General features: G+C 41.0%; 1 pseudogene; it reads left to right on the top strand.

The window, feature by feature from the left end:
• Positions 1-23,033: 23,033 nt before the first annotated feature.
• LOC127687581 (60S ribosomal protein L13-like) lies at positions 23,034-23,596 on the top strand (annotated as a pseudogene).
• The last annotated feature ends 48,493 nt before the right edge of the window (positions 23,597-72,089 follow it).

Here is a 72,089-nt window from a genome sequence, read left to right as displayed (position 1 = left end):
CAACTTCCCTTCCTGGGTAGTCTATATCTTGAACTTTAAACTAATAATCCATCACTTTTAAGTGGACAATTGCATCTTAGGAAATAAAAACCACACCATTTTGTATTTATATGCTTTGGCATTACTGCATCTGGTGTCATTTTCCTCCTGTAGAATTCCCTTTGGCATCCCGGGTCAAGTTATTCTGAGTGTGATAATGCTCTCCCTCTTTGTGCCTGGAAGTGCCCCTGTTTGGCTGTCTATTTTAGATGATGGTTTTAGTTTCTAGGTAATTCATTCTAGGTTGGCTCAGTGACTTTTAGTGATTTAAAAAATATTGTTTCATTATCTTCTTGCCTGGATAGTTTCTTTTTAGAAATCTATCATTTCCTCTTTTACATAATGTGTCATGTTCCCTCCAACTGCTCCTAATCTTACGGTCAGTTTACAGTATCCTCACCATAGTTCACTTTGGAGTGCCTTTTTGGTAGTTATTTTGCTTGAGTATCCTTGAATTTTTTTATAATGTGGATTTTTTTCCTGTCAGATCTGGAAATTTTTTCATTTATTTTTTCCAATTACCTTTTTGTACTTCTAAATATACAAAAATTACAGAACTTGATATTATATTAAAGGTTATTGAGTCTCTCTCTCTCTCTCTCTCTCTCTCTCTCTCTCTGTTGTGTGTGTGTGTGTGTGTGTGTGTGTCTGTGTATTGCTTTGTTTTTCCTTTTGTCTGTGTACTTCAGTTTGGATAAATTTTATTTGTCTCTCAGTGTAATCCTTTGGGGTGTTTAGCTTCATGGTAGACTTACCCACTGTTTGTATTAAGGTATTACATTTCTCACTTGGAATCTCAAGTGAATTTTCTTCTATCGTTTCCTTGTATGTGTTGTGTCCATTAATGTCCCTCGCTCTATTATGCCTGTGTTTTCCTTGTCACGATTACCCATAACTATCAATGTTGACAGTCTTGCTTACAAACGCCACTGTTCCTGTGACTTAAGTTTGTTTCCATTCATGTTTTTTCTCATGTTTGTGAATTCCAGGTTCTTTTTTACTCACAAGCCTAGTGGTTTTCTATTTTACTCTGGCCATTGGCAACTATACTGTCGAATGTCTTTATTTAACAGTCTTCATAGTGAACTGAATCTGCTGTTCAGGTGTGGTATCTGCTCGGGGTGTAGCTTGTCTTCTTAGGTTTATTTCTCAGCTGCATTCAAAGAAGTCTGGCTTTGTTTTTACTTTGGGCGAGAGTCTCTGTACTTCTAAAAGTTAGCTTTTCAGGGACTTCTCTTGAATATGGAAGTGTTCAACAAATACATCAGTCTGGCTCTCCACAACTTAGATGCTAATCAGCTGTGTGAACTCAAGCAGAGATCCAGAACAAGGCTCCTACAAGCTAGCTCTCTTGTGTAATGGGGTCTCTGCACAAGCACAGCTTGTTGTCTGACCAAGGATGCCAGGAAACTGTTGTATATCCTTCTGTGGAACTAGAACATCAGCCTTGCAAATGCCACTCCATATAGTACCTTATCCTCCAAATTCCTGGTGTCTCAGTAGCTCTGAATTTTGTCTGGGGCTTCTCTTTCCAAAGTCTTGGTTTGCAGGTAACAAAGGCAGAAATCCAGGATGATTTATAAACTCTGAATAAAAGTTTTCTCAGTTTTGGTCAGAGGTTAAGGGTGACTTCTGCCTCCTGTTTCATGTATGAAAACAGTTTGTCTTTATTGCGTTTTTCAGTTTCTAATGTTCTGTTTTCAAAATGACACCAGAAAAGGTAATTTGTTATCAGTTTCCAAGTCAATATCAAAAATAGAGATTATATTGTACATATTAAAAGACTCTCCTGGCTGTTGTGTGGAGTACGGAGTAAATAGGGGAAGAGGGAAGGCAGGTGCGCAGCGAAGATGCTGCTCTAGGCATCCAGCTGAGAAACGTGAAGATTTCCCTTGTAGAAAGTGAAATTTATCACAGAATTCCATGTTAATCCCTCAACACCCAAATAAAATGAAGTTTACCAGAGACTGGCCACAAATGTTTTGACTCTCTACCCATTAGACTGGCTAGGTTTTTCTTCAGTCTTTTATACTGAGAAACTTGTTTAATTCTTTAAAATTCTAATAAGGAAATATATAAGACAACACATTTACTAACTTTTATTTGCATTAATATCATTGTCTAGACGTATATCAAGAGATTTTCATCTGAGTGCTCAGAGACAAAATTGTCAGAGTAGTTTTTGGAGAAATGTAGTGAATGACATTTTTGGAACCTGATACTTTTCACAGTCAATTTCAGCTAGACCCTTTTTTCTAAATACCAATGGATAAGGTTTTCCCTCACATTGTGTACACACACAAAAGGAAAGAAGGGAAGAAATAAAGAAAGAAAGAAAGAGAGAGAGAGGACAGAAAGAGATTTGCTTTCTTCCCTTGTGTCTCCAACTATACAACCAGTAGGTCAATGTTTTATTAAAGGCCTGCTGTGTATCAACTATATGATAGACATTGTAGGTGGTATAAATCAAAGGGGGAAGAGACTGCTTCTGACCTTGGAGGAATCTTAATACAACAATAGACAGAATGGTTGAAATAAACAGCAAGACTCTGCAGTATTCATGCTGGCAGGGTCTGGAGTAGGAACCAGGAAGATCGGATTCACTGTTTCATGTCTGTTAGAATAACTCTGAGTCCTGGACGCTCAGTTTCCTTATATGCAAACTATGTGAAGTTTCTTATCTTACGATTCTGCCCTCAGCAATTTTGATGAAATCCAATTAATCAATTGCAATTTCAGCACAATGATTTCTAAAAGTTCCAAATGGGTACTCTTTTGCATCTCAGGTTGAAAACCACTGCACAGAAGCAGAAAAGCAACTGGCTTACCAAGTATAGAGAGCAAGCCAAAACCCTAGCACTCGGGTCTAAACAAATATCAAGCAACTCTCAACCTTGATATTTCTTGTGGCTTGGTAAAGCAAAACTCAGGCTTTTCTCTGGAGTTGTGGAGCAGGTGATGGGGTAGAGGCCCAGTCATGGTAGATATGAGACAGAAAAGACAGTGGGGTAGACATTCTGAAGAAGCTGCCATCTTTGGCCGAGTGGTGCAGTCAACCGGTGGTAACCCTGGGAAGAGAGGGGTGAAAAGAAATTCTTCTCTTTCTTCCGTTCTTTAGTCTTCTCCCAGTGCTCCTTCCTGATGATGGAGCCCACTCAGAGAAACCGTATACCATCACATTCGGAGGCTCAAATGAGCATGCGCAGTGGACTTGAGGGTGAATGGAAAGCACTCAGTCCAAATCATTTTTAATGACCAGAACTAAGAGACCCAGATATGAATAATGGCCATCCCCTTTCCCTCCAAAAGAGACTGCGGGGTATCACTGAATGGAGAGAATGGTGAGTATTCATCATTAGCCTCTAAGCACTCTATCATGGCCTAACAGAATGTTCACAGTAGCCCTGGGTGTTCATACCCAGCTGGCTCAGCGCCTCCTGCTCCAGGGAGTCTATGGCAGAGGAAAGGACTGGGTTTTTTTTTTTTTTTAAAACTACAATTACATGCAAGGAATATGTCACTAGACACCCTTCAAAAGATGCCACTTGAAGTGCTTTTCACTCCTCAGAGCCTAAAATAGTTGAGGGATAGCTATTTTTCTTCTCAAGGACAATGAATCCAAGGCTGAAACAGCTCAAGGTCTGGGCATCAGCAGTAGCTGCAGAGATGGCAGATGCCATTCTGAAGAAGTTCTCCATGGCCTGCTAGGGCTAAGTGAGATACATCGGCTTAGGCTTATACATACCATTCTCTAACTGCAAGTGATAAAGAGCCAATCATCATAAAACATCTCAAAAAAAGCTTTGGGTAATGGAAACTGTATATATCTCAGAGACATGGTGTGAATGGCAAACGTAAGTCAGGAGTAAGAGAGCACTTAGAATCAAGACATCTGCTCTGTTCAATGCCATAAGCCTTTTGCCCTCTGCTCATGTGAAGATGGCATCTTCTCTCCTGGATGCTCCAGGCACTTCATTTCTACAAGTTGATGAAATTTAGCCCCCACAGACCTTTTGGGGGTAATCCATTGCTTTAAATTTGGCCTGTGTCCCCACTAAAACATATAAGAGAGTACCTCACCTTCAAAGCCACAGCTGATAAACAACTTCAGCAAAGTGACAGGTTATAAAATCAACTCAAGCAAATCAGTGGCCTTCCTATACTCAAAGGATAAGCAGGCTGAGAAAGAAATTAGGGAAATGACCCCCTTCACAATAGCCACAAACAGTATAAAGTATCTTGGGGTGACTCTTACCAAACATGTGAAAGATCTGTGACAAGAACTTCAAGACTCTGAAGAAGGAAATGGAAGAAGACCTCAAAAAATGGGAAAACCTCCCATGCTCATAGATCGGTAGAATCAATATAGTTAAAATGGCCATTTTGCCAAAAGCAATATACAGATTCAATGCAATACCCATCAAAATCCCAACTCAATTCTTCACAGAGTTAGAAAGAGCAATTATCAAATTCATCTGGAACAACAAAAAACCCAGAATAGCTAAAACTATTCTCAGCAACAAAAGAAAGTCTGGGGGAATCAGTATCCCTGACCTCAAGCAATACTACAGAGCAATAGTGTTAAAAATTACATGGTATTCGTACAGTGACAGGCAGGAGGATCAATGGAACAGGATTGAAGATCCAGAAATGAACCCAGACACCTATGGCCACTTGATCCTCGACAAAGAGGCTGAAAACATCCAATGGAAAAAAGATAGCCTTTTCAACAAATGGTGCTGGTTCAACTGGAGGTCGGCATGCAGAAGAATGCCAATTGATCCATCCTTGTCTCCTTGTACTAAGCTCAACTCCAAATGGATCAAGGACCTCCACATAAAGCCAGACACTCTGAAGCTAATAGAAAAGAAACTGGGGAAGACCCTTGAGGACATCGGTACAGGGAGAAAGTTTCTGAACAGAACACCAATAGCGTATGCTCTAAGAGCAAGAATTGACAAATGGGAACTCATAAAATTACAAAGTTTCTGTAAGGCAAAGGACACCATCAAGAGGACAGATCAGCAACCAACAAATTGGGAAAAGATCTTCACCAATCCTACATCAGATAGAGGGCTAATATCCAATATATATAAAGAACTCAAGAAGTTAGACTGCACAAAACCGAACAACCCTATTAAAAATGGGGTACAGAGTTAAACAAAGAATTCTCACCTGAAGAACTTCGGATGGCGAAGAAGCATCTTAAAAAATGCTCAACTTCATTAGTCATTAGGGAAATGCAAATCAAAACAACCCTAAGATTTCATCTTACACCAGTCAGAATGGCTAAGATTAAAAATTCAGGAGACAGCAGGTGTTGGAGAGGGTGTGGAGAAAGAGGAACACTCCTCCACTGCTGGTGGGGTTGCAAATTGGTACAACCACTCTGGAAATCAGTCTGGCGGTTCCTCCGAAAACTGGGCACCTCACTTCCAGAAGATCCTGCTATACCACTCCTGGGCATATACCCAGAGGATTCCCCACCATGTAATAAGGATACATGCTCTACTATGTTCATAGCAGCCCTATTTATAATTGCCAGATGCTGGAAAGAACCCAGGTATCCCTCAACAGAAGAGTGGATGCAAAAAATGTGGTATATCTACACAATGGAGTACTATTCAGCCATTAGAAACAATGAATTCATGAAATTCTTAGGCAAATGGATGGAGCTAGAGAACATCATACTAAGTGAGGTAACCCACACTCAAAAGGTGAATCACGGTATGCACTCACTAATAAGTGGATATTAACCTAGAAAACTGGAATACCCAAAACATAATCCACACATCAAATGAGATACAAGAAGAAAGGAGGAGTGGCCCCTGGTTCTGGAAAGACTCAGTGAAGCAGTATTCGGCAAAACCAGAATGGGGAAGTGGGAAGGGGTGGGTGGGAGGACATGGGAAGAAAAGGGGGCTTACGAGACTTTCGGCGAGTGGGGGGCTAGAAAAGGGGAAATCATTTGAAATGTAAATAAATTATATCGAATAAAAAAATTAAAAAAAAATAAGATCACTGCAATTGTAATCATTTAAGATTAGGATCTGCTGATGTAGGATGAGTCCCTTAGTCAGTACCAAAGGAGGAAGAGGAAGAACAAAGACATAGGCTAAAAAGAGTCATGTGACAACTGAGGAAGAGAGTGAGTAATACCTCCACAAGCCGAGAACCATCCCGGGTCACTGCCTAATCTAATTCAAAGAAGAGGCAAGGAAGAATTCGCTCAGCATAGATTTCAGAGGGCAGCATAGGCTTGCAAACACCTTGAGTTTGGATTTCTGCATTCTAACAAACTGCTGCTATTTAAACCCCCATGGGTTTTATACCCCCATGGGTTGTGGTATTTTGTTATAGAAACCATAAAAAAATGAATATTCCAGACTTCAGAAATTTTCATTGAATATTTTCATTGAATCAGCTTTGAAAATTCTCCAGCTTCTTGGGATCGCTAGAAATGTAGATTCCCAACGTCCAGCTCAGCCTTACTGAATGGGAAACTCTGTAGATGGGCCCAAGCGACATGTTAGCACAAGCTCTCCAAATGATTCGCATGAAACCACAAATTTAGAACCCACTGGGCAGTTGCAAGATAAAAGTGGGTAGGTTTCAAGGGTGTGGGGAGCAGGGTTGTATAGTCAGTGACAGGACTTCAGTGCTGTGAGTGTGTGGAGCTCAGACAGTTCCTGGAAAAATGAGTTGGAAAAGAGGAGGATAAAGTCAAGAAACTGAGTGGCCCTCTCCCTAGAACAAAGAGGGGCAGCCGAGGTGTCAATAATGCCAATAATAGGAATGGAACCAGAAATATTGTATTTTCGTTATTGCTGTTAAAGAGACAGCCACGTTCCAAGGCTCATCTGGAGTAAGGCAACATATATTATCAATAACAAGTTTGCATAACTTCTAGTGAAGGCATATTCACCCCACTTTGGAGCAGTGTTGCTGTACTGGATTTTTGGGTGTGTACTGGAATCAACTGGAGAGCTTTCACAAATGGGTTCTGCCCACCAATTCTCCATCCACTGATTCATGCTGAAACTTAGGCATTGGGAATTCAAAAATCTCTCCAGATAATTCCAGAATGCAGTTATATTCGAGAATTATTAGTTTTAAAATATATCACTTTGCATGTGAGCTTTAGATATTTATGTCATTTTATTGTTTGTTAATAGTAAGAAATAAAATTTCTTAGGCTTGAGTTTCACAAGCAAAGAAACAAAACAGACAGGGTTTAATTTAGTTCTGTTTGCATTGGTGGAGTGAGGTTGCATTGGTGGAGTGAGGAGACAAGGTTTAGATCATTGAACCTTAGTTTAAAAAAAAAAAGACCATGGTGGGCCAGATGCTACAATTCCATGCTCAGCTCTCTATCTGGGGCAGCAATCAGATGCAGTGAAAACTGGGATGCTGTGTTGTCCCCACTCCACTAGATCTCAGTATTAGTGCAAACACATATGTACCAGTCAACTTCCCATCACTGTTACAGGAGAGCTGAGGTACACAACTTAAGAGCCAAGGAAAAGTCCCCTTGGCTCAGGGTTTAAGAGAGCTTGGTCCATGGCTAGCCAACTTCATTGCTTTTAAGTCTGCAGCAAGGTAGAAACTTCACAGTGGCGGGACAGTGTAGCAGAGAGGCTGATTATCTCACAATAGCCTGGAAGCAAAGAGAGAGAAGAAATTACTGGGAATAAGGTATACTCTCCTCAGATACCCATCTAGTCAAGTGCTTCCTCCAAGAAGTCCCTGCCTCCTAAAGTTTCCACAACTTCCTAATGATTCCATTAAATGGCAACCAAGCCTATAATGTATGCTTTTAAGAGATGTTTCAGATAGAAACCACAACAGTGCACTGATGAAACAGGCTAGTGATGTCTATGTTATGAGCTGGAGTGAAAACACCTGAGATTGCAAATAATTTAATTTAGATTTAAAATGTTACTGTAGGCTCAAAACTAATCTAAAAATTATGTTCACTTGACCACTTAAACCTTAAGTGTTAAATGAGAATTAGAGATGGAATTGTGATTAGGAATTATTTGTCAGCTACAAAACACAATCCACCTAATCCAAAATTACATATGAAAGATGGAGTCACATCTGCTGTTGCAGGATATTTGGTCATACCATGAACCCTGATATTGTGTTATTTACTGAAAAAACCTGGTTTTAGTTGTATTATAGTTCATCCTTAGTACACGCCTGTAATCCAAGAACTTTCTGCTTGAATATTTTAAACAGGATTAAATAAAGTGAGCCACAGGTCAAAAGGTGAAGAAAGCAGCCAGTTGACAGAAACTTAACATAGGATTATTAAGAAAAAAATAGAGAATAAGAGGGAGTCAGAAGGATGGGCAGGGAGGATGGACAGAGACACACAGGAAATAGAAGACATTTAGTTTGAAGGAGGGTTGTCTTGGAAATGGCATGAGAGAGGGGCATTGTTTCTGGGATGTTGGATGAGGAGGAAGATCAGTTTTCTCTCCCTCTCTGACCTAGCAGGCATATAGTTATCACAAGATATATGAGAAATTCATAAATATTGCTTCAGGAGTGTGGATACATGTCTGTTATTCTAGCCACCTGGGAAATGAAATATGGAAGATCAATCACAAGTCAAGGGTCAAGGTTGTCTCTGACCAGATCAGGTTCAAGGTAACTTGGGTAATTTGATGAGATCCAGTCTCAAAACAGAAAGCGATATGAGGAAGTCTGGTCTGTAGTCCAGCAATAAACAAGATACCTGTCTAGCATGGGCAAAGGCCCTGCATTCAATCCCCAGAACTAGAGAAGGAGCAAATAACTGAAAGATGGAGGAAGTACTGCTCTTCCAGGACCGGGTGACAGAGTTGAAGTTAGTGAGTCCATGTGGCCATGCAGCCTCTGAGATGTTTCTGAAGCTGGGGCCTCCACTCTGTGTCCCCAGTGGTATTTGGCCACAAGAAGTCCTTCTGAAGTGCAGAATTTAATGACAGTCCTCTGAAATTTTTTATAGTACCATGTTGTCTCATTTTAGTGTACCAGGACAGGAGCAATGTAAGTGACAATCTTTTTCAGAGTGCTGCAATCACATGTCAGATGTGCTTTGCTGCTGAAGCGTTACAGTCCTGCAAGGCTCTGAAGTCCTGCGCGTGTCTTCATAGTGGCTGCTCTAACACATGCTCTTCTCTTCACACTGTAGCAGAAACTAAATTTCTGTTGTAGCAGTAAGTTCCTGGGGATATTGGTGTAAATGGACCAACTTCACATACCCAAAGGGATACTGTTAATGGCATAATTTGTATATTCAGCCCGTGAAGAACAATGTAGGGTCAGACAAATTGACTGAGTAAAGAAGGCATGATTCCTTTTAAGAATGGATGCTCTTTTTAACTCCACCAATAGGAGTTTGTTGTTCTTATTGTTGTTGGTTGTGGTGGTGATGGCAGGTGCATGTGTGTGTAACTGGGTATAATGTAAAGTAGGTACTATTTAAAGAGCAGGATGTTTACACAAAATAACTTCTTCAAAAATCCTACGTGTAGAGACAGAGAAAGATGTGCACCTGCACTGCTGGCATCTGCAGCCTGCCTTATGATTTATGACCTAGGAGGCTAAGGCAGTGTAGTTTTCAGGCCACTGATGCACATAAAGATGCCATCATCAATAAAAGACAAAAAAAATGCTCGGTCCCTTTGTTCAGAATGCTGTACTAGCCTATGTAATTGTCAGATTGTCTGGCATCCTGTTTGATTCCTGTTAGCCTCTTTCTTCTGTCCAGGGCCCCTATCTATCTGCTCTCACCACTGCCTCTCTTAAAAAAAACATCTTCCCAAATCCCTTTCTCTGGCTTCCACAGTAAAGCACCACTCCCTGCTCATGACACTCTCTTGAAAGGTCTTATGGGATACTTGCTGTACTAGTTTTATGCCACAGTGACCAACATACCTGGCAGAAAGGACTTAAGAAAGATTGGGCCTATGGTTTTGGGGGATTTCAGTCTGTCACAGCATGGGAGGCATGGTACAGTGGTGCCACCTGTGGTAGTAGGAGTTGGAGAAGGAGGCTGTGAACATGTAGAAGACCAGGAAGCAGAGAGAGTGTCAGAATCAGTGGCCCGCACAGGTTTCTTTCCCAGAGGCCCTACAGCTTCCAAATTCATTTCATCAGCTGAAGAACAAGCTCACCAAGTGTAAGTTGGAGGGCAGGAGGAATGCCTCCCTCAGTGGTTCAGAGAACTTTCTGCTCTTGCAAATAATCTGAGATCTGAGTTCTATTTCCAGAACTCGCACAGTGGCTCCCCACCCTCAGTTCCAGGGGGTCTATTGCCCTCCTCTGGCCTCCATGTGCACTATGGCATCCATCATGCATACATAAAGGCAAAATCACTCATACTCATAAAACATTTTTTATAAAATTAAAATATGAACCTCTAGGGGACATTTTATACTTAAGCAAGATCACCTGACATGACTGCCTTGTGCTATTGATTCTTTGCACATCTTATCTTTCTGGCTGAAATGACATTCTGCTTGCAAGACAATCTCAGAGTGGTTCTGCACTTTTCATGGTCGCCATGGTAGCAAGCATATTGCTATCTAGGAGTACATATTTGGTCTATTCCTGTTGGGTAGATAAATACAGGACCTATGATATAGGGCCCACATGTGCCAAGGGTTTCTTTGCTGATTTTTTTTTAACCCTTCAATTAAAATTTTTGTATTTGGGGCAATATATTACCTTATTGCTCCCAAACAGGATATTGATTGCCCTATGCCATCAAATGTGGAACATTTCCCCAAGTAGAGACCCGTAGAGATAAAGATGTAAAATATATTGTAGGCAGATATTTATCTAGAATTGCAAAGAGTGCATGCAGTAGAGGACTGTCTAGAAATGTTTCATAGTTTCCCTAATCCTTCTCCTCTGGGACATGTTGACTACTTTCTTGAATGCTGAAGAAACATTGAAATTGTTGTTAAGCTTTTACTGATAAATATTTAATTAGCAAAAGCCACCTTCGAGTCTCTCTAATGCTATATGGACCAAATACTTGTGAAGTAATTGACTTCTCTTAAATGTACTCTGGGTTACTCAAACAAAGAAAACACATCTCTGCAGAACCTACACAGCTATTTTCTACATGTAGTAGCCTAGACACCCCCTTTTCTGTTGGGTAAATCTTTAAGAACTGTATGTTCTTTTAATTACATATAAATTCATTTTTTAACTTATCGAAATTATAACACATGCTCATTATGAAAAAGGCACAGAAATACAAATCAGAGGGGGAACACATGCCCATAGGAGCATTTTCTTTTGTAGAATTCTTAAGTGCTTTGACCAAGGACTTTGAGTGCATTCATAGAGAATTGCTAATTTCCTTCTCCCAGTATGTCTCTGCATGTGCCCCCACTGAGACCTTAAGATGCTATTTTAGAACAATTGGAGAGAAACCATCACTTCACCCACCCGTAGAAAAAGCCTAACCAATCTGTTAATGAACATGATTCACATGAAACTAGCAGGCTGGAGAAGTAGGTGTACATATGTCAAGGAAGATGAATCCAAGCCCCGTGGGCCAAAGCTGCAGGCGACCTGATTTGCATGCAGACTCTAGCTCCATTTCAATTTCCAAGAGCAGATTATACTCAGAAAAAAATCTATTGTTAGAACGGCTTCTGGAATTTTTTGTTACCATTGTTAATTTCTTCCAATAAGAGAGAGTCCTGTAAGACTCCTGAATTGTTTGGGGTGAAATATGAAGAGAAATGGCTTTCTGCACCAGGAATAGGTGTGAGGAGGCCAGATGTGGTGGTGACCCTTAACCTGATTGGTAGGCTGGGGTGGGGGGTGGGGTTGGGACTTAGAAGTTCAGGATGAGGAAGGTATACAGGAGGGAACAATTTCTACTGACTACTCCTTTGACCTTGGAAATCTGCCATTTCCCAGCCCTTTGTGGAAGTCAATCAATAGCTAGACTAAACGTAGGCAGCAGCAGCTTGGACTGTAAAATTCATTGCCATATGACCATATTCTTCAAACTTAATTCGACTTGTTTTCTCCTACTAACATACCAACCATACCCCAAATTTTCAGTCCGTAATTACAGTCATTTCAAACTGTAGGAAATTATTTATTCCATATTTTTTAAAACCACTTTGTCGAGAAATGACTGACAAGTAATAAGTTGTGCATAGTTAATATACACATCTTAATGACTTTGGGGAAAGTATACAGCTATGAAACATTTCCACCTCAAGGCTATATTATAATACCACCTCCCAAAGGTGACTCCCACCCATTCTATCCCCCTTACTACTATTATCTTGGTTATTTTTTCTATTTTATCTACAATACAGCAGTAATAACTATAGGTATTGTGGAATATATGTATGTATGTATATATATATATATATATATCTATATCAGAACATATTTATCTTAACAATTGATATATAATAACTGATGTAACTGACATAACTAACATATGTAGATATATACGTATACACATGTGAGTGTATGTGTGTGTGTGTATGTAGAGAGAGCGGGGAGGAGGGAGAGAAAGCACATGTATGATATGCATGCAGAGGTCAGAGAACATTTTCCAGTCTTGTTTCTTAGGCATTAACCACCTTCTTTCTGAGACAACATCCCTCACTGGTCTGGAGCTCAACAAATGCACAAGAATACCGAACGAGCAAACCATAGATATTTGTCTTTCTCAACCTTCTCAGCACTGGGATTACAAACATGAGCCAGCATTATTAATCAATCAATCAGTCAATCAATCAATTAATTAATTAATTAATTAATCAACCAGAGTGCCACTATGGAATCCTGGCTGTTCTCAAACACTCTGTGTAGACCAGGTTAGACTGGAACTCATAGAGATCATCCTGTTTCTATCTCACAACTACTGGGGTTAAACATGTACATCACCATGCCCAAAATAGTGGTTCTGTGTGTGTGTGTGTGTGTGTGTGTGTGTGTGTGTGTGTGTGTGTTGGGTGGTGGTGAGTTTGGGGCTTAAAGTGTAGGTTTGTGCTTGTAAAGCATTTTACCAATTAAGCTATTTCTCTAGCCCTGAAATTTTATATGTTACCATCACCTTTCCATTTTTTTTTCTAGGACTAGACTATTCACCTCTAACACTATTCAACTCTTCCTTCTATGCATTTGACTCTTATATACTTCATGTATATGTGGAATTTGTAGTATTTGCCTATCTCAGTCTTATTTCACTCAGCATAATGCCCTTCAGGCTATGAACACTGTCTATCCATGCAGGCTTAACACATGCAGGTCATTTTAGGAGCTCTGTCATTTGCCTTCTATTGCAACAAAAATATACTTTCAAAAATATACTTACTCAGAACCCCATATTCTGCAAATGTTTACATATTGCATTTTCTCTTTACAGTTTAGTATTACTGTGTGTCTGTGTGTCTGTGTGCACTCAGGCATCATATATGTCTACATGATGTTGGGGGAGGGAGAAGGGATGTACAAATACCAAGGCATCCTTGCAGAGGTCAGAGAACAATGTTGGGGAATTCTCTCCTTCCCATCTTTCCATTGGTTCTGGATATTAAACTCAGGTTGCCAGGCTAATGCAGCACGTCCTTTTTCTGCTCAGTCACCTCATCAGCTCTGCTTTCTCTCTTACTGCCTACTTTCTTTGTACCCCGCCACCATCCCATGATGATTCTTTTGCTTTTCTGCATCTCACACTGCCTCGACCAGAAACTTTCGTAGTAACTCGAACTTGGAATGTAATGGAATGTTCTTTAGGTCTGTCTCTACTTACCTCATCCGATAACTCTCACTTCAAATATATAATGCTAAATACAAATCTGTATGTGGGCAGTGTACTTCAAATCTGCAGAGGGAGTGTTCAGGTTAGTTTCAGAAGAAGTAGGTGTGGAATCTACAAACGAAAGAACACATGACTTTTTTGTTTCTCGGTTTGGGTTACCACACTCAGTATATTTTCCAGTTCTATCTGTTTACCAGAGAATCTCCCTATTTCATGTCTTCTTTACATCAGAAAAGAATTCTACTGTGAGTGGATGTGGTGCTGCACACCTTTAATCCTTGCACTCAGGAGGCAGAGGCAGGTGGATCTCTGTGGGTTTGAGACCAGACTGGTCTATATAGTGAGTTCTGGGATAGCCGGGGCTACACAGAACTTGCTCTCCAAACAAACAACAAAACATCCCATTGTGTACATTTTTTGAAATTCATTCATGTGTTGAAAGGCATTTAAGTAGATTCATTTCCCCACTGTTGTGATTAGTGTAATAATGGATTTGCCAGAACAGAGCTGACAGAGTAGAAAGGATATGGAGACCTTCAGGCAAATGTCAGTGAGTGCAATAGCAGAACCAGGAGGCAGATGGGACACTCCACGCTGACTTCCAGAGTGTCCGCAACAGTTTGCAATCCCACCAACAGTGAACAAGGGTCCCCTTTCCCACATCCTCACAAGTATTTGTTGTCAGTTATCATTACTCTCATTTTTGCTATCTTACTCATTCTGACTGGGGTAAAAGGAAATAATTTCCTTTTCCTGATTTCTAGGGATGTTGAACACTTCTTTTTTTTATTCGATATATTTTTTATTTACATTTCAAATGATTTCCCCTTTTCTGCCCCCCCCCCACTCCCTGAAAGTCACATAAGCCCCCTTCCCTCCCCCTGTTCTCTCATCCACCCCTTCCCACTTCCCTGTTCTGGTTTTGCCCTATACTGCTACACTGAGTCTTTCCAGAACCAGGGGCCACTCCTCCGTTCCTCTTGTACCTCATTTGATGTGTGGATTATATTGTGGGTATTCCAATTTTCTAGGCTAATATCCACTTATTATTGAGTGCATACCATGATTGATCTTTTAAGACTGGGTTACCTCACTTAGTCTGATGTTCTCTAACTCCATCCATTTGTCAAAGAATTTCATGAATTCATTGTTTCTAATGGCTGAATAGTACTCCAATGGGTATATATACCACATTTTTCGCATCCATTCTTTTGTTGAGGGACATCTGGGTTCTTTCCAGCTTCTGGCTATTATAAATAGGGCTGCTATGAACATAGTGGAGCACATATCCTTAGTACATGCTGGGAAATCCTCTGGGTATATGCCCAGGAGTGGTATAGCAGGATCCTCTGGAAGTGAGGTGCCCAATTTTCTGAGGAACCGCCAGACTGATTTCCAGAGTGGTTGTACCAGTTTGCAACCCCACCAGCAGTGAAGGAGTGTTCCTCTTTCTCCACACCCTCTCCAACACCTGCTGTCTCCTGAATTTTTAATCTTAGCCATTCTGATTGGTGTAAGGTGAAATCTCAGGGTTGTTTTGATTTGAATTTCCCTAATGACTAATGAAGTCGAGCATTTTTTAAGATGCTTCTTAGCCATCCGAAGTTCTTCAGGTAAAAATTCTTTATTTAGCTCTATACCCCATTTTTAATAGGGTTATTTGGTTTTCTGGGGTCTAACTTCTTGAGTTCTTTGTATATATTGGATATTAGCCCTCTATCTGATGTAGGGTTGGTGAAGATCTTTTCCCAATTTGTTGGTTGCTGATTTGTCCTTTTGATGGTGTCCTTTGCCTTACAGAAACTTTGTAATTTTATGAGGTCCCATTTGTCAAATCTTGATCTTAGAGCATACGCTATTGGTGTTCTGTTGAGGAACTTTTCCCCTGTACTGATGTCCTCAAGGGTTTTCCCCATTTTCTTTTTTATTAGTTTCAGAGTGTCTGGCTTTATGTGGAGGTCCTTGATCCATTTGGAGTTGAGCTTAGTACAAGGAGATAAGGATGGATCAATTCACATTCTTCTGCATGCTGACCTCCAGTTGAACCAGCACCATGTGTTGAAAAGGCTATCTTTTTTCCATTGGATGTTTTCAGCTCTTTTGTCAAGGATCAAGTGGCCATAGGTGTGTGGGTTCATTTCTGGATCTTCAATCCTGTTCCATTGATCCACCTGCCTGTCATTGTAACAATACCATGCAGTTTTAAAGGTATTTATTAGCTGTGTTCTTCTGCGAACTCTCTGTTCGATCCATAGTCCATTTTTAATTGGGTCATTTGGGTTTTTTTTTTTTTTGTGCTGTTTTTGAGTTGTTTTATATATTCTGTATTTAAATCCTCTACTGAATATACAGATAACAGAGATTCTTCCCCACTCTTTGGGGTTCCCTTCCATTAGGTTGATTGTTTCCTTTACTTTTTTAAGTTTCATGCGGCCCCATGAGTTAATTTTTGGCCTCGATTCATAGAGTGAATGGAGTTCTATTAAGAAAGCTATTTATTTTTCTTTTTACCCATATACCTTGCAAGGTCTTGCTTGTATTTTTCCTAACAGTTACAATGTTTCATATTTCACACTGAAGTATCTGAACCATATGGAGTTGACTTTTCTACAGGATGATAGATATAGGTCTAATCTTATTCTTCAATGTGTGGGCATTAAATGTTTCCTCCAATGTATAGTTTTGGCACCTTTGTTAAATTATGCACTCATATTTGGTCCTTCTTTTCTGTTCCACCAATTTCATGTCTGTCTTTGTGCTGGTGCCATGATATATTATCTCTATAGTTGTCCTACAGATTTGTGCATACAACATGAAGTAAACACGAAAGCTAGGACCACAGAATAGGACCTTGGTGAATTGGGGAGGGGGAGAGAAGAATCCCTAGAAAGGGGGATGGTGGGTCCCAGATGATATTAAGAATGGAGGAAAACCAGAGAGACAACTTTAACTAGGCAGGGGAAGGAAGGATAATACAGACGAAGAGGGAAGAAGGAAAAATAAGTAACTCTAAAAACGTTTGAAAAAGCCATAGGGAATAGGAAAGTAGTGTGTGTGTGTGTGTTTTGCCATATGGAATGATAATGCTCACTCCTAGAAACATAGTCTATCTAACAATAACAATATCCCCAGTGCCAGACATGGAAGACCTCCCTTTGAGTTGATGGTCAGAGGAATCTTTAAGAATTTCCAAATAATATTGCCATTACTTTTGGTTTCTTCCCAGAACTTGAAAGTAAGAGCCTACTGCTGAAGACGTCACACATAGAGAACACAGGGCATGAAGAAATCGAGCTGGAACTGGCCCTGAAGTCTACTCACTGAGGACTAGCTCTCACAGTATCTGAAAGTGCTATGCAAGCTGCCAAAGGTAAAGAGCAATTGCTTTAGTTAGGGAAGCTATTGCTGTGATAAAATGCCAAGACCAAAAGTACCTGGGGAGGAAAGGGTGTTTTCCCCCAGGTTACCCTTCTACAATGCAGTCCATCATCTAAGGAAGTCAGGAAGGCAGGAATTCAAGTCAGAAATTGGTATAGGTCACAGAGTATTGCTGTGAGAGACCTAACTGTGTATTTTGGGGAGAATTGTGATGACAATTGAGCCATGTGTTATGTGTGTGTATTATACATGTGTGTTATCCATTTGTGTTAAGCATATGTGTGTAGTATTCATATCAGCTATGTGTATGTTATGCCTGTGTATATAGTATGCACATGTATATGTTATGCATGTGTATGTAGTATACATATGTGCAGAATATGTGTGCTATGCATATATGTGTAATATGCATGTGTGTGCAAATGCACTTCACTATGCATGCATGTGTGGAAGTACGAGCTTGATGTTGAGAGTGTTTCTTTATTTCTCTTTACCTTATTGTTTTTAGACAATGTTTCCCACTGTTCCTGGAGCTCACCAAGTGGCTCACATGGCTGGCCAGCAAGCTTACAGGACGCACTTGTTTCTGTCCCCCAGCACTAGGGACACAGATGGGCACCATTGCCCCTTGGCTTTTATGTGTGTACTGGGGATTCAAACTCAGGTCCTTATACCTGTGTAACAAGCATTTTATCCACTGATCCATCTCTCTACTGTTTGACATAAAACAATAATTTTTTCTAGGAGACTTGAGTTGTAGATTTTATGCAAAATGCAAAATCCTAAATGACTCTAAATGATAAAGCAGAAATTAAGTCCATCCTCTGACTCCAGTGTTCATTCTCTTTAAAAATATGCATATCTTGCCAGTGTAGGTACTGCCTGACATTCATGAAAATTACTCTTGCTTATGATGGCCAAGGTACATTTTCTTATGACATTCCATTATCCTAGGCAAAGAAATATGTCAGATATTTTAAAAGGATTTTTTTCAAGAGGGAAAGGCTCTCACGATTTAAAAAATGTTAGTCCTCTTGAATTTCTTCTTTTTCACCCATTCAAAAATAATATATCTCCATTCTCCAAGATTCTCATTCACTAATGATTACACCTAGCTCGAAAGCAAGCATTCATTGAAGCCTTCGCCGTGGCTGCTTTGCACTGAGTGCTGGCAAATGTTAAGTATCTAGTAAACACTATGAGATATGTGGTCTCCTTGAAAGAAAAATGTGATATGAGGTTAGAGCAATATCATTTGTCAAACTGAACAACCTATTACAATGGTTTGTGGTCATAATTTATATTCAATGCCCTGTCGCTGATAATAATTCAGGTGGCAAATGTACAGTGTAGATTATATAATGCACACTTTCAAGTGCTTTACTTGAAGTGTGTCAAGGTGCTCAGAAATGTTCAAAGTGTCTCACACCTGTAATTCCAGGACTTGGGAGGCTCTGCAAGAGAACTGCTGTGAGTTTAGGAAGAGGCTGGGCTACAGGCTGAAACCCTGTACTAAATACCAGGAGGAGAGGCCAGCCTGGGTAGTGCAGTGAGATCCCATGTCAGAAACCAACCAACCAAAAACACACAGACATACACAGGAGAGAGGGGTGGGGAGGCGGAAGTAGGAAGAGACACATAGAGAGAGACTTTATGGTTTTGAATAAAATGCTGAATATAAAAGCAATATGAATTTATAATTGTGTTAGAGCTTTCAAATATAAAAGCAACAAAAAGGAAACACTATAGAATTCATACTTAAAAGAAGAAACTCTCCTGAGACAATATCATCTTTATTCTTATATTTGGACTCTGGAAATTCACTTGGTGAAAAATGTGATCACACTATAGGGAAGAAGCATTAATAATGAATGCAAACATATTCCTTAAAATAGACACACAGTTATACATGGTGATACAAATGGGATCATGAAGTTTAGTGATTCAGTTGCAGCATTATGAAAGCGTTCTGATGTCTGGTGGGTCTACCGCTCCATCTTAACTCATGACTTGTAGACACTATTCTAATGGCTTCTTGGAAATGACAAGATTATTAACATAATCACAGGACTATCACATGGATTCACAAGCAAAGGGGGTACACATTTTCAGGTGGCAAACACAGGAAGAAAAGATTATCATCATGGTATCCATAGCCTTTTGGTGGGATTACTGGAGACATTATTACAGAGCATACAGGAGAGGCTGGTGAGATGTTGATGAGAAAACGTGAGCTGCCCTGAGAGTCTAGGAATAATGTTTTCAGATTAAAATGTCACACAATCTTTTATGTAAAAGGAAGCTACTAGCAAAATGGGAGAATTCTCCAGAGTTAGTCTCTGAAGACGTAAGGTTGGCTTACACCCATTCTGTCTTCTGTTGAGTCCTTTTCATTTATATAATCATAAAGGTGACACTATTTACTTTATCTCGTTGCTACACAAACTAAATGGGTTGCAATATATAAAAAACTACCAAGCATCAGCTTGGAAGAGAGAGATCTCCCTGACTGTTTCTTCATGCAAACATGCACATGTCCAGGGTAGTTACTTCTGGCTTATTTCTTGTTGAGATGATAAGCAGCTCAACGGCCCACTAGGAAGTCAGAATGTAGGCAACACATTTGTATAGATTTATTGAGTAGCCAGAAGCTATCACATCTTCTGGTGTGTGGCCTTTCCATTTAGGGAGCTTTCTGGTGCAGAGAAGCAAATTTCAAAAGTCCTTGAGTGAGGAAGTCCTGCAGCATTAGCAGTCTTCATAGCGACCAGCCCATGTCAAAACCATGCTAATCACAAGTCCTCCCTCCAGTCTTCCTTTTCAATGTCCCTGATCATTGCCAAGGTGATCTAGAAAAGGAGAATAGGGTTTTGTTTGTTTGCGTGTTTGTTTGTATTTTGGGGTGTGTGTGTGTGTGTGTGTGTATGTGTGTGTGTAAAGACTCTTTATCCCCAAAGTTTGAACTGAACACTATCTGGCATTGTAATCAAACAGACAGCACAATTTATTTTCTGCCCAACCACTGTAATCTAGCCCCCCCTTTGCCCACAGTGTGTCATGGCCCAATTTCTTTCTAATATCTCAGGAAATGCTTTGTGAGCAAATTAAAAGGAAGTCAAGAAAAACTGATCATTATCTATGCACCAAACAGCATATTGCTCTTTCTACTTTGGCCATAAAAAACAAAGCACTGGAAATGCTGATACCCCACTGGCCAGCACTGCAGCAGTGGTTGAAGGCATGTGGAGCAAGGTACAAGACACCAAGCAATGGGAAACTGTGAGCAGCTCAGAGAGAAGCTCCTATCCTAGTTTCATTCAATTGTTTTAACAGATAGCGTGTCCGAAATCAGCTCAGAGGAAGAAAGGGTTTATTTGTCTTACACCATATCTTAGTTAAGGTTTTACTGACCACAGCAACTCTTATAAAGGACATTTAATTGGGGCTGGCTTACAGGTTCTGAGGTTCACTCTATTATCATCATGGTGGGAAGTATAGCAGCATTCAGGCAGACATGCTCCTGAAGAAGCTGAGAGTTCTACATCTTGCTCCAAAAGCAAACAGGAGAAGATTGTCTTGCAAGCATCTAGGGGGAAGATCTCAAAGCCTATCTCTGCAATGACATACTTCCTTCAAGGCCACACCTATTCCAACAAGGTCCTGTCGCTTAATAGTGCCACACCTTGGTACAAGCATATTCAAACCACCACACACCACAATGTCATCATCCATCATTAAGGGAATTCAGGGCTTTCACTTTGGTTTCCTAGGAGAAAGGACTTTTTGCTGTCTCAGAAGAGCATTTTTAAAAACTAGGATACTCTTGCCCCAGGACTTTCTTCTGGAGTCCCTCATAGATTCCACTCCTCAACAAACGGGTAGCTTTTGAGAACTCAAAACATTCTTTATCACTGGTTGGTCTCCACTCTTAACAATGCCCTTTGGGGGGAAACTTTAGTGGTGCTATTAAGATCACAAAGGTTTTGACATCCAATACCCTGGTATTAAACCTCAGTTTTGACATTTATCAGATATGTGGTGGGAGACAAGTTACTAGCCAAAACTTTCTATTATGATTTACATTAACTGAGAGACCTTAAGGGAAATTGAAAGAATTCTATCCACCAGTAAAGTGCACAACCTGCTGTAAACAGTCCTCTCTTCTTCTGGGTTTCCTCTGTATGTGTTCCCATTAACAGCATCTTCTTAAATTACTAGGTCTGGAGCTGAGATCAGGTACACACAGTGCTCCATAAACTAAAGGGCCATAAACCCTAAGGTGGACAGTTCTGGGCTCCTAGCTGTGGTCACAGAGCTTCCCCCTGACATCTTTCCTTTTTTATTTTCATCAACATATTATTTTAAGCTTTTTCTCTACCTTAATGCAGTACCTTCTTAGTCTAACAGACTCTAAGATATTTTACTGGTTAAAGCCTGACATGAAAAGAATATTTAACATTTTTTTTTCGAGACAGGGTTTCTCTGTATGGCCCTGGCTGTTCTGGAACTCACTCTGTAGACCAGGCTGGCCTTGAACTCAGAAATCTGCCTGATTTCTCACCTACCTTCCAAGTGCTGGGATTAAAGGCATGTGCCACCACTGCCCGGCCACAAATTTTTTTTAAAGTCATTCTCTCTCTCTCTCTCTCTCTCTCTCTCTCTCTCTCTCTCTCTCTCTCTCACGCACTCGGCTGTTTGTTCCCATTCATTGGGTCATATGGCAAGACAAGGAGATTGTCACAGACTTTGCTTTCTTTTGTGTGGCAAAATCTGTACTCATTCCATCATCCAAAAAGCCATTTTACATGTCAGTGTAACTAGGTAAAAATAATTATAGACAATCAGAAATGAAACCATAGAACTGGACAATAACCTTCTGTGGTATATAACCCACCACATGAGATCTTCTGGAGTCTCAACTAACTCATAACTCAGTGCAGTCACTGTGCAGCATCCAAACCTCTAAAAACTGCCTGCTCCACCAAAGCATTCAGTTATCATTCTGCAAGTTCACCTCTACTCCCAGGATGCAGAGCTTGCCCAGGCTTAACCAATCCATGACTGTAATGACCAAAGGGAGGATCTCCCTTGTGCTTGCAGCGTTCTTACAGACCTAACAATGGGTGCTTTCCTTACTGCAGGCTTTTGCTTCTTTCCTATTGGTGAAAAAGTCAGACCCACTATTGCCAGGTATTCCTTGAAGGGCATTGGAGAGATGATTTAGATAAAAACAAAACAAAACAAAACAATTAGAGGAACTAGACTTCCTGCCTCCTAGGTGCTAGGTTTACAAGCACATAACTTGTAACAGGTAGGTAACAGGTAGTGGAGAGATTCAAAGTGACCAAGAATCACTGAAGCACTTCCACATTTTTGTAAGTTAAAATACATTATTATGCTGAATGCTTGACTGTGGGAATTCTGAACAAAATTGTATTTGATAACACTTAGCAAGTACAGTACTTACTAGGGAAACTGTGAAAGCCAGTAATTTCAGAGTAAGTGGGACAAGATGCCAGCACAGCCTCTTATTCCAGTTAACATTGCCTAGTGTCTAAGGAGGACAGGTGTGTGGTGTGTGTTAAACAGGACTACACTCTTCATGTCTCACAAATTCTGGTTTGTGCTTCTGTGAACTGTATGCATAGAGTAGAATATTTGCAAAGCCCCTTTAATCAATTAATCTCTTCCAGGACCATTCCTAGGTAGTATGAACTCTTTCCCCTTCTTTCTGATTCTCATCAAGAAACCAATATGATGGCAATACTAATTTTTCTCCATTCTCCTACACAGGAGGTGGCCATGGTGCCCAGCCGGAATGGGAATGATCCTAAAACCCCACATCCACAAGGATTGGCAGCACCGAGAGGACTGGCTCAACCAGCCAGCATGCAAGAGCTGCAGATGCAAGGCCCTGCAGGTCAAAGTGTACCACATTGCCCCTCACCCTGTGTCTGGTTCTATCAGGTCCATCGTGAGGTGCCCTACACTTAGATGCCACACCAAGGTCAGGGCTGGCAGGGCCTTCAGCCTGGAGGAACTCAGGGTGGCTGGTATCCTCAAGGAAATGGCTCACACCATCGGCATCTCTGTGGATCCAAGGAGGTGAAACAAATCCACTGAATCACTACAGGTCAGCATGCAATGCCTGAAGGTGTACCACTCCAGGCTCTTACTTTTTCCCAGGAAGCCTTCTGTTCCAAAGAAGGGAGACAGTTCTGCTGAAGAGCTTAAATTGGCCACCCAGCTAAAAGGACCTGTGATGCCCATCTAGAATGTGTACAAAGGGAAAAAGTCAGAGTCATCACAGAAGAAAAGAACTTCAAGGCCTTTGCCAGTCTTTTCATGGCCTGGGCCAATGCCTGGCTCTTTGGCATCTGAGCAAAACGGGCAAAGGAAGCTGCAGAACAAGATGTTGAAAAGAAAAAGTAGTGCATATTTGGAGTGTTGCAATAAATTCCATAAAGAAAAAAATCATTCTAATCTCTAAATATTAGTATAACCTTTTCAGGTTAAGCTATACTTACTAGTGTTAGTGTTCATCAACCCAGATTTACTATCCAGCAAAATTCTGTCCAAAATATTTTAAAGCTCCTGTTCTCTTACACAGATGCCTATTTCTAATGTAGTGTTAGAATTCACATTTAATATTTTGTTCTATCTGAACACCAGTGCCAATAGCATGCAAGTCTCATTGAATAGATTTTTAGTGTATTTGTTACAATGAAGACTTCCGTTGAAGGTCCTTTATTTAAGTATAGCTCCTGATCTCAGCATGGAGCTAACAGGTGATAGGTACTAAAACTATTTGAGAAGTTGATAGGTGAATGATACTTCAATCATGTTGGGTGAAGTATTTCTTTAGTGATTTTGGTTTTTTTGTTTTGTTTTGTTTTATTTTGTTTTTGAAACAGGGTCTTACTATCTATCCCTGACTTGCCTAGAACTCACTTGAAAGAACAGGCTGGCTTAGAACTCACAGAGATCCACCTGCCTCTGCCTCTGAGTGCTTGGATTAAAGAAGTGCAGTACTATACCTGGCTAGGTGAATTGTTTCTTTGAGATACAAGAGAGACCATTGCATCTAGGGAAATAAACTTGCTACATTCTTAATATAAATACACGCACGCGCGCGCGCGCGCGCGCGCGCGCACACACACACACACACAAACACACACACACACACACACAGATACACACATGAAAATTATACCAAATCATTCACATTTTCATTGCTTATGATTATTCAAATTTGGTGTCTTTGAAGTTGTTTGACTTGCATGTGAAATATACAGAGAATCACATCGTTGTATGGTTAGAGATTGTTTTATTTGCTTCTTCCCCAACCCGGGAATCTGGAGAACGTCTTGATTGATCTTTAGGTCCACATAGGACTTGAGCTGCAGAAGACAGCTCATCATTTGATGAGTATGGTCAGCAAACTGTAGAGCACCTTTTACCATTTATGCTATTCTGTGTCTTGTTTTATGACATGGAAAAGGAAACAAAACAAGAGCAAAGGTCAAAGCCCAAGCCCCAGAGACAGGTTATGAATTCTCCCCTGAGCTTTTATTTGCCATGTCTCTGGAAACAGGTGATGAAGTCAGCTTCTGTTCTGTAGAAAGATGTATATATTAGGCTTCAGAGTCGCCATTACTCTTTCACAGGCTGACATAAATGAAAAAACATTCAACTTTCTACCTGACCCATTTATCCATGTAGCCTTGTTGATTCCTAGAAAATGGAACCAATGATCTCTTGACGTGCTGCAAATGTTAATCTTTCATTTGTCCTGCAAAATTTAATGCAGATGCCTCTAACTTCATAGGATTGAATTTAGAATTTAATTTTATTACTGTTACATTAGTCTTTTCATATTTTATTTTTTAAGGTAAAGGGGTCAGTCTTTCATTTAGTAATTCCTTCAAATTTATATTGGAAAGGCCTTCATCTGTTCCTCAATGCTTAGTGTTTTATTTTGGTTTGAGTATATTTTTAATACTAAAATCAGAGCTCTATTTAATTCTCTAGACCTGATGAGTTCTTTTTGGATAGCATATCAGACCTAAGTCTGCACTCCTCCCTTGGGATGCTATCTTATCACTAAGAATAATTGTCTCTGCCATCTTTTACTTGAATATGATAAGTACTTGCACATATTTATCTCTTTGGGGAACTTTTTGTTCAGGGACAGTACCACTGTTTCACTTTGCTTCTTTTATCCAATATTCTAATATTTAGTGACTGCTTCCCCTCTTCTCAAGAATCCATTACCACAGTGATCTTACTTCTCACTTTTATTCTTGTCCCACCAAACTATAATTAAAATATGTTCAGCTGCTGCTGTGCTTTGGCTATGGAATGTCCCCCTGAGGCCCATGACTTTCAGACTTGCTTCCTAGTTGGGAGTTCTGTTTTGGCAAAAGTTGGAGAGTTTAGTTGGTCATTCCTGGCTGGAGAGAGTAGATGCTCCCTTTAGGGTACCTTATCCCTGACCCTGTGTTGCCTGACTCCTCACTGCTTCCTGGCTGCAATGCACTACAGAGCTGCCCCTGCAATCTGCTCTCATTCCCCTGATTCTCTGCTTCCTCTCCTCCCAAAGCTAAGTAGCCAGACAAGTACAGAGTGATAGCTCTAAAACCATGAGCCAAGACAAAGAGTTCCCCCTCTGAAGTGCTTCTGTCTGGTGTTTCCACAGTGGTAATGAATATCCACTAACACTACTGACAACTTGATTGAATATGTTTAAAAAGTGATTAGTGAATTGATATTCTCTGCCTTTTCAAACCACATAAATCCCCCCTTCTGGAAATTATTAGCTTTTCCAATAAGGCGTTTGTATATCTAAAATGAATGCCATAGTTAGAGAGACGGCCAGCAGTTGAGAGCACTGGCTGCTTTTATAGAGCACCGGGGGTTCAATTCCCAGCATGCCATGGAGGCTCACAACTGTTCCTGGTGGCAGGGATCTAACACACTCTTCTGGCCTCCTTGTGGATCAGGAATACATGTAGTACACAGGCTAGTATGCAGACAAAATATTCGTATGGATAATATACAAGCAAACTTCTTTTTTTTTTGTCAGCATTTTTTTTATTCGATATAATTTATTTACATTTCAAATGATTTCCCCTTTTCTAGCCCCCCCCCACTCCCCGAAAGTCCCGTAAGCCCCCTTCTCTTCCCCTGTCCTCCCATCCACCCCTTCCCACTTCCCCGTTCTGGTTTTGCTGAATACTGTTTCACTGAGTCTTTCCAGAACCAGGGGCCACTCCTCCTTTCTTCTTGTACCTCATTTGATGTGTGGATTATGTTTTGGGTATTCCAGTTTTCTAGGTTAATATCCACTTATTAGTGGGTGCATACCATGATTCACCTTTTGAGTCTGGGTTACCTCACTTAGTATGATATTCTCTAGCTCCATCCATTTGCCTAAGAATTTCATGAATTCATTGTTTCTAATGGCTGAATAGTACTCCATTGTGTAGATATACCACATTTTTTGCATCCACTCTTCTGTTGAGGGATACCTGGGTTCTTTCCAGCATCTGGCAATTATAAATAGGGCTGCTATAAACATAGTAGAACATGTATCCTTATTACATGGTGGGGAGTCTTCTGGGTATATGCCCAGGAGTGGTATAGCAGGATCTTTTGGAAGTGAGGTGCCCAGTTTTCGGAGGAACCGCCAGACTGATTTCCAGAGTGGTTGTACCAATTTGCAACCCCACCAGCAGTGGAGGAGTGTTCCTCTTTCTCCACACCCTCTCCAACACCTGCTGTCTCCTGAATTTTTAATCTTAGCCATTCTGACTGGTGTAAGATGAAATCTTAGGGTTGTTTTGATTTGCATTTCCCTAATGACTAATGAAGTTGAGCATTTTTTAAGATGACAAGCAAACTTCTAAAACTTTAAAATAAATACAATTCCCCAGTCACTGTTCAGCAAATTTACTTCTAAGTGTTTTGCAGCTTTTGATTTGATGCACAGTCCTACACTTTCTCAACATGTTTTCTAAATGAATGACATTCACATACTATGATTCTTTGAGTTCTAAGAAATTCTTTAGTGTCTAGTCATTTCAATAGGTCCTTATAATTTTAGCATGTGATCGTAGATTTTTCATGTATGTAATATGGATCTGGAGTACCTCAGAAATAATGATATCTTTGCTAACAGAAAGGTGTGGCTTAATTATTTTTATTGTTAAATTGTATGTAATTTTGGATTTGCAAAATAAATAAAATGTTCTAGAAATGGGTGATTGTAAACATTAATGACCTAGTGGCACTGAGCTCTACTTATGACCTGTTCAGATGGTTAATTATACCTTTATCTCACAAAACACACAATGAATGACGGTGAATATTGCCTTTGGATATACCATGCTCCATTCTCAAAGGGAGTTTGTGTATCTATGGAAGTTCCTTATATATAAACAAATGTTCTCTACTACTTTCTCTGTATTTTCTCATTGGAAGCACTACAATAATATATTTTGGAGCGTATTTGCAATCATCTAACACTTATTAGGAATTTGGATTGTGCCAGACACCCTGCTGGAAGCTTTATTTACCCTGAAAATGACAGACGAGTTTTAGTAGGGCTGAAGTGAAGATCCCAGTAGCCCAGGAGAAGACAGAAGACACTGTAGGGATAGTGATGGAATTCCTTCTTGACTTCTAAAGCAAAATTCTTCATCTGCCAGAAGCATTAGCATTGGTGCATCCTCCACAGAGACATTCCTTGGGTAAATACCGTGTATTAAATTTTGTTAGTCAGTATTAAAATTTTGGAAGATTCTCACTGAATTGTAGAACATGCTTTCTTGTTTTGTTCTGTGTGTGTGTGTGTGTGTGTGTGTGTATGTGTGTGTGTGTGTGTGTGTGTGTGTGTGTGAGAGAGAGAGAGAGAGAGAGAGAGAGAGAGAGAGAGAGAGAGAGAGAATGAGAAAACACTTTGCAGAAATCAGTTCTCACCTCTTCTACCATATGGGTCCCAGGAATTGAGTTTATGTTGTCAGCCTGGGCTTCAATCTCCTTTACCCTGTAAGACAACATCTTACAGTTGTTCTACCCCTCCCCAAGTTTTTATTGATACTTTGTGAGTTTCACATCAAGCACTACAACTGCACTCATCTCCCTGTTCCTTATATCTGTCCCCTGCCCTTACAACCACCCCACCAAAAATAAAACAGAATAACAAAAAAAAAAAAAATCTTGTCATGGAAGCTGTAGTGTTTCACCGTGTGTCACACAGTACACTCTTTTGCCCACACAGCTTTACTTGGCAACTGTTGATTGCCATGAGTCATTGGTCTGTCTTGAGGCCTCTGGCTTCTGCTACACTATCAATACCAGAACCTCACTGGGACTCCTGTCAGATATCCTGTTGTTGACCTGTATCATGGAGATCATGCTGTTTTGAATCTGCAGGACCAACCCTTTCACGGATATCCGCCCTTTTGTGGATTTATAGATGGGATAAACGTTGGGACAGGCCATCTTAAAGCCTTGGATCTGGGTCTGGAAGGCACCTGAGTTGGTTAGCCCAGCAGCTCTCCTGCATCCATACCATCAGGGTGAGTGCTCCAGCATTGCCCCCACTAGCTTATTTAATGCCACAGATGACAAGGAGCAGGGGCAGCTCTCTTGATCCTGTGTCCTCAGGGTCAGCTCACTTGTGCCTTTACCACCAGGGCCAGTTCTACTGTGATGCCCGGATGAGGTACAGGGACCAATCCAGCCTGTGGGGGGTGGGGTGGGGCAGGGGGGCAGCAGTTAACCCATTTCTTACATGAAGAGAGGGAGGGTGGGAGGTGATATCTTCCTCATCCACAACACCTCATGGCAGATGAGGGATAGGGCCAGCTCACCCACATCTCTACTAACAGGGCTGGCTCTACTGTACTACCTAGGAGAGGTACAGAGTCCATTCCTCAGAGTGCTACAGCTAGTGAGGAGTGGACCAGCACCTCTGGCGCTCAAGACCCTAGTCATGGTCAGCTCTCCTGCCTGACACATGTGTTGAGGGGCTAGGGGGAAGGTCGTCTCTCCCTTACCCAAACAACCCATGGCAGACTAGGGACAGGGCCATCTCTCCATTGCATGGCCTTAAGTGGGAGCTCACCTGTTCCCTGTCCTTAGGGGTCAGTTCTACTGTTCTGCCTCATAAGAAGCAAGGCCTTCTCTCCCATGTGTGGTGGCTGGCAAGAGGCAGGCCAGCTCAGCACAGTGTCTCAAGAGATAATCCAGACCAGGGACATCTGAATGGCCTTTGGTGGCAATACAGGCCTGGGACATCAACACAGATTCTAGCTGCCACAGGACAATGGACCCACAGATAACTCCTGGCAGCAGCCTGGGCCTGGATGTCCCCATGTTCTCAGGTGGCAGCTAAGGTCACTCAGATCAGCCTGCCCCCTTCCTTTAGTAGAATGTCCCTTAGATAATCCACATGGTCTCAGGATTCAGCCCAGACCATAGATATCTATTTGACCTTTGGTGGTAACTCAGGTCACAGACTGTGTCACAGAGCCAGAGCCAGAAGGATCACGGAACCAGACTGGGCCTTGGTGGCAGGGCAGCTCTGATCAGGACCTTTCCAAGGCCTCCTCACATCTGCCTGCTCCTCACTGCCATCCAATCTCCAGTTCCACCTTTCTCCACCATGTACAAAACCTTTTCTTCCACCTCTTTGCCCTTTCTTCCACCTCTCCACTGTGAACTCTAACTTTCCCTTCTGTCCATCACACATTCGTCCAACATGATGGCACTGGCAGAAGGTACTTGGGTTTCTTTCTTAGCCCCGCCCCCTTGGTACATACTGGTGGGTGGATGGAGCACCTCTGTAACATGCCCTGAGCTGCAGCCACCTGCTATTCACTGAAGATCAGAGTTGACAGCCATTTCCCAGATGCTCACTGTAACACTGTCCTTTTCAGCAGCAAAGTACATCTTGCACACACACACACACACACACACACACACACACACACACACTTGTGGGGAAATATAAAACACACAGTTGGAAGAGAATGAAAACAACCATAGAGAAGAGACATTCATCCCAAGGGACCTACATGGAAGTCACCAGTCTTTTCCTGTTCCTTAGAAATGCTACAAGACAACAGGAAGAGAACTGGAAGGACATCTTAGAAGAAAAGCTGTGAAACCCAAAAGGAGGGAATTGGAAGAGAGACCCAGAGTGTGACTGAGCATTGCATTCCAGGACAGAGTGGGAAGCGGGGAAGCTGCCGGGCTGGGAGCAACTCCATACTGGGAGAATTCTCAATATGGAGAATTTTGGAATGTGGGTGAATTTTAAAATGGGTGGACATTTAGTTTAGTTTTCTTTTTAAGTTTTTCTTTTAGGTTTGGGGGATTGTGAAAACCAGAGAGATAAGGCAAGCAAATAGCTCCCATGAAGAACAAGCACTTTAAATGATTATAAATTATAATAAAATACATAGAATATAATTTAAAAAATGCTGCAAAAGAAGAATAAGCTGTTTAGCCCTTGAAGGATTGTCTTCCTATGTGTCATCAAATTTCCTTTCTACTTGTCCACCTTGTAAAATGTATCTGCTACCAAGACTTGAATTAGCAAGGTCAATGACTTGAATTCAAAGACTTGAATTAGAAACCAAGTCAGTGGAGATAAAACCTCTTTGTGCTGTTGGGTTTCAGTCTGGAAATGCAAGCATAAATATTGAGTAAGGGTATTTGCCAATCTGGAACAAAGCTGCTACACAATCCTGACATCGAAAGCAATTAGTGCTTTGCTCTGACCTTTCTACCTCTATCCTTGACAGCACAATTGATTCAGCTATTGTCTCCTTCCTAGCTTTATTACCTGACTCGATGAACAGCACTCAAAGGCGCTTAAACAGAACTGACTTATCACTAGCCAAATGTGTTTGTTTCCTCCAGCCTGAGATGCTGGTTCCAGATGCTGATTATCATCTTACCAACCCAGCTATCAGGGCTTACAATACCCCCCCAACCCCCCCCCCCAACAGTCACGTGATCAACCAGCAGTACAGAGAGAGCCATAAGCAGAAGTAATGGATGCTTTAAAATGGTTTTTTGCCTTATGAAGAGATAATTAAGAATGAGGGTGAGAGGGTAGGAGAAAGGAAGGAGGAGAGCGAGAACAGGAGAGGGAATAAAGGAAAAGGAGGAGGGAAGGGAAGAAGGCAGGAGAGAAGGAGGAGGGGAAGAAGAAGGGAGGGAAGAGGGAAACCAGGCAAAGCAGGAGGAAAACACTGTTCACTAGCTAAGGCTGCCGTAACAAAGCACTGCACGCTGAATGGCTTAGCCAAAAGGAATGTGTCCTCTCACACCTTTGGAGGCACCAAGTTCATGATCCTGGTGTCAACAGAACTGGGTCCTTTCGAAGCAGAAGGGAGGAGTCTCTTTCTAGCCTTTCTCCCTAGGCTGTCTGTGGTTGTGCTGTAGGCTTCCTTTAGAATTGTCTGCAGATTCCCTTCTCTTCTAAGTGTTCCAACCACATTGGGTCAGGACCCACCTTAAGGCACCCTACTCTTTGAAAGCTCATCTGTAAGTACACTCACATGCTAAGGTCTTTGGCTTTAGGATTTTGGCATAGGAATCTGAAGGGGATTTACCCCATAACAGCCCTCTTTCCTGTTCTCATCAATTCATAGAGAATGGTTAGAAAACCTTCAAATAATCATAAGCAAAAATCATTCAGTCCAAACCAGAGTGAATCACTGTCAATATTTTGACATGATTTTCTTTTTAACTTCATTCTTTTGGTGATGTGTAGTTTGGTTTCCTGTACATGATTGAAATCACACCATGTACACAATCTTGATCTAGCTTTTGGGACATATGCCTGCTGAGGCTCTTCATTTCATGAGTATTCATATTTATGTTCCTTTAAAGAACATAGATTCATTTTTATGTTCTAATTTCATAACATTTATTAATATAGTAGACACAAATACTTTATGTTGAGTAATTGCCATTTTTTAGTTTAAAATATTTCATTTATCCAAGTTTCTTTATTTGCTCATTATTTTTTTCATCAACACCGATTTTAAGGTTCCCAAATATAAAATTGTGATATTTATCATTTGTACTTTATTCTGCACTTTTTGAAATTTGTCATTTTGCTTTTGGGTTTTTCTTTTCTCCTTTCTTTCTTTTTTTCTTTCTTTCTTTCTTTTTTTTTTTTTTTTTTTGGTCTTTGATTTTCCTTAATATGATTATGCCTTTAATATTTGCAATTTTAACTGAATTCACAAATTAGTATGTTTTCTTTCTTTTAAAATACTTAATTTTTCAAAATTATGTATGTGTATATGTGTAAGCTTGCATGAGAATGTGCACACTACATATATACAGGAGCCCACGGAGGTCAGAAAACAGTGTTGGATGCCCTGGAACTCGAGTTTCAAACGCTCGTAAGCTGCCATGTGGGTACTCAGAATTGAAACCTAGTTGTCTGCAAGAGTAGCAAATGCCCTTAGTGAGTGCCCAGCCCGTGTAAGTTATTATGCTTCTTAAGAAATAGATCTTGAATCCTACACTGTCAACTATTGATAAAATGTATAGTGAATCCACTTATATTTTATTAAAATACTAGGGATGGGGTAATTTGGTTGCTCATGATTCTACCTCATCCTCTTGAGAAGCTGGGGCTAGAGATGGGTGTCATCACGCCCAGCTTCAGATTTTATTGTTACTAAGTATTTTGTCTATGTCAGCATAACAGTGGACTCCTTAAGCAACAGGAATTTGCCTTTGTTCCTTATGAGCCACACTAGTGTACCTGGTGACCCTCCCTACACAGTTGTACAAGGTGGGATGTGCAGGCCATTCACCATGGAAAGTTCTATGTGGAAGGGGCTTTGTGGATAGAAGCCTCCCATGTTAGATGGATAGATATAGAGATATAACTTTGGGAGCACTAAAAATAGGGCTCATGCTTATTTTTTTAATCTTGAGACAATGATTCTTAGTCATGAAGGTGAAAGATTGAGAACAGTGATCATACTTCAGGTTTGGCAGCCATAGTTAAAAATGATGCCAGAGTTCATAAACTTAAATATTCTGCACTTGAAGTAGATGAACTCTTCTGCTTTAACTAATAACAAGGCTTGTTTATTTAGTGATTGTGTGTGGGGTAGGGAGGGATGAGAGATAATGGAAGAGAGGGGAAAGAGACAGAGAGACAGAGTAGGGTGAGTTCATGTTCTTGTGGGTACCAGCACACATGTGTATGTGTACATGCACTGCTGTGTGTATTCATGTGTATAAAGGTCAGAAGACAGTCTTAGGTGTCTTTCCTCGGGTGAGTTCTGCTTTGTATGGGTCTGTACCATCACCAAGTAGATTAGGTTTGCTGGCAAGTAAGCTCCAAGGAGCTACCTGTCTCTGCCACCAACTTTGCCATCGTTGGGATCAGAAGTATACTCAACCATACGCAATTGTTAATATGTGAGCTCTGGGGATATCAGGTCCTTAGGTTTGACAGGCAAGCATTTCATAAACTGATCTGTCAACACAGCTCATGATACTTGTTTTAGAAAACAAACAAACAAAAAATCAGAGCAAATATTTGTAGTATATTCTTAATCCAAGAAGTACAAATTATTGCATCCATTCTGATTTTGACTCTTTACATCTATATTTACCTACATGGGGAAACCCAGAAAACAAAAATTATGACAAATTCTCTCTTTTATAAAAATTATTCTCAAAATTTGTAGCTACATGTAATATTTTTTTCTTAATGCAACCAAAAAAGGAAAAAGAAAAAAAAAAAGAAAAAGAGTTGCAGCTCTAAGAAAATTAGCAGTTAGTGCTTTTAAAGGTCGTAGCATTATTCTTTTGAATAAAAGGCTTTTTTTTAAGGGCGCTGCAAGCTGTAAGTGCTCTCCCCAGACTTGCTATGGAGAGACTGACTGTGCTCTTTGTCACACATTGGTTCTGTCTCTCTCCCTGTCACTCTGCATCTTTTCACCAAATCTGCCCCAGAGCACTGCCCGACCAGTTGACCATAATCAGCAAGAACTGAGAGGTTTCTTCTCTCGCCAATAGTAGGAATCCACAAGAAGGCTGGTTTTCATACAGGGAAATAGAAATTGGTGGCAGGTGGTTTTCAGTCATTTTGACAGCACCTCAATTGAGCAGGCTCCACTTTCTAAAGCTCAGCAGGGCGTGGGGAAATGGCTCAGTTGTCATCGCTATCTGAGAACTTGCCCTTTTCGGAATTTCCCTCAAAAGCTTTCCTAATGTATGGTAAAGCCATTGGCTGCCTTCAACAGTGTCATGGGGCCATTTAGTTTCACCTGGAAGTCATTTGCAGCTGTGTTTATTCTAGGAAGGCGGGTTATATGGATGCTATATGGGAATCTAGTAAGATAGGAAGCAGATTTTTCTGATAAGATCAGAGGAGATTCTCATTTCTGATCCGACACCTTTATTGATGTCAGGCTCTGAAAAAAGAAAATATAGGGCAAACAGACAAAATAAAAAGACAGCATGTAATTCCTTACATTGACATGGCATTGACATTGAACTGTTGCTTTCAATGGTAGCAGGGAACAGGTGAGTCTTTCAACTAGGACATGGCTGATTGAAGAAGCATAAATATTTGATCCTAGGCTAACATCTCCCAAGAAAAGCCAACACACAACACAGGATAAATAAGAAACACAATGTCTTGGCTTCAGACAATTCTCACAGTCTGTTCTTTCGAACTGATTGGATGCTCTATAAATATGGCTTTCAAAGTGAATTCAAATAATCAGGCTTAGATTTACAGGTTGGATATAATTAGTTGCCACGTGTGGCCTCTGAGATCTTTCATGGTTCTCATTAATTTTATACTTTATTATTGATATACAAATGTTGGGTAATATATAATCTAAGGACTGGGCATTGCTATTTTGTGGTGAAAAGGAGTAATTAATGATATATTCAGAAAATTCTGGAAGGTTTGACTCATGTCTTCCTCTCATTATCACAGACCTCTCTCTAGTCTTCATCATTCCTGTGGAAGCCTAGGACACCTCAGAACCAGAGGAAACTGAAGACAACAGATCTGCTCTTGAGTCCTGGACTGAGAGAGGTCTGTTCAGGGTCAGAAGGAGGTAAACCTCAAGACTTTAGACTCTATACAGAAATCCATATGCCTTGAATAACCAAAGAAGATAAAGAGTAGCAGTGGGAATGATGCAAAGGCCAGACCCAGGAAGAAGACATGCAGGCAAAATGGCAGTGGCTAGAGGCTCTACTCTCTGTGTCCTTCTGGGCCTTGTTTGTTCCTGAAACAGTCTGATGCAAGAACGGCAGGAAGGGAGTTTTGGGATTGTTGTAAAAAAAAATCCAAACACTATGAATTTAGTGACACTTACGTATTCCCATAGCCCATGAGTCATGAGTAGCTAATGGAATGTGGCTGAGATAATGAATCCCACAGCCAGGGCAGAAGAGGACAGGGATGCAGATCCCGTCTGCTCTACTGGAGCACTAGCCCAACATCTGTCAATAGTCAATTTGACTTCCTGGGAGCAGCCGTGATGTAAAGAAGCCCAAGCCCTGGAGTAAAGCCTCATAGACGAACTCTGACCCACAGCTCCAGGTGGTATCAACCACCTGGCATGACAGCAGACATGTCTTAAAACAATTTTTCAGGGCCAACACTTATGCCAGCAACTGAATTAAATGTTTTCAGTTAAGATTTCAGTTTGCAAAAACAGCATTAATCTGTCTCCTCTGAGTACTGATTATAATCAAATAGTTATTTTGTTTCAGTTTTGAGGTTCGAAGCTTCATATTAATTTTTCAAGTTACTTCAAAATATAAACTAAATTTGGGTGTGATGTTACATTCCTGTAATTCTAACTCTAGATCTGAGGCACGTAGATAATTATTCTGAGACGGGTCTGCAAGCCCCTCAAGGCACTCATTGGCTGGATTCCCCCCCCAGACCACTCTAATAGCTGTAGCCCCTCAAGACACAACTTCTGTGCTATGGGGAAAACAGCCAAAGATCAGACTACAGAAGCCCTCCAACATGGGCCACCCTGGACAGCTACACTCTCCCGGAAACCCTGTATCAAGTCTGTCTCCTGCTTAGGTTTTTGTTGCTTCTCTCTAGAGCAGAGGGAAACCTTCTTGTGTTTTTTCAATACATCTTTTCTATGAGGTTTGTTGTGTGGTGTGACTCTGTGGTACTCCCTGGTTCCTTTATTGCCAAGGCACCTTTTTCTTCATAGCTCTAAGGCACACACAGCCTAGGCTATGAAGTGAGTTCTAGACCATCCAAGAGATGTTGCACCAAACATAAACACAAATTAAAGTACAGCTTAAAACAAAATAAAGAAACAAAAATCACTGCAGTTTAGTCAGTATCTGCAAGTTCACTTTACCTTTCAAGCCTAGATTCTGAAAATCTCAAGCATGCTTCTCTCTTTAGAGAAAGCAAGAGCTTACCAATGGATTCATTCAAGCTACAAGAGCAAATTCCTAATGGAAGAAATAGAACAGGGTAATCTGACATTTGTAAATTGAGATGGCATCAAGAGTTTAGCTAAACTGTACATCACATGAAAAGTGCAAAAGAAAGAAAGAAGAAAAAAAGAGAACAACGAAATTCAAAGTGTGAGGAATTCACAACACTCATCTGTTAGGTTTTGGTTGGTCTGCTTTAAGATTTATTTTTATTTTATGTGTGTTGGTGTTTTGCCTGGTGTGTGTCTGTAGACCACCCACAGTTCTGCCTGTAGAGGCCAGTAGAAAGCATTAGTTTTCCTCTAATAGTTACAGACAGTTGTTGGTCACCATGTGGGTGCTGAGAATTGAACATGGCTTCTCTAGAAACTCAGCTGGTATGCTTAGCCACGGAACTACCTCTTCAGTCTTAGTTTTTGTTTGAATTGTTTTCTTCTGTCATTGAGATACAATGTATAAGATGACACCTTCAGGGAGAAAGGATTGTTTCTGCTCCAACGTTTCAGTTTTCTTCCTGAGCTCTGCTGACTCTGGACTTATGCAGAGGGAGGGCATCATAGAAATAGGAACATGTGAAGGTGGATGCTGTTCATCTCATAGCAGATGGAAAACAGAGGGAAGGAGGGACTGGGGACTAGGTACAGCTTTCAATGTCTTGATATCCAGGGACTACTTCTTCCAACTGGTTCCCACCTTCAAAAAGTTTTAGAACCTCACAAAATAGCTGGGGAGCAAACATCTAACACATGAACCTACAGAGAATATCTCTTATTCAAAGCATAGCACTTTCCTTACATGGTTTTCCTTTTTTTCCTTTTTTTTTTTTTTTTGTATATTTTCTTTATTTACATCTCAAATGTTATTCCCTTTCCCGGTCTCCCCTCCCGGAAATCCCCTAACCTCTCCCCCTTTCCCGTTCCCCCTGGTTCTATGGGGGTGTTCCCCTACCCACCCACTCCTGCCTCGCTGCCCTCACATTCCCCTACTTGGGTTATCGAGCCTTCACAGGACCAATGTCCTCTTCTCCCATTGATGCCCAGCAAGGCCATCCTCTGCTACATATGTAGCTGGAGCCATGGGTCCCTCCATGTGTGCTCTTTGGTTGGTGGTTTAGTCCCTGGTTACAACTCTTAACAATAATTTTTTTTGCAAAAGGGTTTCATTCTATATCCCTACTGGCCTGGAACTCATTATATGACTCAAGATAGCATCAAACCCATAGCAATTCTCTTACTTCAGTCTCCCTACAATACATTTTAAAGGTAGAAGATGTGTGTCTGAACTGAACAGCATGGCATGTGTGTGTGTGTGTGTGTGTGTGTGTGTGTGTGTGTGTGTGTGTGTTTGTCCCTGTGCATCTTCCTACAAAAATAAGTGCCTCCTAGGAAACAGAAAGGCTACAGGATCTTGCCTGGGAATGACTCCATTTTAAATGGAAATAAAGTTAAAATTAAGGACAAAGTCAAGATAGAACCTATCTGCATAAAGTTGCATTACATGATAGCTTTTGATATTTTACTTCTAGAGGCCAGCAGCAATGTGGTACACGACTGAATTAGCCGGAGTTAAGCTGGCATTCCATAGTATTTTTTATTAGCATATTCTTGCATTTCAGGGACAGTTCTTTGAGAATTCCAACCTTCTGTAGATATAGTCAAAGGTAAATAGTCACACAAAAAGTCACTGTAATAGAGATACAATTAAATATGGTTTAATTTAGAGTTTCAAGTGATTGAAGACAGCTGTTCAGGATGCTTAACTCTGAGAGCGAATAAAGGGTTGATATTATTAAGCTGGTGATATGGCTCAAAAACATGCTTAATGCCAAGCCTATCTACCTGAGTTTAGTTCCCGCGTTCTCTGCAGAGGAAGCCAAGAAGCAACTCCTGGAAATTATCCTTTGATCTCCACACTCACATGTATGGTGTTCTCCAGTTCCCTCAAAACTAAATAAAGTTATTTTTTAAAAATAATGAAGAGTAGCAGTTTTTGCCTTGCCCTTGCAAATGCAAAACCGACCAGGTCGTCTATGAACTAGTGAGGGATGCTGAAGCAGATGCTTTGAGAACATAGCACAGAATGATGAATAGGAAAAAAATGGTCCAGATGAAGTCCTGTGATTTTTGAAAACACAACCAGAAGTCTCTTAGTACAGAGTTCACATTTGTCATTTTGTCTCTTTAACTTTGCTTGAGAACATTCCTTCATGTTGAATTGTTCATCTCGGTATTTTGTTGGGTTAAAGGCTCTTTGTTAAATTTTAGGGTTAAAGCTACTAGATGACAGCTTAAAATAATTGGAACAAAGTTACAGTCTTTCCAGGAAGATGAGAAAATCAAGTTTTAGAAAGTGAGCTAAAGATTACACTGGCAAATCCATAGCTCAAATGATATGTTAGAATTGTTACGTGGGAACTGGGCCTCTGCTCTCCCTGAATACTGGGTACCAGATACTGATGCTGCTGATGTTCATACAAGCCATGCCTTTCCTTCCTTCTTCTCCTAACTCCCTTCCTTCCTTCCTTCCCTCCCTCCCTCCTCCCTCGATTCTTCTGTTCCTTCCTTCCTTCCTTCCTTCTCTCCCTCCCTCCTCCCTCGATTCTTCTGTTCCTTCCTTCCTTCCTTCCTTCCTTCCTTCCTTCCTTCCTTCCTTCCTTCCTTCCTTCCTTCCTTCCTTCCTTCTTTCTTTCTTTCTTTCTTTCTTTCTTTCTTTCTTTCTTTCTTTCTTTCTTTCTTTCTTTCTTTCTTTCTTTCTTTCTTTCTTTCTATGACCTACCTTTGGTATACAGTCTCTTAGGCCAAATTCTAATCAGATGTATCTGAAAGGTCAGAGTAAATGCATCTGATTAGTTAAATGTGGGTGTCACTGAACAGTTTCCTCTATGACTGAAACAGTCTACTCTGTAGAAAAGTGCTTTTGGACAGAAAATAAATGCCTCAAAATAGCTTTGGGAACTCCCTGAAAATTGCTAGATTTACAAGGTCCTCCTCCCACGTGTAAACCAAAAAGACCCCAAGAGCCACTCTTAGAGGAACCAAGTTGCAAAGAAGTCTCAGAAAAGCCCAGATGCCTAGAAGAAGCAGAGAGCATCTTTACCGCCAAGAGGTTAAGACCGACCAGTTGACATGACAGGACACTCTTCAGTCTGCTGAGTGGCTGGCAAACTGTGACGTGCGCTTCAGGTTTCAGCTTCTGTAAACTGCCATGCACACAGCGGAGGGCTTTCACGATGCAGCTGTCTTTGAGTCATTTCTGCTCATGTAAATAACCCTTCACCCATATTATTATAAGTAGCCCCATGAAAAACTCATGGTTAACCAAGTTGAAGTTGGGAATTATCTTTACTTTGGTCTGTCTAGGTGGGAGTAGATGTGTTTGTTGTATCTCCCTGGGAAAGTCTGTCACACAACAGGTACCTAAGCCTAGCTTCAAGGGATTCCAGGAAAATGATAATTAGAATTTTCTATCACTATCTTCACTCAAGATTCAAACTTTACGGAATTACTTAAATATAGGAATAGAGTATGATTGTAGTTTGGATGTGGTTTGAATGAAGCCCTCAATGGAGCATGTGCTAGAACCTCAGTTCCCAGTGTGTTAGTGTTGGGTTGTGATGGAAATGCCCAGAGGTGGAGCTTAGAAGGAGGTATTCCAGTCACAGATGCATTAGTCTTATGAATGGACCAGTTTTGCCTGATGGAAATTGTAGTTCATGTGAGATCAGATTAGTGCTACAAGAGTGATGCGTTACAAGGCCTGACTACCCCTACCCTACTCCCACCCCCCACATCTGCATTTATATTTCCTCTTATCTATCATGTTGTAATGAAGCCCATGGGTCCCTCAATAGTGGCTATACAGATGAGACCACCCTAGTATAAACTCAGCATCCAAAACTGTGAAAGCAAAATTCTTCTTTATCAATGACCCAGTGCCCAGTATTCTATTACAGAATCATAAAAACACATGTCAAATAAACAAAGGACAAAAATATAACTAAGAGTGTCAATCATGAGATGACATTTTAAAAAAAATTCACTTTACTTATTTATGTGTTTGCTTGTGTATAGACATATATATGTTGTAAATATATATATATATAATGTGTACATGTACATATGTGTGGAGGAGAAAGGACAGAAGTCTGTTCTCTCCTGAAACCCTATGAGTCCCAGAGACTCAGGTCAGTAGGCTTGGCCATAGTTGCCTCTGCCTATTGGACGTCTCACCCAATACTGAGTGAACATCTTGCCAAATAAGTTATATTTATTTTCTTGTTAATTCTTACAACAATTCTTATAAAATTTCTGATCTTTACCACTCACACAGAGGTGAGAAATTGATATTTAAAGAACTCAAATAATTTTCAAAACTTACAGAACTAAAATAAAACTAAAATCCTTGGTCTTTCAGATAACAAAGTATGATTAGAAACGACACATCTGAACAATATGGCTTCTTGTAGTGGGTGTGGGGGGGTGGGGGTAGCAAATTTATTCAAAGCCCAGTTAAGCCTAAAGTTTATGGGATTTAATTTTATGGATGGAGAATCAAGAGAATGGATTTTTTCATTAGCAAATTTATTCATCTCCAATATTTTAAATTGATGAATTATGTAAATGAAAATTATGGCTACCAAAATGGTTCTGGAAGCTGATTTAAGTTGTTGATAGCAGTGTAAATGCTCTGGAAAACTGTTCCGAGGCTTCTTATATGATGGGGACCGAAATCATCTATCTTTTCTATACTATTCCCAATTGAGGACGCTAACATTATTTCATACAGAAAGTATCACCTATAAGCTTCAGAGTGTCTCCTTTAGAGACTCCAATGCCCTATGTAAATGGAGTACAATCTTGAGATAAAATTCTTATATCCCTAAGCTTGAGAGGACTTCAAGAACACTTGTGTGCCTGTCATGCAATGCATCGTTGCCATTACTATGCACCCTGGGCTTGAGCTGAGCGGCTCTGTGTTGGGGGGAAAGGGTAGTTCCCTGCAGTTTTTTTGTACTGGCGGAGGAGGAAGAAAGAGATATACCATAATTTTTCATTGAAAAGAAACTGAGGGACATCAGTTCAGGAGTCCTATCCATTATCTCTTCTCCCCTTACACACGTATGTTGTCTTCAGTGATGCTCCACAGAGTTCGCGGTGTCCTTCGACCTTGGTGGCCTATTCTCCCAATGCAACGCCTAAGTGATGGCTTGTACTTGAGGACAGGTTGTTTATATGGAGGTCGCTCCAGGAAGATGTCAGAAGTGGGCCAGGGAGCAGAGGAAAATAAAGAAGCAGCAAGCCACAGATCAGTGTCTCTGTGGGAACAGTGGACACTGGCTGAGTGTTGATGTAGACAATAGGCAGTGCTAATCTGTGCGGGCTGCTCTGGCAGAACCCCTGAGGCTGGGTATAAACAGCAGGAACATATTTTCTCACACTCTCAGGGCTAGAGGTCCATTATCAGGTGACTGTAAATGTAGCGAGGGCTAAGAGCTGTATTCCTAGATTTGCAGCAGTTATCTCCTGCTTTGACTTCAGACAGCCTCTTAGTGTGTGCCCATCGAAAAAGCAACAGCTTTGAAGTGCAACTTTGTTTAGAATACTTTTCCTATTGGATCAGAGCCCTGCTTCATGATCAGAGCTAACTCTTTTTTTCCTCCTTTAGAGGCTCCATCTCCTAATACAGCTAGTCTGGAAGTTAGGCCTCAGTCTATAAATTTGGAGAAACAAAAGCATTTCGCTCATTCACAATGGAGCAGGAGACTTGGGAGATTTCCCTAGTAACATGGACCTGTTGTTGACCTAACCACACCTGAATGCCAATGCTTGGTACAAGCTGAATGTACCAGGCAGCCAGGGAACACACTTAAGCACAAACATGAAAATCCAGGTAGCTTCAGCAGATGAGTGCCACAAGAAGGCTGAGTGAGGTGACACAGTCATGGCAGTGCCTGCAGATGGCTATGACGAAGCTATCTTGCCATCTGTTTGTCTCATGGTACATCAGCCTTAGTGAACAATCTGGAATCTTAAGGCCCTAGACATAGTCATATATAAGACTGTACAAATCCTGCTGGCCTTTCTAGGGTGGAGGGCCCTGCACTGGATGGTGGCTATCAGCTCTGGCAGCATGCTCGCCAAGCGCAGGACCAGTGAAGAAGACCATAAGGGAAATGAAGCTTTATATCCTCAACCCAAATACTTTGCAGACTCTGCATTTTAGGGAGCTTTTAAGTATTCATTAGTTGGAAGTTTAACCCAAAATGGCCACTTAGTGCCGGTGTTTTTCCAGATACCCAATACCATGTGTATCTCAGCTAGCTTCCAAACTAACAATCACACACTTCATTATATAGTGTCACCTTGAGAACTCACATAAATGTGTGCTCCAAATGGTCCATAACTGGCATAACATGGGCAGTTACAGAGCTTTTCCTTTTGTACAAAATCTACATTTAAAATGAGTTATGGTTGTTAATCAACAATTAGACTACCAGACATACATGCATCCCAATTTCAATTTACACAGTGTAGTCTTCTTGGAACCAGAGAATATCAGAACTTCATTTTTTACATAAATTCCTCACGGGAAGAAAAAGAAAAGAAGGCATGTTTGTTTGGTCCCTTAGTCTCATCATCATAGGTGACCGCACTCACAGAGACAGTGGCACAGGCTAACAGTTTTACATAGTTAAGTTTATGGAGTCTTAGGAAAACTCCGTGTAAGAGGTTTTATTATTTTCATCCTTTAGATAAGGAAGCTGTACTACTGGGAGAATAAGTAGTTTTTCGACAATCACACAGCTAACAGAGGAGAACAGGATGAAGACAGACAGGCTGGCTCCCCTGGTCAGTCTTAAGCAGAGCTAGTTCCCCTTTTCCACATTCGATTATGTGTGCTAAGGCTGGTTACAAACCTGTCAAAGACATGTAGATAATAAATAGTGGTCTGCTTCACTCCCAACAGCCTCTACTGTGTGTTCTGAAGTCAGAACTGGGCCACTCTTCCTGTAATAAACAAGCTTACTTCCCAGCCCTTTCTTAGATTTCTCCTGACACACTTTCATGAGAATCTGTTTGATGAGAAAATGCTACATATTCAATTTTTATTTATTTCTATATCTGGAATGAAGCTTACTTTATAGAGAATTTGACATGGCTAATTTTCAGTCTATTTTGTTTCTCAATCTGGATTCTCGCGTTTGTTAAACTTAGTCACACAGAGAAGGGGCTGGTAGATTAGTCAAAAAAGCTCATGGAAGATACATTTAGGACAAATAAATATAAAGATCATATGGCGCTCACTGTCCCAAGATAGGAAAATATAAATAGGTTCAAAGACGGCTGAGATAAATTTGTAAATGACAGCCCTTTAAGATGTTATTAAGAAAAATTGTACATAGATGAAATGTGTCTTGCCTACTTTTAGAGTTTTGTGTGGATGCATATTTCCTTGTTCTGCCATTTTTGGAATGATCCATCTTGGTCTCATAATGAGAGGAGGCTTCTAGAACCTCCTGCTTTACCCTATTGCTAGTAGAGTTCTAATAACCACAGGACTGAACTTAGAATTCCTTGTACTTTGGCAGAGAGGACCCTGTATCCAGTGTACACTTACTCCATAGTAAGCCCTTGGCAATAGTAGCTCAAAACCATACTTCTCACTACATGTTTAATGCTAGCAGGAATAGTGATATAATACTACACAAAACTATCCATTACACAAATATTTAAAAAGGCTAAATGTACAAGGGCAGGTGCATGAAGGCTAATCCGTTTAGTTGATGGGTGAGAAAAGTAAGACCCAATGTTTCAGTAATCTGTTGTTGTATAGCAAACTATCTCCCCGTTTTGGCATTCAAACAGTGTTTTCATTGGATCTCACAAAGTTGGAGACATGGAATTGGAAAAGGCTCAGAGAGCTGATTTTTTGCCCACCTACTGTACTGTACTGTGGCTGATAGAGGATCCTCCCATTTCTCTAGACTTTAGATCAGGACATTCAATTTACTGGTATATCATTTTTCCAAAGGTGCATGGGGATGCCATTTAGAGAATTCCCAAATTTCTCTCCAAAGGTATTTTCCAATGACCAAGGGCCATGAGGTCATATCCTGATATTTCAAGGTGTTTAAAGGTGTATTTCTTACTCTGATTGGTCTCTCATTAAATTGTCTTCTTTCTCCTCTCCCTCTTCACCTACTCCTCTTCCTCTACCACATCCTCCACAACCTCCTTCTTTCTTTGATTCTTGAAAGAGTTGTTCTATGTAGCACAAGGTGATCTCCTACCTGAGATCTTCCTTTGTCTGTCTCCTGAGTGCTGGGATTCTAAGCATGTGCCAATAGGAGCCTCAGGGTCTTCTCTTTAAAATGGGCCAGCATCTGTTAGCTACTATTGGTTTTCTTTTCTTATTTTCATCTTCCCATACATCCTTTCAGCATGTACCTCCTTGTTGGCAAAGAGCATTTTTTTTTTTCTGTATCAGAAGGAAGCAAGGAGCAGAGTGAGCCTGACCTGTGCCCCTGAGCTAGCGGTTTGGACATAAGCATTTTCCAGTACTGTACCTTCTTTTACTTGGTGACAAATAGGTAGCAGGTGTTGAGGGAAAGTGTCAGCTTATACCATCATTATTTCTGGATAAGTCAGCTGTTCTGAATGACACATAATCTGAATCTGGGACCAGGTGCCTTTGGGCCTTAGAATTTTCTTCCTCTTAGTGACAAAATGTGATAACACATACACAAAGATGCCATGCAGATGAGTCACAGTTGATTTCTTAGATTCAAGTGGCTGTGAACTCTAAAGGCTGAGGCAGAAGCTCAAAAGTTTCTTTCTTGCCGCAGTTTGATTGCTACCAGTTAATTACAAACACCCAGTAAACACAAATGTGTTTACTATGCCAACAGCACCTGTCAAGGGATTGTTTATTCAGGACTATAATGGGCTTTGAGATATACAGAGGCCAATTCTTTTATTTACTAAGTTAGCATACTGGGGACCAGTCTCTTCATTTTCCTTATCCATGTTTTTGTTTTCCATCCTTCTTATTCTCCTATCTCTCCAGGACCAGCAGGAAGCCTATGTGAGGATTACAGAGATACCTGTTCAGCAGGGAAATTTATTTTAGTACAAATAAAATAGTTGAGCAAAACAGAGGACGTCCAAGTGCGATAGAAAGAGCTATGCGTTGGCACGAGCATGGTCTGATACAGCTTTTGCTTTGCTCCTTGCCATTAAGTTTCAGCCAGTTTATAGCCTCTGTGACTGTCACCATGCTCAACTGCCAAGTGGGCATAGCTACTTAGTCCCATATAATGATACTATGGATGAAAGAGCATGGCAACTTGACAGTGTCTGACATTCACTAAATGTTAATACCCCTTCCTCATGGAAGAACTGTAAGCAAACAAGATAGGCAGGCATTAACTGGCAGAAGCTTGCTTTTCCCGAGAGTGACCTAGAAATGGGAGACCACACTAAGTTATTCTCAGCATTCCACACTTCAGACCCCTGCCTCTGTCGATGCAATATAAAACCACATGTTCCCAGTTCCCAAGCAGGGGAAATGAAGGTCTGCGAAAGAAAACGCATAAGCAAGAAGCTTATGACTTTCAGAGAGTGTGCAGATGGGCGAGGGGCTAGGACTGTCTTTAGGCGGAATGAGATTCTTCCACAAGAATAGGAAAAAGGAACCATGGTATGTGGAGCTCACTTAAACACCTTAAACACCACACCATTTATTTCACTTTGGCTTTGTAAGTCAGTGGCTGGGATGTTGTCTTTTGTCAGCTTGATACAACCCAGAATCACCCAAGAAGAAAGTTTCAGTGGAGTGTCTAGATAAGGCTCATCTGTAGGAGTTTGTCTCATTGTTTGAACTGATGGGAAGTCCCATTCTCAATGTAAGTGGCATTGCACCCTACTCTTGGTTGGGGCCCTGGACTATGCAAGAATAGAGAAAGCTAGCTAGATACTCAATATTGCATGCATTAATTTCTAGTCTTGACCGTGGATGTGAAGTAATTGATTGCTTTAAGTTTCTGTTACCTTGACTCTTCTACTATGAAAAAATGATTTTTCATGAAAAATTAGAAGTTTAGAATATGTAAGTGTATTATTATTATTTAAAACTTGTCTAGCAAAGGAACATATCATTGTACATATATCAAAGTGTTTGGCCAATTCTAAAACATTTCGTTAATTAAAAATAGATTCTTCTTTCATATAATATATCCCAACCACAGATTCCAGTCCCTCCACTTCTCCCAGCTTCCCCTGACCCCACACATACTTCTCCTTTCCCCTGAATACCCTCCCCCCTCCATCTCCTTTCAGAAAAAGGAGGCCTCCAAGACATAACAACAAAATGCAGCAAAACAAAATATGATAAGGCAAAAGCCCTCATCCTGAGGCTGGGCAAGGCAACCCAACAGGAGAAAGAGACCCAAGAGCTGGAAAAAGAGTCAGTGACACACCTCTCCCACAGTTAGGAGTTCCACAGAAACACCAAACTAATAGTTACAACATATATGCAGAGGACCTGGTACAGACCTCTGAAGGCCCCAGGCTTGCCAGGCCAGTCTCTGTGAGCCTACATGTGCCCTGATAAGTTGATTCAGAAGACTCTGTTCTCCTGGTTTCCTCCATCCTGGCCCCTACAATCTTTCCCCCACTCCCCTGAGGTTTTAGGGGAGGAACCCCTAAGAACTAATGGCTGGGATATTGTCTTTTGTCAGCTTGATATAAGTCTAATGGGAAATCTCCCATTTAGACTCTCTCTTGCTATATGATGTCTGGCTGTGGATCTCTGTGTCTGCTCCCATCTGCTGCTGGAGGAAGCCTCTCTGATGATGACTGGACAAGGCACTGATCTAAGAGTACAACAGAATACCATCAGGAATCATTTCATTGATTTTTTTTTAAAGACCAGTCATGTTTAGGTCTATTCTAGGTCTCAGTGATATCTATTCTATGGCTCCTGGCCATCCAGGTCATGGATGAGAGCATAGGCCTCATGGAGTGATGGAGTGGGCCTCAGGTTAAATCAGATGTTGTTTGGCCCATTGTATAAGTTCTGTAGCACCACTGCCCCAACATATCTTGTAAGCTGGACAGATTATAGGTCAAAGGTTTTGTGGCTAGCTTGGTGTCCATATTTCTCTTTTGGTAGCCTTCAAAGTACCTTCTGGAACCAAAGAGACTAGGACAGAGGGTGAAGGCTCTACGCAGTCACTCACTAGACGTCTCTATGTTCAATGGGCTGCATGGGTGTTATTCTCAACAATGAGGCCCCACTGTCAGTTAAGAGAGAGCAAACCTCTGTCCTAGCATCATCCTAGATTGTTTGGGGGATCTCCATGGAACTCCTTCAGCGAACAACTAAACTGAATTTAACTAAGTCCCAACTGGGAGCCTTACCTGGCTACAAGAGGTAGTCAGTTGAAACTCTATATCCTAAATTACTAGGAGTATTTACTAGGATCACCCTCATAGATTCCAGGAAGTTTCCACTTCACTAGGTTTCCACCCCTAAACTGTCCCCAATTCTAGCCCTCTTTCCCCCTCACACTCTCTAAAATAAGATTTAGAGAAAAGTGTCAAAGATAAATAGTACTCAGAATTGCTATATGTCACTCTAGTACCTTAAAAATTGATGTCAAGGCAAATAGCCATTGCCTTATATTCTCTCTCTGTTTCTGCCTCTCTCTGTCTCTCTCTCATATACACATACACACACATTCACACACATTTGTGTATTAACTTACTAATCATCTATCATTCATCTTTCCTCTATTTCTTTGAACCACGTAAATGAATGATAATCCTTGTGGTAGTGTGAATATGCTTGGCTCAGGAATTGGTACTGTTAGGAGGTGTGGCCTTGTTGGAATAGGTGTTGCTTTGTTGAAGGAAGTGCATCACTATGGGGGTGGGCTTTTGAGACCCTTTTCCTAGCCACATGGGAGACTGTCTGCTCCTGGTTTCCTTTGGATAAAGAAGTAGAATTCTCAGCTCCTTCTCCAGCAATATGTCTGCCTAGATGCTGTCATGTTTCCTGCTATGATGATTATGGACTGAACCTCTAAACCTATAAGCTAGCCCCAATTAAATGTTGTCCCTCATAAGAATTTCCTTTGTCATGGTGCCTTTTCACAGCAATGGAAACCTAACTAAAGCACTCCTATACCTCTAAATATTTGTGCTTCCTAGAGACATGAATGTCATCTAACCTAAGCATGATGTGATTACCAAAACCAGGAACTTAAGTTTGGTACAGCAATATTGAATATTAAATTCTACCCATTGTCCCACTGAATGTTCTATTAAAAAATCTTTTATGGCTCAGGACTTTATTCAGAATCACACTGCAGTTATGTGCAATATCACCATAGGTTCTCTTAATCCAAAATAGGTCCTAGTCTTTTGTGATTGGTATTTTACAATAATGCAAACATGTCTTTGGTGGGATGTTCCTCTGTTTGTCTCTTTCTGATGTTTCCTTGTGCATAGACTCATGGTAAGCATACATGATCATTCCAGCATGCCATTTCAGGAGGCACACGATGATGATATGTTAAAATACTGGCCCTCACAGTGGCAGTAACAGGAGTTAGGGCCTTTGGAGGGTGATATGTCATGAGGCATTAGCTCTGTCAGTGGAATTAGTATCTATTAGAGGAAGATTCATAGGGCCCCATTGATCTTCTACCATGTGAGGGTGCAATGAGGAGACATGTTTGTGAACAGGAAGTGGAGTAAAAGTCCATTGACACTTTGACCTTGAACGATTATCCTTTATACTCTAAGATATAAGTTCACTTTTTAAAGAAGACATCTAGTCTAAGATATTCTGCTGTGGTGGGATTCAGTGATATAATTATGCACAATGATCTCTGCCAATAGGTTGCAGTGATGTTTATAACATCTTTCTACTGCTACAGTATTGTTTTTCTTACAGTTATCAGGTACCTGATGAGGAGATTATGTACATACCAGCTTTCACTAGATCCTTGTCCACTAGGTGTGGCATCCTTACTTCTTACCTGAATCAATTGCTGCTGTAGTTGTTGCCAATATGTGGTGGCTATCTATTTCTTCTATTTATAGTTACAAGAATTCCTCTGTGAGGATTTGCTTTCTTTCTACAATGCCCTTCAGAGTTTTACTATGTTCTGTGGAAAATTTTGTTGCTAGAAATGTTTTGCATGTTCCTGAAAAGCCATCAACAGAGATGCTGTGAGAGGTGTGACATAGCTTTCGATTAGATGAAGATATGAAGAAGAGAAAGGTGATCAAGCAAAATAGCAAACCTTCAAAAAGCAGCTACAAGCTTAGCAGAGAAATTTGCCAGCATCTATCTGGAAGAAAAATAAGCTATAAATATCTAAGCATTAAGGAACTAAACAGGTTACGTTTCATTATTGGATAACAATCAGACAAAATTTTGAGACTAAGAAAAATTAAAAGTATGGTTCAGCTAATCACGCTTTCCTATTTTCAAATTCATATGTTATGTTTTCACACATTAGATGAAGTGGAAGAGAAAATGTTTTTCTTGAAGGTGGATGTTGTGGTTTAAGGTTGAGCAGAGATCTCGGCTAGTTCAAGATGTAATTTGTCCAGTGGGATTTTTTTCTAAATAGTCCTGCATTCGGTCTTATCACTGCCTGCAGGTTGGGCTTTTGGAGCTGCCCACTCCTCATGTTTAATGCTGCTTACCCACTGGAAATCACCCCCATTAGAAATATCTCTTCTACTTTCAACCATTGGCCTTTCTCCAGGCATCTAGCAAATACCCCTGCACATTGACCATATTTCCCTGCTATAGGCACTGAATGTAGTTGGGAATCAGGTACCATCAACATCCTAGGTCCCATTGCTCATGAAGTATTTCAGACTTCTGCTATGGGCAATGTATCACCTCTGTACACTGCCCAGAAAAGAAGAAGGTTAGGATGCCAAGTTTCAAGAACCTGTACACATCTGCTTCTTACTTCACCTCTGAGGTAAATATTTTCCCTGTAACATTTTACTATGAATGTAGTTGATCCTAGACATCCAGGGTGAGTTTGTTCTAGAATCTCTAGATACCAAGGGATATAGCTCAATTGGGAGAAACTGTCCCTAGCATCCATGAGGCTCTGAGTTTAAACCTCAGGATCACATAAATTGCATGGGCCTGGACTATTTCAATTTGTTCTCAGTGTCAGAGGAAAGTCAAATGACTTGGCCCCACTTCTCTACCTAACTCTTGACTCTTCTGGAAAGGCAGAACAAGGTACCAAACATAACATTTCCATCATATGCTTCTGGTAATGGCCACACCATCTCCTGGAGTTCTTGTTTATTTCCTAATGAATTTGTAGCTTTGGTTTATCAGTTCATTTGAAAGAAGCAAAGGAAAGCATTTGGTAAACAATTATTATGCTTTTTGTTTTGTGCCTCACAAACTGATTTGAACATGCATATTGTAGAAAATAATTCTTAATCTGAAATTCAAATTTAACTGGACAGTCTGAGTTTTATCTAACAATCACTCTCTTGGACTGGTCCAAGTATTTTTCCCTCTTGAGCACATCAGGAGCCAGTACCCCTTCTAAACAGCCTGGAGAGCATGCCCTAAACATCTTATATTTCTTTGGTATGAAGCTGGTGGCTAAATTGAGTGTTGCTGGAATTTTTAATCATATAGTATATACATACTCCCAAAGATAAATTGCCCAAATTAGTTTTTATTTAAAGAATAATTGAATATGCAAATAGAAAATTAGTGTAATGTATTGATGCCATCTGGGGCTATAATTTTATGCTAATTTTTAAAATCTGTCTTAATTCAAATGAGATTGAATTTCCCACCTATATATAATTTTGCTTCATCAGTTACTTAGTTTTTACTAAGATACCATCATGTTAACCATAAGCTGAAGTGAATTTAATAATTTGTAAACAAAAGAATAGAAATGATGTCTTCAAAAAAAAACCCCCAATGATCCTGATAGTTGTACAGCTACTGAAACACTTTACCTGCATTCCAAGATTGAGTGTCTTCCAAAATAACCCTGTACCTCTCCAGGGATGTATTCCAGTAGAGTTCAAGGAATTCACTCATGTATACTTTCTGCATCTATTAACTGCCTACTATGTGCCACACACTTACTGGGAACCATATAGGAAAATAAATATAAAACATAGCCCTAATATTTTAAGCTGGCAAAAGAATTAGACCTATAAACAGATAATAACTGTGTGATCCAATAATACACAATTTCAGAGCTCTGGGGACATGGAGAAAAGAGTCCCAATCTAATAAAAGGAAGAGAAATGAGTGAGGAAGAGAGATAGCCAGAGAAATGAACAATGAGGCAGCAAGGAATGATAGTCACACAATCACATTTTCTAGCTCCATTGTTGCTTATGAAACACACTCATAGACTCACCCCACACACTGACACACAGACTCACTGGAAAGGAGCTCTGTGACGTTCCTTTTAACTACAAAGTACAAAGCAGAATAAGATAAAGATGGATGAATTGGCATTTTGAGAGCTTTGCAGAGAACAAGGAGTAAGACATGGTCAACTCAACTACTCTGGGGTTTGGGCTTCTACAGACTTCCCCCTTTAGATTTGTCAATGTTTTCTTGAATTTCTGCCTGTAACTAGCATTGTCGTGAATATTTTTAAAAATATGTATTATGAGACAAAGGAAAGCTATGGAAAATTTCCAGATTCAAGGAAGCTTAAGTGTTATTTTAGTGTCAGCACTAGGCAGGATCTGTACTGGAAAAAAATTTAATGTAGGTTCAGATTAAGTCTATTGATAAATCTATGCATTTAATATGCACACTCTTATATGTACTCATATACCCAGATGAGCATGAAGGTAGAAATAATAAATGATAAAACAGGTGAGATAAAGTATTAGCAATGGGTGAGTCTGGGGTAAGGTATACATGTATAATTTGTGCTATTTTTATTCTTGCAACTTAAAATTATTACTTAAAATTATTCTCAAGAGAAGTTTTCAAAAAGCACTTTTAGAAATATAGTTTAATTGTAAAGAATTGCCTTGTCAGACATCAATGGGAGAAGAGGTCTTTGGTCCTATGAAGGCTTGATAGATGTCCCAGAGTAGGGGAATTGAGGATAGGGAGGTAGGAGTGGGGTGGGCGGAGGAACACCCTCATAGAAGTGGGGGGAGGGAGGATGGGATAGGGGGTTTCTGGGAGGGGAAAAACAGGAAAGGGGGTAACATTTGAAGTACAAATAAAATACCCAATAAAAAATAAATATAGTTTAAAATCTCATAACCACCAAGTAATAAAGGCCCCATTATATAGACTAATAAATTGAACGGGAGTGCCCAAGTGAGACCTGCCACTCTTGTCTCCCTACTTGGGAATCACACAGCACACCTCCTGCAAATACATGGAGAGGAGACTGTGCTTGGTAGCATACTGTCTCCCAACACCCTGGATTAAGTGACATCTGCCCTTTCCTATAGAATGTGGAGGTAGAAGTGGGTGGGTAGAAGAACATCCTCATAGAAGCAGGGGGAGGGAGGATGGGATAGGGGATTTCCTAGATGCGGGAAATCTGAAAAGGGATAACATTTGAAATGTAAATAAAGAAACTATTCTTACAGCTGAGCTGATATTCCAAGGCTCATCTCTGAACTTTACTTCAAGGAACTTCTGTGTCATAGTGGAAAGAGTTTTCCATATCTTTCTTCTCAATCATTTTCACTTTCTCTGAGGTCTTTGTAGTAGTTTATATCTGTTTCTGCCATGAGACCATGACTCTCTGGCATCTTTTCCACATGGCAGATACTGGGCCAAGGCTTCCTTCTGAATGTTCTGCCTGATCCACATCCTAGCATGTCTCTGTGCTGTGTGAAATTTCCAATAGATTTTAGTGAGATTATTCCATCTCTACCCCCATTTTCTACACTGTAGCCAAATAATGTACCATTTTTCTTGTCTGCTAAACCTTTTCCATCACTTTGGGCTTTCCCTTGATCACCTCTTCTCCACTGACACACATCTTTAATGCACTTCCCCTACCCACTTCACGGTTGTGTCTCAGACCCTCTCATTCTGCAAAACAACTTGTTGGTGTAAAGAGACATGGTTGTAAACAACAGAGGTTAAGTCTGAACTATTACAGTCCAAGAGAGAGTCACTTGGAAGATCCATGTAGAATGACAGGGAGAAAAACATAATTATGAGCCAGAAAACAGCCAGGGGAAAGAACATGGCTTGATCCTTAATGATGGGGCATAAATTGAACAACACTGTGCACTGTCGCTGCAGCTGACATTGTGGGATTTATTGTCCATGGTCATATATAGTAGGATATCAGCTGCCTCATCACATCTGTTATAAATATTCACAAATGACCTTGTTTTCTTCTCCTTCTTTTCTTGTTTACCATTAGGAATCCCAGGGTACAGTTGATGAACATTAGTCCAATATAATCCATGTAAACAAGCCTTCCCATGTCTAGAGAGCTCTAATTAGAACTGTTTGCATCAGTCCAGCTTTCCCAGTGGAGGTAGGATATGTCTACCTAATTTAAATTTCCCTTGATGGGAAGAAAAATGACTACAGGTGAGCCAAATTTGTTCAAGTTCTTTATGATCACACATGTTCATCAAGAAGACATCCTCATCTGTTCTTCCTCCCATTTCAACCTTTCAAAATCGATTGCTCATGTTACTACAAACCTGTTCTTGAATACTGAAATCTCATTCACACCGTGGCCCACCCATAGCTTAACCAAAGAGATATCACAACTCTTTCAGCTTAATGCCTCTAACTTGGAGGCCAGTGTATCTTCATAAAGCCTGCTCTGATCTTGTTTTTCCACTTGATTTCACTTCATATTTTGACAATTTGAATCAATAAAATCCAACATAAATATTTATATCTAGGAAGTCATGTCTCTTGTACCATAAGTTGTTCCAAGGTTATGGCTGGTGCATAGTATTTGATACTATCATTCTTCACTAGGCCTTCAGCCAGCACCCACGGTGATCACAAATGTTTGCCTAGTGGGGCAACTCAAACCTTCCTTCCCACAGGATGTTGGGCCTTTTGTAGTCCTGCCTACTTGCATGTTGCATTCAGCATGGCTGAACTAAAAGGTACCCAGGGGAGCACCTGTGCTACATTTATAATTACTCACAGCCCACTGCTTAATTAAACACTATTTTTTCTTTGTAGGATTAAGTACCCCAGCCAATGATCTAGCACTTTATTCTGATGGTTGAGTGGATAGCACGAGGATTTCTGAATGGCCAGATGGCATTCTGAGTGTCTAAATGCTGTGGCAATACTATTAAATTCATGGGTGTGGGCAGTTTTCTAACTCGATTCTAAGACTTCTAGCCTAATAAAGACTGTAGTTGCATACAGTGTGAGAAAAAGCAAAAAGGTTTACCAGAGATTCATTAGGTTTAATTATCTGAGCTACATTAGTTTAGTAGTCGCCCATGTAATGTACTGTTTGCCACTTTTGCCACATGATCACCAGAGTCACTGAATGATACACTAAATGACATACGAGAATCTCAATTAGTAAGACTACATCTTTCTCAAGAAACGTTTTGTCTGTCAGGTTTCAGCAATGGTGTGACTGACAAGGAAACGAGGCTCAAATTCAGAACTGAACATATCTGAAAGGGGATGGATGGTTTCAGATAATGGAGGGGACTTTACAGACCTTCTACCTGCTAGGTACCTACATGTTCCTCCAAGATACTTTGATACAAATTTGTGATGAGTTGTAAATGTAGGGAAGTTGGCTTCTCAGTAGCGAATAGTCTGAGAAGCTTGACAAACAGAAAGCCAGGTTCCTCGGGACTCTATTCTTGCTACCAGCCATCTGCCTGTTGGAAGGACACTGGGAGCCTGAGGAAAACAGGATGATAGACATTCCCAGATGGGGATGATTTTTCTCCTGACATTCCCAGAGCTACTTTGCAGTAGAGCACAGGCACTCTTAGCTTCCAGAAGCACTACAAGAATCTTCTTCCAAAGGCTTTGGTCACCAATGCTTTTGCTTCCTCCAAGCTTCTGACAATGTGGCCAAGCTTTTAGCTGCTGCCCACAAGTCAGTATAAATTCTCATCAAGCTGCCTCTTGTTCTAAGTCAAATGGCCAAGTACATGGGCTGCTGGGTGTTACACACTGAACCAATTTGCCTTCTCATTCCTTTTCAAGATGATCTCTGCATAATTGTAAAATTACGTTTAAAAATATATCAGTTTACTTTGTCAATTGTCAGACTACCTATCATACTCTATCATTTAACTTTTTTTCCTCCTTATTGACTTGCAACCTTTGAGCATGAAGATGTGGGTTGGGGAAGAATAGCGTGCATGATTAATATTCCTCAATAGCTTGTTAACTATGGATCCCAAAGCTATCCTATAACTCTAGATTGTATATATACATATATAGAATACTTTTATAGAATACATTCTGATAAAGTATTACTTTCATAAACCTCCTCAGAAATTCTCCCCATGTCCCTACTCACATAACTCCATATTGTTTCTTTCTCTTTCTTAAGAGAACAGTCAAATTAAAAAACAAACCAACCAAACAGCATTTAGAAAAGAAAAGGAAAAGAAAAAGCACAAGGCACTCATGTGTGTACACACATACATACACACACACATATGTACACACACACACACACACACACACAGAGAGAGAGAGAGAGAGAGAGAGAGAGAGAGAGAGAGAGAGAGAGAGAGAGAATTGGAAACCATAATATACAAGCAAAGGCTAACAGACAAAATATATACCCAAACAAAGCAATATGAGACATAAAGTCTATAAAAGTACCATGAAGTTCATTTTGTGTTGTAAACAGTATGTGCAGTTTTTATGTGCAGTGTTTATGCTCATGTCCTGTATATATGCATATATATATATATATATATATATATATATATATATATATATATATATATACACGTGCACACATATAAATCTCAAATACTTGTATGCATACAGAATGCTATTAAGAATTGGCAGGGGGATCTGGAGAGATGGCTGAGTGGTGAGGAGTGTTTGCTGCTCTTGTAGAGAACCAGAGTTCATTAGGTTTCCAGCACCCATATCTGATGCCTCCTCACAACTGCCTGCACCTCAGATCCAGAGAATTATACCCTGTCTTCTAGCCAGGGATTTGCACATACTTGTACCTGCACACACATGGAGACACACATGCACACACACACAAACACACATACACAATGATCATATAGATATAAAAAAGAAATATTAAAAAATATAATTTTGAGTGAGCCCACCAGGTCCAACCCAAGGTCACACAGATTAAAATTAGTGAGTCACAAATCAAAACAAGAAGACATACGTGTGGGAAGGGCATCTATAAAGAGCAGGGAGGAACATAAGGGTGGAAGAGAGTTAGGAGAGGGTGGAGTTGAAGGTAAATAGGACGCATTGCATATACCTGTGAAATTATTGACCAAATTTCATCAATAAAGAAAATGAATTTGGAAGAACAAAGATCACTTATTATTCCCCTGGTCTTCCACACCACAAGGTTTATCTGTGTGGGTGTGGCTGTCCTAGAACTCACTCTATAGACCAGGCTGGCCTCAAACTCAGAGATCTGCCTGCCTCTGCTTTATTGAGTGCTGGGATTAAAGGTATGTGCCACCACTTCCTGGTACCATCTAGCATTCTTAATTACTTTGTAGTCAGCCTCTAACCCAATGCCTGGATTACAGTAGTAGTGTTATTAGATTCATCACATAAAAATAGCATGGGCAGGTGCAAATGAATTCCAGACAAAAAATTTAATTTGATGTGACTATATCATATCCGATGTAATATCCAGGACACATTTGTGCTAGTTGGTTTTTGTCAACTTGATACAAGCCTACACGTAGCTATGCACAGGCTTCCCTTGAGAGTGGTAGTACCACACTTGACATAAGAAAGAAAACCGAGAAAGGCATGAGGAGCAACCCAGCAAGCAGTGTTCCCCCATGGCTTCTGATTCAGTTACTGCCTCCAGGTTCCTGCCTCCTGAGTTCCTACGCTGACTTTCTTTGTTGATGGACTGTGATGTTGAAGTGTAAGTGAACTAAAACCACTCCTCCATGTTGCTCATGGCATTTAGTAGAATAGAAGCCTAACTAAGACTTATTTATGGTTAAAATATATTTTATTCTGATATTCAAGTTTAAGCAAATATTCTAGCAGTAGATTCTGAAGAAGAGCTTCTGTACAAACAAAGAAGCAAATTAAATATCTCGAATAATGGGATTCACTTAGTTTCTACTCTAACTGATTTAAACACAGTTATATTAGTTGGTGGCTGGTAAAGATGACTACCTTTGCCTCAGATGATAATTTGTTTTGAGGAAGGCAGAGAAGAAAACTGTAAAGGAATCTATGCAAAATTGGGAAATTGCAGAATAATCTCAAACAAGTGTTCTCTCTCTCTCTCTCTCTCTCTCTCTCTCTCTCTCTCTCTTTCTCTTTCTGTGTGTATGTGTGTGTTGCATATGGGTGAGTGTATACGTGTGTGGACGCGTGTGCAAGTGTGTGGATGTGCGTGCAAGGGTGTGTGCACTATATGTCTGTATGTAAGTGTGCATATTTGTGCAGTATATTAGTAAGTATGAGTGTGTATATGTGTGTGTGTATTAGACATGAGCAAAGTGAAGCAGATTGAGTCATAATCATTCCTGAAAAGATGACTGCTTTATGCTTAATTAGCTGAATGACTGATCATTTCCAGAAAGATGAGTAGGTCTAAAATTGTGGTCATCTCAGCCCTGATTCTGTCCTCTTCTCAGGAAGCTGGGTTAGTTACTTCAGTGTACAAATAAGTACATACTCTTTGGGCCTATAGCAGTAGGCATCTATTTTTTGCTCAAAGGGTTGAAGGCTGCTAGTCATACTCTGATTCAGACTGAGAGTTTCCTCCATGTTCCCTCCAGGGACTGAGTGTTAAGGGACAGTGACCCTACTAAATCTTGCACACTAACAGATGTACAGTGGCACACATGCATACCCATATACACACATAAGCACACACACTCACTTCAACTCACATGTTAGTGGGCAAAATGAGCTCAAGGCCAAGATCAACATCAATGAGATCAGAAGATGATTTAATTTACAGAAGTGAAAAGGAAAAAGGTTTACAAAATAGTCAATAATCCCCAAATCTGTAAGCAGACAACAAACACTTGTAAAGACTGTTAGAATAGAAGGGCTGGGTCAGTCTTACTAAGACCTTAAATCTTCTCTGAGGAGAGAGAGGGACAGAAAATGACTTCCCCATGTGGCCTGTAATGCCTGCAAACTACATAGCATGGTGCCAGAGTTATGCAAATGCTCATATACCATATAAGTTTGCACCATTTGGCAGCTCTGCCTCAGCTCTGGCTTCAGCCGTCTCCAACTTGGGCAGTACAGATTGGCCACACTAGCACCATTTGCTCAAAGAAGGTGTGCTATTTGTATCTTAATTAGTTATTTTTCTACTCAATTTATAAGGTAATCTCAGTAATGTTCCTATTTCATGTGCAAGAAGACTAAGTCTTGGAATCTGGGTGATTTGCCCAGAGCTATGGGATACATTAGAAGAGCTGGTGCCAGAGCCCCTATGGACTGGGTAGGAAGCCTGGGGCTTGCATCCTATTTCCTCCGTGCTGTGTGACACCAGGTTGCTTTCCTCTGAAGGTTATTCTCATCTCTCTTGCCCCGGGTGCTGTAGAAGGACTCTCAGATGTTGGCTCCCCGCCACAACTACGTAGAACTGATGAGAAGGTTCATGAAGTGAACACAGACCACCTCTCGATGGGAGTTTGGTAAAGGACTAGCAACTAAGATTATCAGAGCCAAGAAATGCATCTCCTCCACCAAACTTTGGGAAAGCAGGGCTTGCTTGCCTCCAGCTAGCCTGAGAAGTCTTCCTGCAGGCAAAGGAGACCAGGCTGCTCTTGCCATGCACACTGGCAGGCCGGAACATAAGATTTGGCAGGCTCTAACAGCTGCCCTGAATTCAATACATCTAGTACCACTCTATTTATTGAGCTCCTGGCTGTGCCTGCGGCCTTGTCAGCTGCTGCTGAGTCAGAAGGTAGGTAGTTAATTAAAGTCATGGTGGCACTGTAGAAATGAAGGACTGGGAAGGTAGCCCAGTCTCAGCAGCCCTTGTTGCTGGTTCCACTGCCAGGTCCCAGCAGACAACACAACCAGTCCCTGTAGGAAGGTCCATCCCTCCTGGAGTGATCAGCTCCAACAGTGCAGCGTTAAACTTTATAAAGCTGTGCTCTTCAATGGAGGAAATAGAAGTTCTGTGTATTGGAGCAAATCACTGTGCAGAGCCAGAGGTCATGGTTTATAGGTAATTTGTAATATTATTGAATTGCATCAGGGACCAAACTCTGTTTCTGGACTAACGTATACAAGGAAGAGTGGGCCATGAAGAACCAAGATGCCCCTAGCTGCACTTGTTGGATTGGATTTGGCCTCAAACAGTACTCATGAGCTATTCGGTAATCTGGGCTTGGGTAGTGGCCAAGGCCAAGGTTGAGGGCTCCTCTTTACAACTTAGGCTCCCAATATAATATAGGATGTGATCATTCTCTGGCAGCAGACTGTGAGGTACCACAAGTACATGAGTAGCTGAGTTTGTATGGCCATGGGTAGAGACCCAGGTGGGGAGGAGCAACAGACTACCTGGGTTGTTCTAGTGGGTTGAGGTACCCAGTTTGCTATGAGATAGTGAAAGGAAGCATCTGTCACCACAGCCTCACTGGTTCACATATTGTCATGTGGACCAGCAGAATGTCAACTACTCCTGCCAGGCACAGTTCCAAGAAGTCTAATCTGATGAGAGGTATGGACCCTTTGCAGGTTCCCACTGGGCTACTACCCAAGATTTAAGTGTAAAATGCAGCACTTCAAATGACTGACATTTTATGAAAGTTAATGGATATTCTAAAATGTTTGGGTGATGCACAAGAATGTTATCTCTACCCTCTGGAAACTTTCACAGATCTCAGCTCCTTTCTGGCCCTTTTCCCTCCTGCCATTGGCTGAAAATTATGGGGAAAGTCTCTCTGGTTATTTGTTTCAAGACATGAAAAATGACCATGCTATTCCACCCCTGAATTGTGATTATGACGATCTAATAAAATGGTCTCCTATTTCCCTCATATCCATGAGAGAATGACTCCTTACCAAATCCCTACCAAAATCCTACAGTGCTCTCTATTCTCAGTCTTCACAATCCTCCTGTCATGGTAGTTACATTTTGCTGCTGTGATAAAATAATCTTACAAAAATGACTTAAGGAAGAAAGGGTTTGTTTTTGGCTCATGGTTCAAGCTAGGTAGACATGGTCATGGGGGAAGAAGCTTAAAGGGACTGTCACGGTGCATCTGCACTCAGAAAACAAGAGCAATGCTTGCTTCTGCCCACCTCTCCTTTTCCTTTGTATACGATCCCAGATCCCATCCCAGGGATGGTGCCACACACAGGCAGTAGGTCTTCCCACTTCCAATAACCCAAAGTATATAATCCCCCACAGGCATATTGAAGGTGATTCTAAATTTCATCAAGTTGACCATTGTGATAAATCTTCATACCCATGTATTTTAAATCATCTCTATCACATATAATGCCAAATATAATAGATAGTTGCTACACTGTATTATTTAGAGAATATACAAACAAAAGTTTGCCCGGATGGAAATTATTAGAATCTCTTTTCTCTCACACTTCGTTGGATCCACAGACACAGAATCCAGATGTGGTTGACCTCATTTGTTGCACCTTGCATCTTCAGTCTTGTTATTCTCCATCCACCTCTGCACAATGTGCTCGTCTGTCTGAATTTGTCCTCCCTGAATGATGTAAGTTTCCCGTCATTTTAGTGGCATAAAACAAAATTCTCAGCGTGTCATTTAGCTAAGAAGTCAGGTGGTTAGCCTATTTCATCCATTAGTACCTGATTAAGATTCTCAAAAGTGTGTCTCTTTCTGTCTTTTTTGTTTTTTAATGTCCATTACCACAGGGGGAAAACTGTGCACAATACTGATGCACAGTATTGTGAACTTAGCCATGCTATTTATCCAGGAACGAAGTGAATAAATAAAGTAGCAAATTTGGAGCTAAACCCTCAAGTAAAATGAAGGCAATTGTCTCTGCACAGCCTGAGCTTAGACTCATTGACGTATTGCTTAAGTCTTAACTGATTCATCTCTTAAGTGAAATCACAAATAAAGACCATATTTATGGAGCTTAAAATCTACAGTTGCACTCAGTCATTCAGCACAGCCAGGGTTCCCCAGGAGAAAATTAGCTGCTGCTGAAAAGAAGAGAAATAGAAGTGTGCCTGCCACTCGACACAGACTGCAGCTTTGGGCTCAGCAGTGCTGGTGCTTTTAATTTCTTCTTGAACTGCGATGGAAGTGAGGGCACTTAGCCACCCAGTTTTCATGGTTTCAGTCTTTGAGATTTGGCAGGAGCTGAATAATGGAGGGGTGATATCCTGACTTCAGAAACAGTTTCTATAAAGGGTAGCTCTTGAGTAACACTGGGAAGCACTTGATTCTCAGAACTTTCTTATGCCTTGATATTTTAATAGAAGTGAAATTTCTGGGTAGAACATAAGATGCTGAAAGGCAGGGACTGTCTATTCCATTCCAACAGTCAACACTGGCCTAGCCTAGGCCTAGCTGCTGTCAGCAGCAGACTTCAGGTAGCCAAAGATAACATCTGTCTTACACACACACACACACACACACACACATACACAGAGAGAGAGAGAGAGAGAGAGAGAGAGAGAGACAGAGAGACAGAGAGACAGAGAGACAGAGAGATAGAGAGACAGAGACAAATAGAAACAGAGAAACAGTAGATACATATTTATATGAATATATATATATATATATATATATACATACTTAGGATTTCTATTGCTGAGAAAAAATACCATGAACAAAGCAAGTCAGGGAGGAAAGAATCTATTTGACTCGCACATCCATACTTATGTTTATTACTAATGGAAGTCAGGGCAGGAACTCAAGCAGAGGAACCTGGAGGCAGGAGCTAATGCAGAGGCCATGGAAGGTGCTGCTTACTGGCTTGTTCTGTATGACTTGCTCAGCCTGCTTTCTTATAGAACCTAGGACCATCAGCCCAGGAGTTGCCCCACCCATAATAGGCTGGGCCATCCTCCAACAATCATTAATTAAGAAAATGTCTTCCAACTGGATCTTAAGGATCAAATGAGGGGCCCTCCTGTCAGATGACTCTAAGTTGTATCAAGGTGACATAAAACTATCTACCATATATATTATAAAAAATAACATGTAGTTATATGATAATAATATATAATGTATTCACATGTATTAGATATACAGATTAGTATAATTCACTGATATTTCTACACATACATGCATTTTATGAATGTTCATTACCACTGAAAAATTGTATCCTTGACTATTTCCTATCCAGTCCCTAGAAATCTTTCTTCCTATCATTTTTCCAAATATGATAATATCATGTGTGATACATTTTATCTTTATCCCCCACCATGGGACTTCAGGATCATATTCTAATGTTAGAATGTAAGCCACCTAGAGGCACAGGGGGCTGCACACAGTGTTTTATCTATTTTATTTTTAGTATTGGATCTTAGAAAAAAAGTAGTTGTCTTCTAGGATTTAAAAGTGTTATATGGGTTTATTCTCAGGATGTGTCTAATTTTGTGGTTAATTGTTTAGACAAACAGAATTCTAAAAATAAAAACTATATTCTGCGCAATTTGGAGCAGACTCTACCGTGGCACCTCCTTCCACTGCACGGCACTCATCATCCTCTTTACCCTTCTGGGTTTAAACCTTGAAGTGTTCATGTCTTCTCTCTGACCTAAATACTCTCGTCAGAAATATGACCCAGAGCTGAGCTGTTGAGAGACCTGAGAAAATGACTGGGAGATGGATCTGAGCATCTCTTTACATAACTACCTGAAGTGAAAACTTGTGGCTTCTTTGGAAAGTCAGTTATGTCTAATGATGTTTTGCTGGGACGCAGAGGTGACAGGATGTCTTGCAAAAGCAGCCGTGTGGAAGCACGCGGGATGAAGGAGTGTAAACCTGACCCCACAGACGTGGGAGCAGCAGCCCTGGCTGGCTTTGCTCTGCTTCCCTCTTCTTCTCTATCAGCACACAGGGATTGGTTTGCCTAGCAGCGCTGTTGAGCTCTGCTCATGATAACACTACCATTGAGAGAAACTGGCCAAACACAAACTGCTTGTGTGGATCTTGCAACTTCTTGCCACTTCAGCAGCCTTGGGCTGGTTGGCGAGCCTTGTGGATCCTTCAGGATTGAACTAAAGTTGCTGGTTCATGAGAGGACTGTCCTGCAGTTGCTGATTTGTATTTGGTGTTTGCTACAGGATTGAACTGCTAACAAAGAAGATTTGAGCTCGCCCCCAAGAACTACTGCTAAACAGGTTCACTTCCCCCAATCCTAACAATTTTGCTCTTTCACTACCTCTGGTGGGTGGTGGGAGGGAGGAGAGGTTGAACCCTTATTAAAATGGGCTGCAAAAAACTATGCCTACAACTACCTAAGACATTATTGGTACGTCCTCATAGAGGAGTACTTATAAATTATATGTCAGTATCACATAGCACTCTCTCTCTCTCTCTCTCTCTCTCTCTCGAGTATTCTAGCTGTGGGCTCTCTAGTGATCGAAGCACAGATACTTAGTTTAGGAAGCTAAAGATGAGGGCTTGAGGACAGACAGGGAAATGACAAAGGCAGTTAGTTATTCCTAGGAATGCATGGTGACTTGCTTTATCAGATCTCAAATGCTTCCCCAGAGCTACTTGGCAATTTCTAGAGACATAGAATTACACAATAGAGGAGATCCTGCAACCTATAAGGCAGTACTGCATACACACGCGCACACACACGCGCACACACACGCGCACGCGTGCACACACACACACACACACACACAAACACACACCAGTAGTGTTTGAAAGCTTGTTGCTTAGGAAATGATAATCAATCTCACAGAGACTTTCCTGGAAGAACAATAGGGAAGGCTAAATTATTTCTACTTGGATTGAATAGCACCATACTAAGGAGGGCGTGATTTTGAAGGAGCTTGCTTAGATTCTAAATGACTTCCCCTCAGGGCTGTATTGGAAAATGGAGCTGAGAGAAAAACCACATCCTCTTTGGAACTGGGGTTATTAAGTCTCTGTAATCTCCCTTACCCCCAGCACTCTCCCCTCCCTGAGAGCCCATCTCTCAGGATAGAATTTGCTATTCTAATGAGAAATCAGCACACACACTGGAAAAAAAAATGATAACAGTGCGAAATAAAACTCCCTTGAGTAAAATTAACTTTGGTCTATAAAATTTCAATTGAAAAAAATGTCTTTTAAAAATATTTTTCCAGATTTTTACCTTGTAATAAATGTGGCTTCCATGGTATCCCTAGGAGAGAGTTGCCAAGGAAACCAAAAGCCATCCTCACTGCTGATGCACTCCATTCCTTGGATTACCATTATGGCCCATCAGTCATTTTGAGAGTTAGAGACACCACGGCGAACAAAATGATGACTTTATCTGTTTATCCCAGGAGAACAGTTTGGAGAAATAGATTTACCCAATGCCATCAGAAGATTAGCGAATGACCCCTCTTGGTAATGAAACAGAAAATGGATGTTGCTCATAGTAATGCCACCTTAGAATACATTTCCAAGTCCTTAATACTGTTATTATAAAGATGCAAAGTATAGCTTCCTGTACACTAAAAGACTAGAGCACAATACTGACTCTTGGTGAGGCCAATTATATACTAGTTATCCATACTCATTGTTTGGAGCACACTGCATTAACTAAAATATAGACCTTGTATAGTTGTTACAAAAGCTGGCACCCCCCCCCCCCCCCGAAAATCATGAAACTCTCCCACAGAGTTCCAGGTACAAAAACATTTTTAGGGGATTTATTTTGCTAGTGTGAATATGTTTGGAATAATACAACAATGGCTAGAAAAAAGGTCTCAGGCAATGTGACCAGGATTTCAATGTGATAGCAAGGCCAGAATTCTTAGGAATTTTGGATAGTTTCTGTGATGGGGATTATTTTAGGAAAGTAAAGATTGTCTCCTATAATTAGCAGGACTGGTTTGCCAGTGAGCCCAAGGTGTCACCTGCAGCTATAGTAGCTCAAACATGGAGTGTTCTAGGTTCGTAAAGACAGGGGGCTCTCCAACTCCTATCTGCAATGATTTCAGGTTGGTTTGTTCATTTGCCTACTCGCCAGCATAAAGGGGTTTGTTTGCCCTATAGCTAACAACCTAGGCACTTCGCTCCACCACTCAAAGACATCCCTCAATTCTTATATAGGTGAGTGAACGTAGCTCTTCTGTGCTCTAGAATTAGTTTCATACCCTCATAACATGCATAACATACACCTCCAGCATGGCCCTGATACCCTCTGCCCACCTGTTCTGGCTTATATGTACATGGACTGTATGGACTGTATATTAGCCTGTCCGATACCTGTGAACTAGCTCTTCACTAAGGCCAGTGAGCCTCTAAGCCATTGGTGGACTTAACTTACCTGTACCTTATTTAATGAGATGGCAGCCTGTTTCAGTTTCTCTTTTCTAGTGATAAGCACCATGCTCAAAACAACTTGGCAGAAGAAAGAATATATTCATCATCAAGGGAAGCCAAGACAGGAACTGAAACAGGAACCTGTAGGCAAGAACTGGAGCAAAGCCCGTAGGAATTGCTGCTTACTGGATTGCTTTCCCTGGATTGCTCAGCCTGCTTTCTTATACTACCTAAGACCACTTGCTGAGGGGCGGCACTGCCACAGTGGCCTATCCCCATTCTATCATCAATCAAGCAAATGTCCCACAGGAATATCCCCAGGCCAATCTGATGGAGGTGAATTCTCAGTTGAGTTTGCATCTTCTCAGATGACTCTGCTTCGTAACAACTTGACAAAATGCACCCAGCACAGAACTGATTCCACGTCTGTTCTTATGGGGGTAATCTTGCTCCATCACAGGTTGCTCTCTTGAGTTTATGTCTCAGCTTGACCATTAATCTCCAGGAAAAGCCACAGGGTTCTTCATATTGCTTCTCTCCTACTTTAACTACTTCACTAGGTCTGCTTTCTGGTTGTATCCAAGATACGCCTTTCTCCCTGCTCTCTAGCACCTTTGAATTGATAGCAGATGGTAAACAAAAAAGTCTAGGTTATTGTCATGGGCAAAATCTATGTATGGGTACAGGTTCCAGGGGCTATCTCATGGTTCCCAGGGACTGGTCTCCAAGAAGTCAACGGTAGATTGCGCTGGAGATACTTACACTAAAGCTAGCACAACTTTTCTTGTGTCTGAGGAAATCCAAATGCTCTTCAGACAGGAAACCTCCCTTTGTTTTAACAAAGCACAGTAATTTCTAAGTCATAATGCATCAGAGCCCCAGTCTGTGTTCCTCAGAAAAATGGTGTCATTTTCTCCTCTGTTCTATCAGTCTGAGTCTCTCTGACTATGTACACATAGTTCCTCTTCTGTCTTTGCATGTACACTTGGAAGCACATGTGCATGTGATGTAGTTACTATTGTATAAGAACGCATGCACATTAAACTTTGTGTATTAACTCATTTCATCTTAATCATACCAACAGACAGGCACAATTAATACTTTCATTTGCAAATGAAGAAACCATGGCGGTGGGGACTTGGTTTAACTTGCTCAAAGTTGTTCAGTCACCTGGCATGTCTCAGTTCACCTGTGCTGATATCAGGACTGACTCTTCTTGTATCTAAAATGGGCGAAGATCAGAAGTTAATAAGCTCATGACCCTAGGGATGTGTCTCTTTGTTATACATGATTGAACATGGAAGCATAGCAATCACAAACATGATGAGTTCTGTTATCTCATTTGTGTTCAGCCTGGTGTGTTGGAGACTGAAAATAAAAGTCAGGGCTTACCTGCCCTTCCTCCTTTTCCCAGGCTGGTGAGTCAATTCTTTTCCACATATCTCACCTCTCCCTTCACAAGGAAAGCTGAAGAAAGCATTGACCAGAGGGGATGGTAATCCTGACTTTCAAGTTCAAAAGCATTTAGGGGTCATAGCAAATAGGTCAAGGTAGGCAGGAAAGAAGGGCTTTATACGTACCAAAACTATAATACTTCTGAGAGTAAATTGGGATCCTGAAAGCAGCCATAGTAGTACAAATCACAGAAGCTAGAAGTGACCTGGCAAACATGGGCATCTGGCGGGCCTATTCAAAGTAAGGGGTAAGACAACCAGAAGCTAGCTAGGGCTCAACCAAATAGGTCGGTGGACTGAAGGACATTAATGACAGTGCTGTGATATGGGAAAGGACACAAGCCCAAAGGGGTAGTGATCAACAAGGAAGGATGACAGGCAGCAGGAATTCCCACTATTGAGCAGAATGAGCTAGAGAAGTAAAAGAGGTGGGACACACTGGAATACCTATGCAGACAGAACTATCTCTACCTCCTCCTACTTTTGATTGATGTGAGCTGCCTATTGACCAAAGCCAACTTGGAGCCAGAGGACAAAGTAGCCTAGATAGAGTTCTGAAAGGAAGCTAGTTTCCTATGAACCAGGGAAGGATATAAGACGGGTTTGGAAACAGAGTTGTACAAAAGCATCAGTACCCTGGTAGTCCTTTGTATCTCTCCTTCTATTAGGCATCAGAGCTTGGGTCCTGGTTTGTCAACTGTTGTTGTGATAAAAACCATGCCCAAAAGCAGCTTGGGGGGAGGAAAGGGCCCATTTCACCTTCACTTGTATGTAATAGTTTGTCACTAAGGGAATTCAGGGCAGAAACTCAAGGCAGAAACTCAAGCAGAGACTGTGGAGGAATGCTACTTACTGCCTTCTTCTCTAGCTCATGCTCAGGTAACTTTCTTATATAACCCAGGCCCAACTGTGCTGGGAAGGTGACCCTGGGGTTGGGATGGTCCTTCCCGCATCAATCACTAGCCAAGACAATATCTCACAGACAAGATTACATTATCAGTCTAGTCTGGAAAATCCCTCAGTAGAGACTCTCAGAAGACTTTAAGCTGCATCAAATTGACAGATGGAGCTAACCAGAAAGGCTGTAGAGGGTCAAGTTCTCAGATGGCTTCCAATCACCTGGATACCCATGGCAGGAGCTACCGTACATGACCTTGTCTGACTTCCTACTGGTGCTCCCGACTTCCAACTTCCTCCCTATCAAAGCCTTCTTTAGCTTTAGATTCCTTTCCTATTGATCCATTCATCTTTTGTTTTTCTATTGCACTATAAAATATTGGAGGCAATCATAAGGCATGGCCACCATGGCATCCCGCCACAGGTTCTATCTGTGACCCTGAATATATGCACCATTTCCTGTTTCTATGGATATAATCTTGTACTCTTGTCTTAGTCAGGGTTTCTATTCCTGCACAAACATAACCAAGAAGCAAGTTGGGGAGGAAAGAGTTTATTCTGCTTACACTTCCACACAGCTGTTCATCACCAAAGGAAGTCAGGACTCGAACTCAAGCAGGTCAGGCGGCAGGAGCTGATGCATAGGCCATGGAGGGATGTTTCTTACTGGCTTGCTTCCTCTGATTTTCTCAGCCTGTTCTCTTATAGAACCCAAGAAAATCAGCCCAGAGATAGTACCACCCACAAGGGGCCCTTACTCCTTGATCACTAATTGAGAAAATGTCTTACAGCTGGATCTCATGGAGGCACTTCCCCAACTAAAGCTCCTTTCTCTGTGATAACTCCAGCCTGTGTCAAGTTGACACACAAAACTAGCCAGTACAATTGACCCCTTGTCAACTTGACACACAAACACATCACTATAAAGCCTCAACCCTTACTTTCTTATTCATCCCCAAGATCTAAATAACTTTAAAAGTCCCGCAGTCTTTACATATTAAAAGTTCAATCCCTTTAAAAAATGTCCAATATCTTTTTAAAATTCAAAGTCTTTTAAAAATTTAAAGTCTCTTAACTGTGGGCTCCACTAAAATACGTTCTTCCTTCAAGAAGGAAACATATCAGGGCATAGTCACAATCAAAAGCAAAACTCAAACTTTAATGGTTCAGTGTCTGGGATCCAACTCACAATCTTCCGGGCTCCTCCAAGGCCTTGGGCCACTTCTCCAGCTCTACCCTTTGTAGCACACACCTTGTCTTCTAGGCTCCAGCTGTCTGTACTCCACTGCTGCCTGTACTCCACTGCTGCTGCTGTTCTTGGTGGTCATCTCATGGCACTGGCATCTCCAAAACACTGCTGTTTTCCACTATAACTAGGATTCACCAATAGCCTCTCATAGGCTCTTTTCATGGTGCCAAGCCTCAGCTCCTATGCATGACCCCTTCAGTCATGGGCCATCAATTGCATCTGAGGTTGCACCTCCACCAATGGGCTTCCACGGCCTCTCACAGTGCCAAGCCTCAGCTGCTCTTCATGACCCCTTCATGCCTTAAAAACCAGTACCACCTGGGGGTACCACTTGGTACTCTTATACAGTACCAAGTCCAGCCACAGCACAAAGCATAACTGTGGCTATCTCTGGAATACAGCCTCTGTGCCCTCAGAAAACACTTACCAGTTTTCACCCCAGTGATGCTGGTCTCTTCTTAATCACCGCTAATTTCTTAGCTCCAGCTACCTAGCATCAGTAGTTCCAGTAAAACAAAGGCTTGCTTTAGCGGTTCTAGTATCTTGTTAATCACAGCTGATTCTTCAGCCCCAGCTAACCAAAACCACAGAATCTCTACAATCAAAACAGCAACAGCCTTGATAAGAGTCTTAAATTTTCCCTCTGAAATTTTACAAGCCAGGCCTCCATTTTCTGCACTGTTCTCAAAATTATCTTCCAAACTCCTACAGAACATTCCACAGAGCTCTTAACACTGAATGGATCATCTAGCCCAAAGTTCCAAAGTCCTTCCACAGTCTTTCCCAAAACATGGTCAGGTTATCGCAGAAATACCCCACTAGGCTGGTACCAATTTGTCTTAGTCATGGTTTCTATTCCTGCACAAACATCATGACCAAGAAGCAAGTTGGGGAGGAAAGGGTTTATTCTGCTTATACTTCCACACAGCTGTTCATCACCAAAGGAAGTCAGGACTGGAACTCAAGCAGGTCAGGAAGCAGGAGCTGACACAGAGGCCATGGAGGGATGTCACTTACTGGCTTGCTTCCCCTGGCTTGCTCAGCCTGTTCTCTTATAGAACCCAAGAATACCAGCCCAGGGATGGCACCACCCACAAGGGGCCCTTCCCCCTTGATCACTAATTGAGAACATTTCCCACAGCTGGATCTCATGGAGGCACTTCCCCAACTGAAGCTACTTTCTCTGTGATAACTCCGGCCTGTGTCAAGTTGGCACACAAAACCAGCCAGCACATACTCCTTCTTCAGACCCAACCCCTTTGTCAACTTACCGATTACTTGTCATAGTTTCCTTACATTAAAAACAACATCATCATCAACAACAACAACAAATTCTTACCTGCTACATACCCCTCTTTAGATAACACATGTATTTTTCTGCCCCCTTAAAAATAGCCCTTAAAGTTAGCAGCTTGACTTAGTCACAGATCTGCAGTGTGGCCATGGTTACATAGTGTTTGCTACACCAGTAGAATTGCAGCAATTCAAAAGTTGGTGTCAAGAGTCATCTAAGGCTAAACCACTCACATATAAAGAAGATTGTGCTGGATTTCCAGTGAGGGCACATATGAGTAGCATTTAGCCCTGCTATGTGGCTCTTTGGGTTCATCATAATTTGGAGGCAACATTACCAAAAAAGCCCATTGGGTAGCTTCAATGCCTTGTCTAAATTTGACTTTTAGATCTACTATGTTTTACTCGTGGAAACCATCCCAAAGCCTTTCTGGAACTAAGAGGAGGAAATACAGACCCTATTGTAGGTGAATACATCCGATTCCTATCATGCCCTAGAATGAAATACAACAGTGCATTCATATTTGAAAAGTTAAAATCCCCTTCCTGAAAGAATGTGATTTATATATTTACCTCAAGGAGAACAAAACATAGGAAGGCAATAGTGGAAACGAAGCCTGATCTGGTGACCCAAACAGTCTTCAAACAAAATAAAAGTGACTGGACTGAGGAAGGGAGGGAGAAAGGAAACAGGAAATGAATTCAAGATTTCCATTCCTGGATGTGATTGGGATACTTTAATATACCAAATGACTCCAAAGTCAACAGAAGAAGAGGAAGAAGCACACAAAGGGACATATTCACAGGGCTATAGAGAGAATTTAGGATTAAGAGCATTCACT

Source organism: Apodemus sylvaticus, chromosome 1 (assembly GCF_947179515.1).
Source record: "Apodemus sylvaticus chromosome 1, mApoSyl1.1, whole genome shotgun sequence".
Taxonomy (NCBI): domain Eukaryota; kingdom Metazoa; phylum Chordata; class Mammalia; order Rodentia; family Muridae; genus Apodemus; species Apodemus sylvaticus.
The sequence above is the reverse complement of the archived record's forward strand: the minus strand, read 5'-3'. Positions and strand labels throughout refer to the sequence as shown.